The sequence below is a fragment of the Vicia villosa genome, unplaced genomic scaffold (assembly GCF_029867415.1).
Source record: "Vicia villosa cultivar HV-30 ecotype Madison, WI unplaced genomic scaffold, Vvil1.0 ctg.001193F_1_1, whole genome shotgun sequence".
Classification (NCBI taxonomy): domain Eukaryota; kingdom Viridiplantae; phylum Streptophyta; class Magnoliopsida; order Fabales; family Fabaceae; genus Vicia; species Vicia villosa.
The window spans coordinates 93,349-165,437 of record NW_026705528.1 but is presented as its reverse complement, the minus strand read 5'-3'; the positions used below and the strand labels follow the sequence as shown (position 1 = coordinate 165,437).

Here is a 72,089-nt window from a genome sequence, read left to right as displayed (position 1 = left end):
TTGGCAAATGGGCTTTAGCCCTTACTGAATATTCATTAATATTTCAGCCTCTCAAGGCAATGAAAGGTCAGATTGTGTCAGACTTCATTGTCGACCATGCGGTGGTTGAGAATCATCAGCATTGTGTAGATTTGAAACCTTGGAAGTTATATTTCGATGGTTCAACGCATAGAGAGGGAACTGGTATTGGAATGTTGATAATTTCTCCTGATGGAATTCCAACAAAGCTCAAGTATAAAATCGAAGGTCCATCATGCTCCAATAATGAAGCTGAATACGAGGCTTTAATTGCTGGACTTGAGGCTTTGTTAGAATTGGGGGCATCCAGAGTCGAAATTAAAGGAGACTCCGAATTGGTCATCAAACAATTGACAAAGGAGTACAAGTGTATCAAAGAGAATTTGATCATGTATTTTATCATCGCAAATAGGTTGCTCAAGAAATTCGAATATGTGGAATTAAAACATGTACCAAGGGTGAATAACCAGGAAGCAAACGACTTGGCTCAATTAGCTTCGGGATATAAAGTGTCAAAAGAAAAGCTGGAAGAATTGATTGAAGTAAGAGGAAGAGCAATGTTTACTAAACTTTCGCCAAGTGATCTGGAAGATTCACAATTGGGTTATGCCAATAAAGAACAATTCGAGGTACTAAACATAGATTCATTGGCTAACACAGACTGGAGGAATCCAATTATTAACTATCTGAAAAATCCTTCGACGGATACAGACAGAAAAATCAGGTATAGAGCCCTGTCATATTTTCTGATGGGAAATGAATTGTTCAAGAAAACTCCTGAAGGGGTATTGTTGAAATGCTTGGGAGAAGCAGAAGCATACTTGGCTCTGTCGAACGTACATAGTGGAGCATGTGGGGCACATCAAGCAGGGCACAAAATGAAATGGCTCTTGTTTCGTTATGGGATGTATTGGCCTTCGATGCTAAAGGATTGTATATAGTTCACGAAAGGGTGCCAAGAGTGCCAAGAACATGCAGGTATCCAACACGCTCCAGCAAATGAACTAAGCACAATAGTAAAACCATGGCCGTTCAGGGGATGGGCACTAGATTTGATTGGAGAGATTCACCCCAAGTCATCCAAAGGGCAAAGATACATTTTGGTAGGAATAGATTATTTCACAAAATGGGTTGAAGCAATACCACTGGCAAATGTGGATCAAGAGGCGGTGATTGAGTTTATTCAGAAACACATTATATATAGATTTGGAATCCCAGAAAGTATAACAACTGATCAGGGATCAGTCTTTACTGGACGAAAAATGCAAGATTTTGCCAGAGAAATAGGTTTCAAGTTATTGACTTCTACACCTTATTATGCCCAAGCAAATGGACAGGTTGAAGCAGCAAACAAAATAATAATCGGCCTTATCAAGAAGCATGTAGGAAAGAGACCCAAGAATTGGCATAAGACTTTAGACCAAGCACTTTGGGCTTGTCGAACATCTCCAAAAGAAGATACGAATACAACTCCTTTCCAGTTGACGTTTGGACATGACGCAGTACTTCCAATTGAGATATGTTTGCAATCAGTAAGGATACAAAGACAAGCAGACATTCCTCCCAACGTATACTGGGAGTTAATGATGAATGAGTTAGTAGATTTGGACGAAGACAGACTTCGAGCACTGGAAATGATAAAAAGGCAAAAGGAAAGAGTGTCCAGAGCTTATAATAAAAAGGTGAAAGGTAAAACTTTTGTTAATAATGACTTAGTCTGGAAAGTTATTTTACCTATAGATCGAAAGAATCAGGCGCTTGGTAAATGGTCCCCACATTGGGAAGGACCCTTTCGAATCTTAAAAGTATTCTCGAACAATGCTTATGAAATTGAAGAATTAGCAGAAGATCATAGGATCTTGAGAGTAAACGGGAAATATTTGAAGAGATATAAGTCAAGTATGCACGAAGTAAGGATTGCAAAGACGTAGATACCCAGGGTACTACAAAAAGCCAAAATGGTCAGGCACCAAAATGGCTTCACAATCAGGAAGAGTTATGGAAAGAAAAAATAAAAAAGACTCCAAAATATTCTTTTTTCATTTCAAGCATGGGAATACATTCATTACAAAAAGATCCAAAGAATAGGATCTGAAGTTACAAAAAGAAGGAAGGCATAAATATATATAAAAAGATTAAACCTAAGGTAAAAACTTGCTAGTCAATCCTTTGGTTTAAATTGTCCAAAGACAACAGGGGAGAAGATTCAGCCTCGAACATATCCATGGCTCCAGAACTACGCATTCTTCTCACTACGCCTTTCTTAAGAAAGATGTAGCTAAGGAGTCTCCCGTACGGAAGACAAGTCACAACCCCTCGACGGTCGACACCGGCAGAGACAGCTTTAACAAGTCCCTTGAAGATCATCAAAGGGATGTTAATTTTCTTCCCTCGAAGACCACAGAGGATAAACTCCAAGTCTTCAACCATAATGTTGTTTTCGTCAATCCGCCAGGGTTGGAAGTTCCCCACGAGCAGTTGGTGCCAGATCCTGATGACTTTGGCACTAAAGCGGTCATTGTCCATAAGAGTTCTCAGCATAAGATGAGTAGTCATGCTGAAACTGTTGTCATCAAAAGTTTCACCAGAGTTATTGCATCTTATCAGATTGGCAATAGCGGTGGGAGTAATGCTGAGACGAGCGTGTCGAATAGCAGAATCAATGGTAGTCCTACCTTCAGGATCTATGCGTAAGGACGCATTCATCCAGAATTCGGCAACCATGTTAGGGTAAATAGCACCCTCCAGGACTTCCTCAAAGTAGAAGTCTAGTTCCTGGTTGACAAACAGGGTTTCGATGGTGATGAAATGGCGAACAAGTTCATCCTCAGAGAGTCTGAACTCGCCTCTAATGAGGGCTTTGATGTCGTTAAAGAAGAGAGGTTCAGCCATTGTAAGGTAAGAAAGTTGTTCTGAGAAAGAAGTTGTGTGTTTTTTCTGTGTTTAGTTTGGAGAGAAAACGCATGAATGAGAAATAAAGGTGATATTGGACCCTTTATATAGAAGGGGAATACTGAAGGGTGGGTTTTAATTGCCAATGAGTGATTGGACTGCGGTTGATTTTCCAAAGAGAGAGGTTATGGCTTCCGCCGCTTCCCGCCCTTGGAAGTTGAGAAGTAATCATTAAAACTGATGCACGCACGTCTGAAAACCGACGTTTTGGAGAAAGTGACGTCACTTTTAATAATGATTATGGCTAGAAGAAGTGGAAACGTCAAGTCTAGAGGCAAGAGTGCTGCGAAGTATGTTCAGGTTCTACATGTTGCATTTAATAAAAGCACTGTAGGAAATCTAAAGATATATCTTGACAAGAAATTGAAAGATTTGCTAAAACAGCAATGGCAAATATGATAGAGAAAAAGGGAGTCAAGTGTACAAATATTATATGTCTACAGTGGCCTCGATTACCAAATAAAGGTGCAATAAGTAAACAAGATCGAAAACATTTAGTTGAAATCTTCAGGGAGATCCTTTTTGATCTTCAAATATTGAGTCTCCCATGAAGACATGCGAAGTTCAATTAGTGCCTGGTGTTTCTTCAACCTTTCGATTTCTGGCACTAACTTTTGTGCAGCTTCGAAATGTTTCATTCCTGACTGCACCACTTCGAGTAAGTCTTGTTGATTAGACTTTTGAAGGATTGCTTGACAACTTTCAGCCTCCTTTATCTTGTCCTCGAGTACTTTGATTTCTTGTTTCCAAGAGCCAATTTTCTTCTCATAATCATCAATGGCCTTCTGATTTTCTGAATGTTTGAGCCTGAGGACCTCACCTTGTTTCGTTGCTTCCATAGCAGAATTCCATGAAGAATCATGAGAGGCCTTTGTCTCAGATAACTCTTTTTCGAAATTTTGTCTTCGAAGGATGTTAGCTTGGAGTTGCTCGAGTAGAGAGCCCAGCAGAACAATTACCTCTGAAACTTCTGTGGAAACTTGAAGCAAATCTACTTTCTTTAGAAGTTGATTTAAGTTGTGGCTCTTAATAGGGTCCCGGTTGAGAACATCTACAAGATTGACCCCAAAGAATCTTTCTTTTATTTGTCGAAGAAGACTGGGAATATCTTCCTTGTTACTAGAGTCTGCAGTAACAGCTGTTGAGACATTAAGCTCCGGAGGCGAAGGAGTATTCACATTCATAATGACCTTCAAAAAACTGAGAGGATCAGTTTGCTTAAGTTGTTCAAGCTCTGAAGGAGTAAGCTTTGCAGGGGCAGGCGTCAAAGTTGTCTCAGGAATGGTTGTTGCGTCAAGAGTTGAAGTTCCATGAGAAACTGGTTTTTCAGGCTGGGAAATCTCTTCCATAGCATCTTTCTCCGAAGCGGAATCTTCGTTGTCATGTGATTGCTGGTTCACATTATCGCTGCCTGAGAAGGGATGATCCTCTTCCAAATTTTTGCCTTGATGGGTAGGTGGGGATTCGTCAGTAGAGTGGCTTTCTTCGACTGGTTCATTAGGTAATATGGTAGCAATTGGCCTAACGTCTTCGAAGACTGGTGAAAGAACACGAGTTTGAGTTTGACAACTACCATAAAGTTTGTCAACATCAATGGTGAGACCAGGGTCTTTAAAACCAGAAGTAGCAGTGCCAGCATCATCCTGCAATAACAAGGTAAAGTGTCATTACAATTATTTAGTCAAAATCACAAGATAATATGTGGGACAAACCCAAAGTACCTTGGGTGGAATATTGTCTGGACTTGAATTATGGCTTTCCACAACGAAAGCATTACTAGCAGCTTTTAAAGGAGACTCTTCAGAGGATGCTTTATCACCAGGAGAAACAGTTTTTGAAGGACTTGCCTTTCTCCCTTTTCTCGAAGGGGTAACAGCTTTGTACTTTTTCTTCTGTCCTTGTCTAGTTTGAGGAGGGGATTTATCTTCGCCATCCGAACCAGTGGTCGAAGAAGCTTTACGCTTCGAACCCGTTGGGGGTTTCGAACTCTGGCAAGTGGAAAATAAGAAAGATGAGTACTAATCACATATTGTACAAGATTGAGAGTATGAGATAAGTATGTACCGTGGGCTTCTTATCAGTGACGAGGGAGTCACTCCCACTTGGTTTATTACTTTTAGATGTCCCAGAGTCTTTTGGGGCAGAAGCTTCCTTAATTTTCCTCCTTCGTGCAACAGCTGTAGTTGAGACTGAAATCAGTATATCAATAAAGAAAAGATAAGTCAGTCGAAAAGATTGCCTTAATCCAGACCTTCAGGTATTGGAGTCAAAACACGAACAGGTTTAAGGTCTATATGAAGATGTCCTTTGAAAGTATCCAAGGTATGCTTAGTCGGAACCACTCGTTCAGCGCGTTTTTTGGTACTCTCTTGAAGAATTTTGAGAGCATTCCCACACACGAACCAGTCTGGGAAAGGAGGACTTAGAGCCACACCAAAATCAGCACTTGGTAGTGGGGGGAATTTTGGAGGATTGAGTTTGAAAGCCACTTCATAACGTAGTTCTGGTCGAACATACGAGGGCAATTTCAATTTATTTAGTTTGGCGGAAAACTTTTCGCGCAAAGTAACTGCAGCCTCACGAACAGTCCGACTAAGATCATCAGGCCTATAGATAGTTTCAAAGAATTTTTGAAAAGCTTGGATTTCTTTAATATGAGTGGAAGTACCTTTTTGGAAGTTCTCCTGCACATCATTGAAAGCTGCAGTTAGTTCCTGAGCAAGGCTATCAGCATCAAAAATTTGAGAACTATAATACTCTGTCCACCATTGATGAAAATCTGGTGTAGAGTAAAAAGAAGGTTCAAAAGGAATAGGAGAAAGATTGGTGACGCCAACGTATTTGTCGATTTTTTGTTCACATTCTTCTTCAGTCAAATACAAAGTATGGAAACACATATGGTTCCTTTTCTCATATAAGCACTTAGGTGTTATTTGAGTTAGCCCAAATTGTCTTGAGACCAAATTCGGTTGATAGCACATGAGGATACATTGACCCTTTGATGGTCGAAGACGGTGGGAAAACAATCTTGGAGTCAGAAAAGCTTCCCAAATTTCCATAGATTCGGTCTGCTGATCCTGAGACGTTGGTGGAAATTTTCGAGTAAACCATTCAGGACCTATTGTTCTGTGTACAAATGGGGCCATGGAAGGATCGAACTGGTCACGCCGAGCAAACATCATCGAATACGCCAGGAAATGTTCATGAAGCTTTCCCATTTCTTCTTTTGGAGTTAGGTAAGCTAACCTGGTCCCCTCTATAGTTCGATTTTTGATTGTGCTATCCTCCTCATTGACATTTCCTCGAAAGGGAATATGAGTTTCGAATGTAGCATTAAGCCACAGTTGCAATAGCCAGAAAGGACCAGCGTAAAGCAAACTACCAGATTTGAAATTCCTGGTAAGGTTTGCAGCTTCACTAAGGTTTTCATAAAGAGACCCTAGAAGTAGTTGGCTGAGGTTGAGCTTTTTCCCAGCATGCAATTGATTAGCCATGCAAAGGTACCTTTTCGCCACTTGAATAGACCTTGAACAGAAGGCACATCGTGAAAGCCATAATGCTAGAAAAGCAATATGCTCTTCATCAGATACTGTCGCTTCAGTGGTAATATGATGCTTCTGGATGAATGCCGTATAAGTGACTTGTGAATCATTAAAACCAATAGTGTCATTATCCATTTCATTGGGGTCGAAGGTTTCACCAGTTGGTCGAAGTCCTGTAATAGCGGCCACATCGAAAAGCGTGGGGGTAACCATTCCACATGGGAGATGGAAGGTGTTGTGAGAAGCATCCCAAAAATGAACCGCTGCTACTAACATGGGTTGGTTGTATTCTAAACCCGTTCTTGACAGTTGAATCAAATCATATATTCCCAATCTTCAACGAGGCTACCAACAGGGTCGTCCCACCAAAACAATAAATATTTGTTGGGGTGTTCCAAAATGGACTTAAGGCGGAACACTTCAACGAACTCTTCTCCCAAAAGCCAGAGTTGTCGTTGGCAGAAGTGATCACCAGAGTTGAGTGCTACATAAAGGTCTAGGAAAGCAACGCCAAAAAGAAGGCATGCAATGTCAAGGAGCGTGTTTCCAACATTGTGAGCTTGCACCATCAGAAGAAAAGCAATTATACCTCTCCCATATAGGACAATTCAGCGTTTAAAAGGGTAGGTAAGTGTTTACCAGTGATTTCTGACAAACAACTGCTAGTCTTCCAAACAATATATCTTTGGTAACTCACAGGATCGACTAGATTGATCCTAGGACATGTGTCTCGAATGCTAGGGTTCTTATAATCTGACTCATTGTTTTGATCTTATATTTAAATGATTAAGTTTCTGTATGACGATGAATGACTTTACAATGACTAGGGTTCGACAATGAATAACATAAAGAAGTATAAAGACTTTGACAAAATCTATAAATTTCCTATGAAAGTAAAAGAATATAACATTAAGGTAAAAGATTTCGAAAGTAAATATGATAAAGCGAAATGTAAATTTGACTGGAAACTAAATGACGATAAAATAATGTAAAGTAACTTGTGTTTATATAAAGGCAATAAATTAACTTCGAATAAAATAAACAAGGTGTTCTTGCACATACATTTGTTCAGCAAAGACTCGTTTCTCTAACGCTGGTACTTTGAGTATTTTTAGTGAATTTTTGTATATTTGTTTGAACACACAAATCTAAACATTTAGTCTCCTATTTATACTAAATCTACCCTAACAGTCCCTACATAGATGACTGCCACGTTTGTAGCCTCAAATGTCGCCTCCTTGAGATGTTTCCACACGTTCGCCTGATTACACATTCCCATTTGACTTTCGAATATTTCCCGCTCAATGCTTCTAGTTGGCGAACGCTATTTCGAAAGTGTACTTGTAAATATTTCAAGCATTCTTCTAAGTTTATATTTCAACATAAGTATCATTCCTTTCGAAGACTATCTACACGAAATAACCTCTTTCAAACCAATTTCCATAACATTTCGAATACACAACTTCAAATTATCCAGCTTCAGAATCGAAATCTCCAGCTAACAAATTTCCCCCAATAAATGTCTGTTTCGAATCATCTATACAAATGGACATTTTTTGTCTTATAGATTTCGATGATCTTGACCTATCAGTTTCCTCGAGACTTTGTAATTGACGCCACAGTCATCATGACTTCTTCAAACGTCTTATCATTCTCCAAAATGTCTCTTCAGAACGTGCATTCCCACGTTTCATCATTGCTCCTATTAAGTAGGAGTAATGCTTAGGCTGCATAACAGCTTTATTTTCCAATTGCCGTCAAACACGTGTCCCATTAATTCTCTCTCTAAATATTCATCAAATCTGAAAGGTTTTCCACTCACCTCTCTTATAAATAGAAGTGCTTCAATACTTCAAAACTTCTCTCAAACTTTCAGCGCTGAACACCCTCTTCTATTCATCTTCCCCAAATCTTCTAACAAATTTTCTGATTCTTCAACAAAACTTCATCTAACAATGGCTTCTCCCGATCAAGTACTCAAACAAAAACAAATAATGGATGCCACCGAACCTATTCTGAAGATCAAGAAGCCAACGCAAATAGAGAATCGGGAGTATGTACCATAACCACCATATCTTGAAGAAAAACATAGAATATATGCATCTCAGGTATTGATTCCTCTTGAAATTTCTGGAAAAACTTATGTGTATATGGGTCCATTTCCTGGCCCAAATGCAGACTTGAAATGTAGCTTCTTTCCCACTTATTATAAGTGTAGGCCTTTAGTTAGTAGAAGTCAAGTAGATGAAAAGGGAAATCCCATACTTGCTGGTAAAAGGATAGATGACAAAGAAAATCCTAAGTTAGCTGAAACAGAGGAAGTTCCTTTACCCCAAGCTATGTCTTCGACGGAAGCTTTAATAGCTCAAGAAAAAATCCGGTTGGATTACATGACTAACACTCTTAAAGCGTTTAGAGCTATCCCTTTAGCGAAAGACGATGAACCTTACTTCGCTTGGCTAGAGAAGATAGAAAAGAAGAAATCTCAATTCTGGAAAGAATTAGGGATTTATGACTTAATCCAATTATCGAAAACTGGCCTCGAATACAATCAGGCTATGCTAGTAGCTTCGTTATATTTCTGGGACACAACTCACAATACTTTCCATTTACCCTGCGGAATGGTGACTCCCACACTCTTCGACGTGGCTGCCATCGCTGGACTTCACCCCCTCAGAGAGGACTTCGATCCTAACTTCATGGACAATGATACTATCCAGTTTGGCGAAAGCAAAGCCACTTATACTGTTTATATTGCGAATAATCACGTCACAGACAGCGAAGAAGTTTCTGACGAAGAACACGTTGCTTTCTTGGCCCTATGGTTGTCAAGATGTGTTTTCTGTTCGAGATCATTGCAAGTGGCGAAAATATATTTGGCTATGGCGAATCAACTGAACTCTGGGAAGAAGTTGAATCTGGCTCAATTAATTCTCGTGTGTCTCTACGAAGTACTGGGCGAATCTGTAGAGTACTTGAAAGATCAACAGGCTGACAAATCATGAAGATGAAGAATGAAGAATGGTTCTTAAATTGGAAGATTAGGAGAAATAGGTTTAGGAATGAATATCCAGGCTAAAGTTAAGGTCTTTGGTCAATTGTTGACCATAAGTCAACACTTTGACCAAGAAATCAAATATTGTAAAATTTGTATTTTTATTTGTAACTCCATTTTTTTGTATAGTCTACTCTTTGATTTGTAATGGATTTTGACTTTTGAATGCAATTTGACCCTTTTGAATAAGCGTTGACCCTTTTGAATTTGAATGAATGATTATATGCAAATGAATGAATGTTTTACCTAAAATGAATGATCAAGAGAAATGTATGCAAATGATTTAATAGCTATAAGCCAGATGAAAGTGGAAGGGGTAGGACAAATTTGGGGTATAACACGTCCTCCTCGCTGTTGGGGCGCCCAACGAGCTCGTTGCCTCCTCGCTGCTTGTTTGCCCGACGAAACTGCTGAATCACCACCAAATTGCATTGCTTCAAAACTGTATCCCAATGGCAGCTCTTTAATACTTTTCCTATCTATTAGCTTCAAAAGGAGCAAACAACTTACACATACCATAACATTCACATTAACACTATTAAAAAGTCAAATTGAAAAGTTTAATTACAAAATGCAATGGAAAGGCTTGAAATTGTCAACTTTTGATATAAAAAATTACTCACTTTTGACACCTAACAGTTGCCCAAGTGGTGAACCCGGAGACCTGCCCAGAGGAAACCCTGACGTGTGAGCGAAGAAGAAGGAGTCTTCGCTAATTCTTAAAATATAGGTGGTTTATAACTCTCTAAGGGTGACTCAAAACCTAAGTCCCAGAGACCTTTATAAATATATTTTCTCTCAAGGATAAGGGACAAACCCCAAGTGATACATCTCTATACCATAAATAGCACAATGCTCACTACAGTCTTAACACACGACTGATGTCAATTATACGCTTGCTACCAAGCATCATTTATCATTAGTAAAGTCTCTCACCTCACGTGCCCCGAAATAAATGAAAATAATTTTTTTTAGTGACTTTGTTATAAAAAAAACTAATTAAAAACTAATTCTAACATTTTAAAACACATATTCAAATAAATTAATTTTTAAATCAATATATCATGATTTTTCTATTAAAATATTTAAGATAAAGCTCAATTATTTAAAATAAATTATATTCATTACATGACAGGAAAAAATCATATGGAATTAAATTGAAAAATACTACACGACCTGAAACAAATAATAATAATAATAATAATAATAATAATAATAATAATAATAATAATAATAATAAATCAATTTAAGTTAGGCCAACACCCCAATAACAACAATTAATAATTTAAACAAAAATAAATAAAATTATATCTCAATACTTTTTTATAGGATCTGGAAAAAAAAATGTGTTTCACATAATGCGTATTTAATATAGAAACATGGTGTGATAAAATAGACTTTTTTTTTATAAATAATTTGAACAAAACTCAACAACTTCTTTTATGATGTATCTTTCAACAATCAAAGTTTTCGGACGGTGATGATTTTTCGTATATCCTTTAAATATCTTCGTGTATCACTCTATAGGATACATCCACCTTAAATAAATTGGACCACAAAATTTGACTTTTCTGACTAGATGAACAAGTAAGTAAACCATAATGTCAAAAAATAATTGAAGGAAATACATCTCCAATTAAAACAATATTATTGCATCCTCATCTTCTAATTCATCTAATTTTTTAAAATCAAGAACTTTATTACATATAATATTGAAGAATAAGCACAATCATGTATACTCTTATATTTTTTTGGAATGATGCCACAGATAGCCACTGGTAGAAGTTTTTGCATTAAGACATGACAATCATGAGATTTTTAGTCAATTAACTTGAGATCTTTCATTGATACAAGTACCTTGGTGTTGGAAGAATAACCTTTGGAAACTTTGATACCATGCAAACACTCACAAAAACTTTTATTTTCCTTTTTAGATAGAGTGTGACATGTCGGGATACATAAGATCATTTTCCTCTATCTTCTGGAGCCAACTGTTGTCGTATATCCATTTCCACCATATCTAAACGCGAATTCTTATTATCTCTAGTCTTGTCTGGATTATTTAAAAGTGTTCTTGTCAAACTATCACACATATTTTTCTCCACATGCATCACATCGAGACAATGTCCTACATCGAGGCTAGACCAATATGGAAGATTAAAGAACACAGATCTCTTTTTCCAAATATTTCTCTCAACGAGACTGTATTTATTCTTTCCAAAGACAATAGTAAGGTGTTCTTGTCATTAATAAACTTCATCGCCATTAAAAGGTTTAGGAGAGTGTTAGCTGAAGATTTCGTTTTATGTTGTTTATCCTTCGAAGGAGTTGAGAATCGAAGGAAAGATGGTTACTGATGGCCATCCCTTAAAAAGTAAAAGAATGGCTACTGATGGTCATGCTTTGAAAAATAAATACTTCTAAGTTCGATGAAGATAAGTGAACGTTGAAAGATTAATGAAAGCATATGTCTTCGGGACTTAGACAAAATTTATAGAATATGTATTCAAGTATTACTATTTAGCGTGTTTTTTAGTAGTGTTTGTTTAATACACTGCCACGCGTCAAAGATGGACTCAGGCGGGAAGATTTGAAATTCGAAGACGGTTTCGTAACCGTTCAACAACAGATGGCTTCGCTGGAAGTTCTGATGAGAAACGTGGCAGCAGATTAGTGTAGGACCGTTAAGGTCGAAACTAGTATAAATAGGAGTCTTAGTGTTAGGATTCTGTGTGTTCATTTTGTACAAATCACTCACATATTTACTCAAGTATCAAGCGTTAAGAGAAAGAGTTCGCTGAGAAAATGTACGTATGACACCACCATTTTAATACATGTGTATTATCTCTTTGTTTTTATCTTTCAGAATTACTGCATTTCGTTTACTTCTTGCCATTTACGTTTCTGCATCTTTACTTTAACGTCATTTACTTTCGAATTACTTTCATGCCATTTACTTTCAAAGTCTTTTACATTTCTACAGTTTAAGATTCTTTACGTTTCAATTGTCCTTTTAATTTTTTATGTCATGTCACTTCGTTGAAGTCACATTTATATGTAACAAAGTGATTGTCAAGACTATTTGTCCTGTTAATCGAACAACGCTTATTGAAGAAAGACGAATAATGAATGTGGTTCGAACAAACATTGATAACAATCTCCTTGACTATGTGTCCTAGGATCAATCTAGTCGATCCTGCAAGTAACCAAATCATATTTATTATAGTTTGGAAGACTAGCGGTTGTTTACCGGAAATCACCGTAAACAGAGAGATTTCAAACTCCTACTCCCCGTTAAAATCCTCCCGTAATCTATGATAAGGACGATTGTCCAAACTCAAGCTGGTGAAAACAGGTATCAGATTCACATATAGGACACACTTTATGTTCTTTGACACTAGATCCACCCAAATTACTATAGGTTGGAAAGTCTTTGATTGTGCAAAATAAAATTGCACACATCTTAAACTTTTCACCAGAATATGCATCATCAAGGTCAACACCTTTACCCCACAAAAGTTTTAAATCCTTAATTAATGGATTTAGATAAATATCTATGTCATTTTCAGGTTGTCTTGGTCTAGAAATCATCATACTTAACATCATATACTTGTGTCTCTTGCTTAACCAATGAAATAGGTTGTAAATCGTGAAAATAACATGTCACGAAGAATTGTTAGTACTCATATTACCAAAGAGGTTCATTCCGTCTGTGGCAAGCCCAAGCCTAAGGTTTCTTGGCTTAAGGCACAAATCCGGAAACAATGAATCAATTTCTTCCATTGTAAAGAATCAGCTACATGGTGAATGTTTCCATCATATTTTCTTTCATCTACGTGCCATCTAATATTCTTTGCATCGTTCACATTAGCAAAAAGTCTCTTGAACCTTGAAGTTAATGGAAAGTACCAAAACACTTTAGCAAGAGGATGTTTCTTACTAGTCATTGTCATCACCATTGTTGTTTTTCAACTTGTAGCGCGACTCACCATATTCTAGATATTGATCAAAATTTTCATAATCTTTCATGTATGATATGCAATCATTAGAGCATGCATGTATTTTGACATACTCCAAACTCATTGGACACAATATCTTCCTGGCCTAATAACAACGATCCGAAAAATTGTTATCTTTTAGTAGCATTTGTTTCAACAAATCAAACAATTATGTGAAACTTTTATCCAACCACCCACATTTTGCCTCCAGATTAAACAATTTTAACAACATAAACAATCACATTTTGATTATTATCCAGTTCTCCATGCCACGTCCATGTTGTATAATTTTGACATGTTCCATCATAATATACGTCACATAATATTTCTTTCTTCGACCATTTTTTGATATTCTTGCAAACAACACAAGGACAATAAAATATACCATTATTGTCGGGAACATTTTTTTCGGCATACTTAAGGAATTCAAGAACTCCTTTCTCATACACCGGACCTAATCAATAAGCTTTCATCCAACTACAATCCATCACAAATTCTGAAATATAATTAAAAGAGTAATGTGAATGACACACTAATGCTACACACACAATATCCTAATATGATTAAATGCATATGCATATCCAACACCAAAACATAAATCATATTCACAAAATCTAAATAAAACACGAACATGAATGATACACGTGATAATGTTAATGCTGAAACCATTGATTCATGAAATACAACAAAAGCCAACATCATTTACGTGTTAAAAAAATAAACCGCTAACCCGAGCAAAGAACATAAACATTTAGAAATGTTAGAGAGAGAGAATGACATCGTACCGTAATTCGAAGAGGGGGATGATATTCGTTTCTAGAAATGAATGAAGATGGTGAAGATTTCGCTATCATTGTCGTCTCGTTCGCTAGGGCACCCTTGTGTATTATAAACGAAATAAAGAACTTGTTATGTTTTAATTTTGTGGGAAAGAATTTCACAACACTTGCAAGCTTCAACGGTAATGAAATATGAAACATATAACCATGATTCAATGAAACAATAAATGTTAAGGGACACATGGTTATTTTTATTGAAAAAATGAACCAATTTTGATGCTAAAATTGAAGCTTGTCACCCAAATTCATTACCACGGTTCTTTTTAGGAACCGGGATGAAAAGTTTCTTAGTAAAATAAAAAAAACATGCGCGTAAAAAAATGAGATATGACTATGGTGGCTAAATAGTCGTGGTAATATAGTGGCTAAATGAGATATTGAATTCATGTTTAGACGGTTTTTTTGCGAGAGAGATGGGTCTTCTAGTTGAGTTTTACAAACCCCATGAAATAACATATATAAGAGTTCCATAGATCATAACAAACACAATGAAACGAAATTACTCTTTCTTAAAAACAAGTAATCAAAGGTATGATCATTTAAATGTATAGAAATTGCCATAGGTTAAAATGTCCTAACCAATAAATTCACAAAAATACGTAATCTCAAGTTAATAAGTATTATTCTCAATGGAAATGTAATAAGTGAAGAAATGGACTAAATGGATCAAGGAAAACTTAAGTTCGACTACACTTTTGGTGTGGATGAACAGAAGTCCAATGATGAAGTTTAAGATGGGTCATCGTTTAAGACAAGTGAATCCACTGTCATCGTTCCTTTTCCTAATCACAATAGAAGATTTTAGTTTATTGATGAAGAAAGCTATTGAGTTAGGAAAGTATTAGTGTTACATATTTGAGGTCGTCGTAGATCAGTTTTCTCACTTACAATACACAGGTGATACATTGATTATAGGTGAGAAGAATTAGTCGAACATTAAGATCATAAAGACAAATTTGATGTTGTTTGAATCAATGTCAGGATTAAAGGAAAATTTACAAAAAAGCTTGTTAGTGGGAATCGATGTATCGCAGGGTTGGTGATAGGAAGCTATCCTACCAAAACTATCAATGTAGGGTTCAACAATAAAAAGAGAAAGACATTAAAATAAACTAAGGAAATAGAGATAAAAATAACTTGATTTCTTTGATGGATACTCTTCAAAGTCTCAAAGGACTACATATATAGTACTCATAGTGATCCTAAATAGAAGGCCTAAATTAAAAGCCCAATTCAACAAAACATTGAAAATAAAATAACACTAATATAATTATATTACTAATTGAAATATCTAATTGCACCTCCTATCATTGCCGCCGGGTTCACTTGAACATTGTCCTCAAGGTTCTAAAAATGGTGATAGCAGTTCATTCCTCCCCATAGCCATCAATATTCTAGGCTGATGCAACATTCCACCAAGCAATGATGAACACAGTAGAAAGGATCCCATTAAGAATGAATATCGTAATTGCTGCAAGTGGACCTACAAAATATCAATCCAAGTAATATGTTGATAGGATAAAAATGCCAGCAAGTTGTCAACACCGCCAATAAGTGCAGCCAAACTAGGAGTTATGCCACGAGCAACAGCAGTTCCACCAATCCCATATTCTAGAATTAAAGACCAGCCAATCAACCAAGCCACCCCTTCACTAAGGCATATGTAAGCATAGTGATAAGAATTTCCAGCAGAAGGAAAACAACTGGCCAACTCAGTATAGTAAAGAGCTGAAAGAGCAACTGCTACTCCAACAACCATAAATGAATTAGAATAGTGAATTAGCATTTGTTTTGTCTCTTTTGCATGTGTAACTGTGCATAACATCCATGAACTTGTAGATCCTACTATCACACATGCCTTGTCTAGGAACCTCAATGTTGGAGTGGAATCAATTTTGTAAGTGTTACTCCCTTTCTTTGCATACTCGACCATATCAAGTTCATAGAGTTCTTTGGTATCATTCGGAATCAGCACTTTCTGTTTTCTTAGAGCAGCAACTATAACATCGAGTAACAACAGATCCTGTACTTTCTCATTCCCCCCACCATTCAAAATAGCAGCTTGAACTGCAACACTATAAGCAACAACCTCATTAAGGTTTATACTCTTACGAAGCTCCTTCCCATTGAAAAATTCTTGTAAAAGCTGCTGAAGTTTATGAATCCTAGTAGATCCACCAATAAGAACAACATCATAGACAGTGTTCTTGTCCATGTTAGCATCGCTCAAACACTTCTCAACAGGATCCTTCTTGTTCTTCCTCAAAAATTCCAGAACAAAATGGTTCACCATTCTGTTATCCATTGGTTCAAGAGTATTCGAAGTTTCTTCATCCATCGAAACGACGACTTGAGTTGAAGGATCGGGCAATGAGAAAGCTGTAATCTCAAGAGGCGACTGAGAGGGCAAGGAGGAAGCTGCCATAACATGAGGTGATTGAGAAGATGGCGAAGGATTTGCATTCACCGGAAATGTTGTAACAGCATTAGAAGTATGATCTGAAAGAGCAGGCGAAAGTGGCGCAATTGCATAAGAGGGATAATTTGCAGCATCCGCAGCAGGAGGGATGGTTAGAGTAGACGGAGGAGATCCTTGTTTTCGAGGCGAAAATTTTACTCCCTTGAAATTAGATATTATTTCCCTCTGTTGCTGTAATTTACCTCTGTGCAAAGTAGTCACACGATAGCCTTCCTTATCGAAATTCTTAGCAAGAAAATCGACACTCTTCTTGGTGTTGACAAACACAATTGCGATTTTGTCATTAAGCTCATCCAACAATCTCTGAAGCTTATATAACTTCTTCAATTCCTTCATCATGATCACATGTTGGTTGATCAAGTCACTTGTTTTTTTAGCAGTGCCTATAGTCACCACAACAGGGTTCCTCAAATAATTCCTAGCAAGCCTCTCTACAGCAGGATGCATGGTGGCACTAAACATATAAGAGATAATGCAATTTGGTCTTTGTGACAATTTGTCAAACAGTTTTTGTGCAGGTTTTTGGAGCAAGGGAACTTGTTGTGAACATAAACATTTTAAAACTGAAGTGATTGACAAAAGCTTCATATTGCTGGAGAAACTTTTCCGATTCAACTTCAACGTCATTTGGTTCCAATATAAAATAGAAATACAATAACACCACGTGTACCAAACTTGACCAAATTGCAGGGTAGTTATCGTCATGATACAATTTATGCGAGAAAACCCAGTTTGACGACCATGATTCGTACACCAAGATGCAACAGCGTCGGTCTGGTGGTTTTGGAGAAATCGCAAAATGGAATTCATGTTGCATTATAGGTACAAATAACAACAGCTGATACATAACATCTTTATCTCCAGTTAATACATTCAATAGAATTGAAAAGCTAAATGTATTGGTGGCAATGCTTACCTTCCATGTGTGATGATGACTGGATGGTTCAGACCAACACAATACAAGCTGCGACGACTTTGGCGGAGGATATCTGGTTTGGATTATTTCAGCAGGGGTGGCATGAATCCAATACATCATGTCCTTCAAATATCGCTTCCACTCTCTCAGCAATAACAATTTGAATTTTTCTGTTTCTTTTGTGTAGTACTCTTTATGAGGATGAAGAGAGGGAAAATAATGGTTTGCGATGAGTGATATGTGGGTTTTGGACCTCAATGTTGCTGGAAATGGTTTTGAGGGAATGGATGGATCTAAAATTGGTAGTAGTCGCATCTCTTTTGGAATGTAATCAAACTTTTTTGAGTGAAATTGAGTAGTGGCATTGGAAACCCTCACCGATGGTGAATAGGGTGTGATTTTGGTGGAATTGGAGAAATTGTAAAATCGACATCATTGTAGGGAAGAGCCGAATTAACATAGGGCTTTTCGAGAATCTTCTCAACAACAGATTCACCGACAACGGATTGTTCTTCGATTTCTTCCGTTTCCTCTTTTGTTTCTTTTGAAATTGAAATTCCACCCAAGGTTTCACCTTTAGAAGATTTTAGTGATATGGTTCGCTTATGTGTGGACAATTTAGAAGGCTAGGAATGAAAAGATCATTCAAAACAAAAACAAAAAACTATCATCGCAAGAATGGTTTAAGAGGCAAAAACTTTATCTTAGAAATGGTTGCAGTTCAAATAATTTAAGGATAGAATTACTCAGTAGTTCCACATCATAGAGCGTGCCCCGGTATTTTGGACGAATGATTATGGGTGTTGTGACAGAGCACTTGGTTGTTTTGTCGATTTTGAGGGGGTGCTGGCTGTATTTTGAATGGAGTGAATTATGTGGAATAATATGAAATATAGCAGGCAGCAGGATTTCAAATTTGATGCAATGAGTTTGGCTGAAGTTTTTATGATGTAACCTGAAATTTAGCCGGCAACAAGTTGTTTATCACTGTTGCCCGGGACTTCAATGAATATAGGTCTAGGTCTTTTGCATTGCTGCAGATTCATTAAGTCTAATTTTAATATGTTTTTGTCTCCAATTGGTATAGATTGGCTCCGATAGGTGTTTTTGTTTGTTAGGAATGTATTTGGTGCTTATATTGATATGCTATGTTTGATGCTTATATTGGGTTGTAGTATAGCTTGACTTATGCCAGGTTACTATTAATAAATTAATTATTTTGCTCTTTTAACAAAAAACTACTTCAAACATTCTAATTGAGTCTTATTAACCATCCATAGTTCATAGCAAACACAATGAAAAGAAATTACACTTTCTTAGAAAACAAGTAACCAAAAGTATGATCATTTAGACACATAGAAATTTCCATTCAAATAATAGATTAAAATGTGCTAACCAAGAAATTAAAAAAGATAAGTAATCTCAAGTTAATAAGTACTATTCTCAATTTAAATGTAATATGTGGAGAGACTTAAATTTAGTAAGTAATTTGTGTTTTAATTAACTATGTGATTTATATAGTTCTATCACGTTTAATTCAATGGGACGGAAAAAAAAACCAAAAGTATGTAATAATAAACTACTATATTATAGTATAAACTAACTGTATTGGACAAAGCGAACACAAGATTTTTACACTGCAAACGCTAAAAGACAATGCTCTCATTTCCTTCCCCCTCTCTTCACACCGGAAGCCTTCTTGGCTGGAGACGTAACACTCTTCACAGGAGCTTTCTTAGGCGCAGGCTTCGCAACAGCAACTTTCTTTCCTGGTGTAGTCTTCGTAGATGTCTTTGCAACCTTTGCGGGCTTTGGTTTCGCAGCTGCTTTGGGCTTAGCAACAGTTTTAGCCTTAGCAGCAGCTTTGGGCTTGATGGCAGCTTTAGGCTTGACTGTAGTTTTGGGCTTGGCAGCAGCAGCTTTGGGCTTGGTAGCAACAGATTTGGCCTTTGAAGCAGCCTTGGGCTTAACAACAGCTTTAGCTTTTGGCTTAGCGGCTGTCTTAGCCTTCACCGACTTCACCTTTGCAGCTGCTGGCTTTGTCTTCGGTTTGGCAACTACCGGCTTCTTCGCCGTTGCAGAGAGCTTGAATGAGCCTTTAACTTTAACGAGCTTTCCAGAAGCAACTTTTTTCTTCAGATTTTGGAGCAATAGCTTCTTGAAGTTAGCGGGAAGTTGTTTGTGTTTCTCTTCGATGAATTTCGCAATCGCGTATTGGCTTGAACCATTCTTCTCCTTCAACGATACAATTGCATCCTTAATCATCTGCAATTCAATCAAACCAATCAAAATTCAGATCCAATTTAAACTATAATTAGTTACAAAACAGTAAAATTGAATAAATGAAGAATTAGATATCAGTGAATTGAGTCGAACCTCTTCGTAAGTAGGATGTGAAGCAGAGTTTCGTGGCTTGGAAGCTTTCTTAGGTTTGGGTTCCTTCGTTTTCTTCGTCTTCCCAGCTTCAGCCTTTGGTTCCTCCACTTTCTCAGAGGCTGGAGGTTCGGCGATCGCTGGCTCAGGCACAGGTTCAACGGCGATAGTTGGTTCTTCGGTGGCCATGGGAATTGATTTGAAAGGGAATTGAATTATGGAAGAAGAGAAGAGTGTGAAATAGTGGAAACTGAAGTATTTTTGTGTGTGATAATTAGAAGAGAAATGGATGGTTTAAGTAGTGAATTGTGCGTGAGGTAATATTCGATTACTTAATTCTCATTGGTTAAGAGAATCCGACAAGGATCGATGCCTTCTTCTAGTTTGAATGCTAGCCCTTAGATGGGAATGCTATCAACGGTTTGCTTTGATTAATCGGTGGAGAATATGAGAAATGCTTTGTGATTTGGGATTTGTTGGGAGTTTTAGTTGTGCTTTTGAGCTATATTCATTTGGTCATAACTTGAGTTGTGGTTCATGGATTTGAATGATTTTTTTTACAACTTCTAGGATATTATATCAGCTTTCTAACGGATGTTTCAGCTTGAAGAATGGATTAGTGGTCTGGGAGAATTTTGGTTTTGAATGCACAAAGGTCATTATTAGGGTTTTTCATGATGTTATCATTGTTTTTCTCTAATTTAGGGAATGCTTTCATCAGGGATTTGATCAATCCACACCCCTTAAGATAATAGGTTAACTAAGGATTCTATTGCATCCAAAATCATGAAAATTCGTTGAGATTTGAATATAAAAAAGTTGATGAAAAGGCCATTGAAGTTGAACACATTCTACTAAAGAACCTATGTTGACAAATATTGCATACAAACTATATAGAACACATTACACATGTGTTACTCATATTATGGAGAATTATAACTTATTTCATAAAATTTAATATTGTAATACGCTATATGTATTTTCTTAACATAAATTAAGTTTTGTTTACAACTATATTTTATTTAAAGAAACTCAATCACATTAAAACACAAGAAAATGTTTAACTATTGCAACTACAAATGTATAATTGATTGGGTATCTCATGGTATTCCTTTAGGCTTTGTTTGGATTAATGGAATTGGATGGAGCGGAGCGGAATGGAATGGAATAAAATGATATTCTGTTGTTTGGATAATTTAAAAACGGATGGAGCGGAGCGGAAAGGAGTGGTATGGATTCCATTCCATTCCATCACTTACCACCATATTCCTTCCCCTCCGATTTGGGCGGAATGAATAATTTGTCTTATTCCGTTCTAAAATTTCCAAACAATGGAATGGTACATTCGTTCCGCTCCGTTCCACTCCGCTCCATCCCACTCCGCTCCATCCCACTCCGCTTGATAGGAAGCAATTCCTACCAAGGTTCTAAACTAGGGTTTAAACTAGGAAAGGGGAAGAACACTAAAATAACAAAATAGAATTACAGGAAATAAAAGACTTTTTCATTTGATTCTTGATACCTAATGTCTCAATGAGACTACAATATATAGTACTTCTAGTGATAATAAACTTAAGGGCTCAAACACTATTTAAAGTCCAATTCAACCAAACATTCAAAGTAAAATAGCAACTAACATTATATTACTAATTAAAATATCTAATTGCACCTCCTATCATTGCCGCCCGGTTCACATTGAACCTTGTCCTCAAGGTTCTAAAATAACTCCCGGATCCCATTGCTTAAACGGATGATGTCTCCCAAATCTAATATACTCAGCTTCCACACCTTCAGTGCCCACACACTGCTTCACCACTTTCAGAACAATTTGCTTCATTTCTTCATTTTCATGTTTCAACTTGAGAATATATTCACTACTAACATCCATGTTATTCAAAGCTGTGGCAATATCTGTCCCAGTCTTTTTCACCCCAACACCGTCAAAGAACAACTTTGCACCAAGGTTTGGCTCTCTAGTTTTCTATTGTAATGCTTCATGATATTCATTGTTTAGCAAACTACTAGCACTGCTCAATACGGTGACAACAGAACTGATATTGGAAGTGGATATAGCCCGTCGCAAGCAACTCTGCAAGACGTAAAACACATCATCCACCATAGAAGTGGTAAGGCTATCAGGGTCATGTTCATCAATCATTATAGCCTTCCTAACATTCTCAACCATGAAAAATCCTTCAAGAATGACGTAAAACCCAGTCAAATCCTGCGCGACTTTACCGAAGCTTCCACTCCTAAAAGCCTTGGTAGCACAAGGAAGCAATTCAGGGTCAACAGAAATGAGGCCTTTGATCTTCGAAATCATGAACTCAGTATAATCCTCACCAAGCTGCATAAGCGATAGAAACGCTTCCAAGTACAACTCAACCTCTCTTGGATCATGTCCCTCAGAAACTCCTCCAACAGCAAGCAAATTATTGTTGCGTGCATTTATTTCAGATGATAACTGAGCCAATTTCCTATACTCCATAAACTTGTTCAAAATAATCGAGCCCCTAGAAGCACATTCCTCCTGAAGCTCACAAATTGCATACACAATACCATCCTCACCACATAAACCACTCAAAATCTCATTATTCTCTTCAATAGCCAACACAATATCCTTAAACAAAGACGTCAAACATCCAACAAAATTCACATTCCTCTTTTCATTCGACATAGACTCCACCAATTGCTCAAACTCCATCCTCGATCTCATCCCAATCACCTTTTTCAAATACCCAACATACACCTGCAAACCCTCCTCCTCAAGACCAAGCGGAGTATAAAGCCTAACAAACCTAAGAATAATAGGATGATCCCTCTGATCCACCGCAAACGAAAGCTTCTTCCTCACAATTCCCTCAAGTTGTTTCTTCACATCAAGCAACCTCTCCCTCTGGATCTGATCAGAACCAGAACCCTTAAACTGCGCATCAATCTGACGAAAAGTCTGAACATACCTAGCAGCAGACTCATAATCCTCACGCTCCAACGCACGAAGAACACCATCAAGACAATTACCACGCTCCAGAATCGCATCAATCCGATGGAACGTGGATCTAACGCTCGACTGCGCAAGGTCAAGCTCCCGAACCTTCAAACTAACCTGCTCGGCGATATGCGAAGTGGAAGGCACATTCGAAAGCATGTAATCGGAATCATTTCGGTAGTTTTGAATCACGGAGGAGGAAGATGAAGCGAATGAGGAATATCCTCGTTTTCGGATTTTCCCTGGAATCATATCCATTTTTGTTGTTGTTTTTGTTCTGTTTTGTTTCTTTTTCTTAAAAAAAGAATGAGACATTTGGATATACTTCTTAAAATCTTTTCTATTTCTTGAATAGATTTGATATTGATGATAAATTGTGTAAGAGGTGTTTGTTGGTTGGAGTTGTTGATGATAACTATTGTAGTCATATGAATAAGGATATGATGAGTAGGATGAATATGGGTTAGGGTTAGGTGGATGTGGTGAATATCCATGATTTGGATACAAACTTGGTGATGATGATCCATGAGTGTAGCAAGGTGTAAAAAGTTCCCATGGAAAAGATGGAAATGAAGGTGTGGTAGGAGATGTGAAAGAAGGATTTGAGGGATAGGTAGGAGGAATGCTCCATGAATGATATGAAGGTGTATGAAAATGATAATTCATAGGAGGATTTGAGTACATGATGAAAGCACCAATTGATAGGAAGCAATTCCTACCAAGGTTCTAAACTATGGTTTAAACTAGGAAAGGGGAAGAACACTAAAATAACAAAATAGAATTAAAGGAAATAAAAGACTTTTTCATTTGATTCTTGATACCTAATGTCTCAATGAGACTACAATATATAGTACTTCTAGTGATAATAAACTTAAGGGCTCAAACACTATTTAAAGTCCAATTCAACCAAACATTCAAAGTAAAATAGCAACTAACATTATATTACTAATTAAAATATCTAATTGCATCTCCTATCACCGCTCCATTCCATTCCGCTCCGTTCATTTCGTGATATGCAAACATATTCTCTCGTTACCGTTATTTAGAGGATACTTCTGAATTAAATATAGAGTGGAGATGGGGATTCCCAACACATTGTACCTTATATGTCACATGATGTTGTAACATAAGAATAAGACTCATACCATAAGGTAGTGTACCTTCACTATTTTTTTAAAAACTTTTCATGCTTCAAACATCGTGTTAACAGTTATATGACCAATAAGATTTGTTTGGTCACTTGATAATACTTTTAAAAAATTTCCATAAGGTTGTAATTTCAACCATTCAAAGACCTCAAAATGTCTATAGAACTTTCTGGGTCATTCAAGGCTTTCTTGATGTTCTAGTTGAAAATTTGTACTATGATCATAATCGCTAGAATGAGGAACAACTTTTTCCTTATATTTTTTTTGTTAAATTGATATATAGGATCTTTAAAATCGTCAAATATTTTAGCAATCCTTATATGTAGTTCTCGTCATTTCCAACCCCTTGCTTCGGTTCTACATTATGGGCTCTAAGTCTCCCACGTCCCCGACGTCGCTCAACCATGATCATGCCTGTCATACATATAGAAATCAAGTTGATCAGTCCTAACATTATATAATATGACATTAACGATCATGCCGACAAACACACATATGAGGCAAAAAAGAATTGACTAATGATGTCTCATGGTTGGGTCGAGAATCAACTTGCTATGATACCAACTGTAATACCCCAATAAAATGTGTGTCTAGAATCATATTAAATGAAGCATTAATACTTTTTACTGAGAACACACATAAGTGTCTACATGGCATCACATACATGTATAATAAGGAATTACTATATAGTACATATACAATATGCACGCCAAGACAAAATACTACTAGAATAACAAAGAAAAACACAAAAATAAAACATCAAGATCTTTAGGTCTTCAAGACGTCTTGATTTTACCTTTATACTTTCTTGAACTACCTAAATAGTAATCAACATGAATAGGGTGAAATGCTACATCTTAGTGGGGTTCCAAACTACACCACAAGGTCTCCTCGGTTTTAAGGGTTCTCATACCCTATTCTGTTCATGGAAAACACTTTCTTTACTTTGTATATCACACGATCATGCAAGTTCCTGGATTTTTATATCTAATCAAGCTCACGTAGTGTGTGAATATCGTAATTCGGGTTCACATAATCCGTTGTCTACCTCAGAAGATCACAGATAAATGAGACATCTTTCCCCGACCATAACTTATCACACATGTTTGGACATGGGTCACTGGTTCCCCTACTAAGTGAGGAATGTCTCTCCTCGACCACTACCTCTTACTAGGGCTTGGTCACAAGTCTCAAAATCCCTTCACTATATGGAACATCTCTCCCCGGATGATGCCTCTCACATAGGTCCGATCACGGATCATGAAAGTCCATTATATATACCACATCCTTCCACGGTCATCGCTTATCATATGCTAGAACTCAATTCCTCAACACTAATTAACTCTCTCTTGATTATGGTAACAATTTTCTTGGCTTCTATGGAGCCTCGATATTCCTCACACGAGTCTAACTTGGTTTCCTTTGAAAGAGATCATTCGCTACACGTATCAACTAGGGTATTCTTTAAGGTATGAACATCACATCTCTAGGCGAACTCTCTCGACCCAAGGTTTCCTCATATTTCATTATCCATTGATCTTTAGCTAATTAGGAACCTAACATCTTAAGAGAAACCATTTTTATCATAAAATAAATTATTAATGAACCTCATGCGATTTCATAGTAACTAAATCAAGGAGCATTATATTCAATCATAGAGAAAATCCACAACACTAATGTTGCCAATTTAGGTTCCGAATTATTTGAGTATGGCATACTTACTAGACAAGGAAGAGCTCAAGCCAAGAAATGCATTTTTCTCGTCAAAACACGACTCAAGACAGAAAGATGAAGTCGTTATGAGGATGGTGATCGTCACCTGACCCGTCACCTCAAATGATACCTCTCATTTTAGGTTGGGCAAACAGGGCACCCATCATGAGGGCATGACATATGTCATCTGATCCTGAGGCATGACGGGTTACCCTTCACCAAGGGTGATACCCGTCACCAAGGCCTGGATTTTGTTTTCTTCCTACATTTTTCAATTCAAACAAGTTCAACACAAAATACACATGCTCAATAAAGGGGAAATACAATAGAATTAAGCCAACAAGGGCATACATAACATTTCACATAGTATTCATGATCATTCAATCAAATATTTATACTAAGAAGAACAACTACAAGTAGCATCATTTATCTTTTTAACTTAATCAAGATTCATGTTATCAACATGGTGCAAGGTTCAAAAACAAAAAACAATCTAACATGCAAGATTCAACATGTAGACTACTCATAATCAAAACAATCACAAGAAAACTCAATCAAGAAATACAAAAAAGAAATTTTTGATATTTTGAAATAAGAATTTTGTCTTTCAAAACAAGGCAAATTATTGATTAAAATAAAATAGGAACAATGATCCGTGGGATAAAAAGTTTATTCGATGCTATATAAAATATATTTATAACAAGGGCAAAATTTGAAATAATTTACTTAATTGTAAACTGAACAATAATCATATAAATTTAATTGTAATAAATAATCTACTATTTATTTATCTACTATCTATCCATAACAATTCAATTGCATGAACTTCATACATTGCTCTTTCACAACAAATTATTTTCACTAAGAAAATGATATTTAAGTAATTAAGATAACGATTGATTAAAATAAAATAGAAAAATAAAATGATAATAAAATTAAGAAAATGATAGTGACCCTAAATAAATTTTTAATTTTATTAAAATTAAAAAATAGATTGTTAGTGTTTTTAATGATACTAAATATATAGAAAAAAATTAAAATGAAAATGAGAAAGTTGGAAAAAAGAAATGTGAGAGAGGTTTGAAATTTTAATGAAGAGAGAGAATGAACGTATGTAATATTTAATTGTGATTTAATTGGTGAATTTTGAAAAGTGAATGTCAATTGTCACATTGTAATAAGAGATAAGAATGAAAAAAAAAATAAACATTATTTAGAGCATCCACATCCATACGATTCAATTTGGTGGTATAAATGAGACCCACTAAATATAATATATTTCTTCACACATTTCAAATATTTAAGCCACTATATTATATTTTTCAAATATCCTTGCCATTCATCTAAAACTCTAAAGTGGATCCTATTAACCTTCCAATAAAGTCTGTGTCACTTTACTATCGGTTAAAAGAGAAAAAAATTCAAAAATGCCAAAGCAACGTGGTTGAAAAAAACAACGGTGGTATATTAAAACTAGTGCTAATGCATTTAAATAATAATTTTTTCTGACAGGTGTAGCTTTATAAATATAAGCCACCATCGATATTGGTGCTCTTAATTACTTAAATGCACTTTTCTTAATATAAATAATTTGTTGTGAAAGGGAAATTTAGGAAGTTCATGCAATTGAATTGTTATAGATAGATAGTAGAAGCGTGTACTAGTATCCGTGTGAACACACAGGTAACCAAGCCAAAATAAGTGTGAACACACGGGTATCACATCAACCGTGTCAACGCAGGAGTAACTAGATCAAAATATGTGTTAACACACGGGTAACACATCAGTACTGCATGAACCCACAAGTAATCATGCCAAAATCCTTATGAACGCACATGTTATTACATTTTTTTACAATTTAAGAAAATAAAAGTAAATATATTTAAAATATTGTAAGAATTCAAACACGAGAAAAATGTGTTGTCTTTTTAATACTTATGTATCTAAGATTTTTATTTTGCAATTATTTTTAATTTAATATACTATAATTTATGAATATTGAAATATATATTACTGATGTCTTTCTTTTAAAAATTGAAAATTCGTTACAATTTTGTATTTATTTTAAAAATATGTCTTTCTTTTAGAAATAATAAACCACTTTGGTAAAACTACTTTATTTTTCTTGTTTACACTTTTATTATATTTTAAAAACAAAAGCGTGTGTACCACAGCAGTACCTAAGGGTGACAAAATGGGCGGTGGCCCGGCAGGCCGGCCCGCTCACCTGCCAAAAAATGGCGGGCTGAGTTGGGATTTTAGGCCCGCCTCCCACCAAAGTCCGCCCCGCCAAAACCCGCCGCCCGCCTAAACTCGTCCCGTTAAAGCCCGCCGTCCACTAAAGCCCGTCTCACCTATTCGTTAAGCTCGTCTCGCCTTAAGTCCGTCATTTTTTAGTTAATTCTAGCAATTCAAATTCTTGATGGTTTTATTTATACATTTATTTGTAAATATATGCAATATTTTTTTAGGTAAAATTTGTTTAAAAGATGTTTTATAAAAAATTTATTCTAAAAAATACGTAAAAAATTTAATTGAAAGGTAAAAAAACTATTGATCTATTAAAAAAAAATAAAAAAAAATAAAAAAAATAAGCGGGCAAGCCCGCTCCGCTCGCTTTTTGGCGGGCTTAAGGCGGGGCGGGGCGGATATCCCGCTAATTTTAGATTAAAAATAAATAAAAAAAAGACGCCACTATAAAGAGGTAAAATATATCACAATACTTCAAATATCCAACCTTAGTGAAATCCAGATTATATTTAATTTTAAAATAAATTAAAAAGAAATGCGCTAAGATTCGAACCCAAGTACTTTACGAAATTTCACCACGGTTGCTATGTCCAACCATGGTAAAATGCTAATTATTTTTAATTAATTTTTTTAAGAAAATGATGTCGCGAGATTTTAGAGATGTCACCACAGTCCTTCAAAGAATCGTGGTAAAATGGATGTCGTAGTATATACCTTTTATAGTAGTGTGAGTGAAAAATACTTGTGAGAGTTTGATTGCACTTATGTTCGTGCTTCTATTGTTACTCATCAATAGTTTGATTCTCTTGTTTGATATCTTTGTATGGTTCTTGAGATTATCTTTGTAGAGTCAATTTTTAGTTCTTGAGATTTTCTTGGTAAAATATCTGTTTGGTTCTTGAGATCAGTCGGTCAAAATCTCAGCTTGGTTCGGGAGCTCAAACCATTAAAAGCTTCATTTGGTTTAGGAAATCAGTCTGTAAAATCTCTCATCTGTTTTAAAAAAGGTTCGTGGACATATTCTTAAAAACTCAAAACATTTTATTAGTGGAACTCTCAAGAAAAAATTCTTAGGAATATGAGTAGGCCAAATGGTTAAGTCGAACTTATATAAATGTTGATGCAATCTCTCTATCCTTATCTTTTTACTTTGTGCTATTTAATTTTCCTTCTTCTCTAATTCTTTATCTTCTATTTTTTCGTTGCTTTACCTCTGTTTATATGTTGTAGTAACATAAATTGATTTTAAGAAAATATGTTTTAATATTAATATGATTTATAAAAATCATAATTCACCTCCCTCTTTTGTTTAGAATCACTTGTTCAACGGACTGATAATTATTGAACATTCGGGAACATCTCGTGTCTAGGCATTAGCGGTTGTGAAGGAGGTTGTTGCGAAGGTTGGACTTGGCATTATTGTTGCATAGGTTGAAAGAACGGTAAAACATGAAACGTTCCCCAATCAATTTTTGGAGGAGCATGATCTTCTTGCGCAGGAGTCGAAGAAGAAGTCACTAGACTTAGATCTTTCTCTACCGAAGGAAAAGGTGGAACTTTGTGGGCTTTAGCGGCCGTAGCAGTGGGATGACATTGAGCGGCAGATCTGATAACCTTCGATGTCACCATGGCTTCAAGAGTTCGTTATATAATCTATTTGAGAAAGAAATCAGTGTTGCTTGAGAGGAAGATCAATGATTTGTCCTCTACGAATAGAGATGGTATTCGTAGAGAAGTGGCAGAAACCAAGAGTTGATTCTCAGAATCGGCACGAGTGTTCCATTGTGGAAGAAAATGTGTAATGAAGTCTTGGTGCGATGAAGCATATTTTCGGTACGGCGGAACATGAAAATAGACCTACAAGGTTTGCACTCCAACTCCTAAGTCAGTTACTGAGTGAAAAATATTGTGAGAGTGAGAATGAATTGAATTCTTGAAATGACGCGATCTAATATTAAATATAGTTTGGGCGGTTAAAACTCCCCGCACGTGATTCAACGTATTGAGCAAATGGTCGTTTGATTAGATATCAACAGTGAGAGATGTAACATGGGACGTAATCGTGTGTCCTCAACAGAGATGAGAGCCTACCTGTTCGATGCGCCTTCCCCTTCAACACATGTTATTCGATCTTAGATCTTGTAGACAGTCTAAAACGAATGTCAAATGTCAGTTGTTTTGTTGTACAATAAAAGAAAACGATGATAGATTCTAACCTAAGCTTTGCACAGATTGGTTCTAAAAGCAAGTTACGAACAAAACCAATCAACATATGATATGCTATTTTTAAAATCTATTTTAAATACATACAAAGTTATTTGTCATCATAAGATAAAACTTGTATGCACATAATATGATGAGATTTAAGAGGAGGTGTTGTCTCACATCCATGAAGCTAGCTCTCTATTTAGGGGCTGCATTTAGGCCAAATGCTATAATTATTGCTCAATTTCATGAAGGAATATGCTATTGCTTGCTCAATTTCAAGAGTTTGACTACATGATGTTTTTTGTACATTTAGGTTAATTATCACATTAATACAACAATAATAAAAAAATTCTAGTCTTAAGTTTCAAAAACCTATGAAAGCTCATGGATGATTTGATTTCCATCTTATGAACCTAATCTTAAGGCTAAGTTTGAAAAACATTAAATATCACTGCTCCAACATTATGGGAGCATTCTGGAGTGAAAATCTCTCAACCTTTTGAATTGAATACTTGAGCTCCTGTTGGATGTTAACCCTTGAAGGAGATAACACAATGTCTTTCCATATAGATCCTGCTTCACATGTTGGGTTAGGGTGCTTGTAAAGTTCATATATAGAATCAGCATCTTCATTCAACCTAGCCACTCTCTTCAAACAATCAATTTCATCTGGATCAACTAGCAATGTCTTGTCTCTGTCTTTCCATCCTATCAACTTTAAAAATAGTAATCTCGTCAGTACTAGTTTTATGATGTCGGACTTTTATGAAAGAAAAAAAAATCCACCATAAAAATGTTACTAGTTATTATTTACTATAAAAAAAGTTAACGAATAAGTGAGTTGAGTCTCAGACACCTAATCAGGATCAGAGCATATCTCAAAGGTCAGAGAGCGCCGACATGACTAACAATATACTTGATCATAATAGAAAGATTAAGAAAGAAGACCAAGGAAAATGTGTTACTTTGGGTGGGCCTTCTAAGGCATTTGTGCTGTATAGCCTTGCATTATCTACTAGTTGACAATAAGTCATAAATGCATCTGCAAATCTCTTGTGTGATTTCAATTGTGACTTCACTCTTACTGCTCTTCTACACATGATAGCTCTCCTGTTAGGCATTCAAAATTATTTGTTAGTAGTGATTTCAATCCGAGTTCTTCGTTGATCAGACTTTACTTACCTTTCAGTTAAACTCTAGATTACGAGACTTCCCTTTCTCGAGGATCGGACGGTTATAGCAAAAATAAATAAATTAAGGTTAATAATGAAGTGAACTTACCTTATGCCTCTAATAACAGCAAGGTAAGCATCACATACTACTCCAACAAGCTCTAACCTATATGGTTTCCTTTTTTTGCCACCAATTTGTTCAGGTTCTTCATTTTCAATCCTTTCCCAATAGTTCTCTGTTGTAGTTCCATCATCATTCACTTTGTAACCAGCTCCCATTCGGTATCGACGACGGTGGACATTCCTAGCCATTGTTATTGTTTGCACAACAAATGGCACCCAAGAGAATGTTCCATCCATAATCACATCTCTTCCTTCATTCAGTGCCGTTACTAGGAGCGATGAGGCTGCATCCGTTGACGATTGGTGTACCTATTTGCAACAACGATGACATTATCATATAGGAATAATGGGAAATCCAAATACAATAGATGTCTTTGAGGGCGTAAAAAATTTTCACTATCAAAGTGTTGCTAAAAAAGGCCTCATAAAATATTTTAAATTAATAGGTGTCGTAAAATATTTTCCACAGTTGAACCATGGTAAACCTACACAGAATCTCCGAAAACATAAGACGGCTCCGGGAATGTGGAAACAAAACAAAAAAACAAGTCTCAGTCTTCTCACCAATTCAGCCATTCGAATCATGTCATGATGACCTCTTGAACTAAGGGCCTTATAGATAACATCTGATTCTTTGAATGCATCTGCCTCAATGATAACAGCATTGCTAGCTGCTCCTACCCAAAAAGGTCTGTTCAAATTCAATTCATAAAGGAAACAACAACATTAAGTTCTTGCTATTTGTTAATGATTCATTTTTGTTCATATAATTATATATGATAATTTCTCTTACTCTTTGAGAATGTCTTTAAGAACAGTGCTCTTCCCAGCTCCCATGCCACCACCCATAAAAAGGAGGACAGGACTCCTATCACTATGAGCCACCGGAGCCATAACCTCAGTGCATCGATTGTCATCATTCGATACAAGTCCCATTGCTCTCATCTCTTCTACTAATGTGTTGAAAACTCTAGCCACTTTCAAATTCTTTGTTACCCTTTCAACCCTTTGATCCCTGTACAAATAATTGTATCAAGCAAAAAAATACATACAAAAAATCAAGTGATTGACCTCAAGTGGTTAATAAATTTCAGTTAACGGAAAAATTCGTTAGGAAAACTCGATTCAAATCCTGACTAGAAAAATCATTAGCTAGATTTTACGAATCATTTGGTCGAATATCAAATTATCATAGTCTTATTCCCCTATATTTAGTTCAAAATTTTAGAGAATAATGTACAATAGAAAACACACCTAGTTGCTGCCATAACTATGTGTTTGAACTTCTTTTTTGGCTCAGTGTCAGAGCTCAAAACCTGCAATGCCACAAAAATGAAAGTTGATTTACCTAGCATACTCTATCATACAACCATTTCAATTAACATACTTTTAATGGAACAATAAAGGTCGGTATGAATCCACAAATCCTAGCTCAACTGCCAGAAGTCGATATTGCTAGGTTGAACGTCATCACCAAAATTTAAACTCTGGTACTCATAGTTATGTGTGCGAGTTTTTAATAGTTATTACCACTTCGTCTAAAGGAAAAAAAGAGTCTGTGTTATATACCTGACTTATCAATAAATCACCAAGGCTCCAATGAAATGCAAAGTAACTAAGAATACATCTCTCAAACTCCTCCACAAGCTTAACAAAAAGCGAATCAGCATTTTGTTCATTTTCAAAGAAAGCGTAGATATCATCTTCACATCCATCAGATTTTCTTATGTATTCAGAAGCCAATTTACATAAATTAGGACAGTGCCTTTTATCTTTGAACCCCATTTGTCTAGCTGCAACAAATCAAACATCATATAACATATATCATAGATCCATTTGGAATAAATCACACACATGAATTAATCATTCATATTAAACTGTAATTACGTACCTACGTAATGAGAGAATCTCTCAAGCTTTGGAGTTTGGCCTGCCTTCGAATATCTCAAACGCGGAATGATCTTTCGATCTCGAAACTTTTTTAGGCGATAATGCATTGCTGCAGCAATTATCAACCCAATGGAAGAGGCCACCACGATCTGTGTGACATTATACTCTGCATGTGATTAATTACTTTGCATGAGCAAAATGTACAAACATTATCGATATGAATAATAAAAATTCCATAAGAACAATGGTTTCGTTGTACCTTTCTGCATTTCGGTTAGAAATCAAAGACAGTTAGAAAGAGACCACCGGAGCTGTAAGAGAATGTGGTGGATCACTCAGTTTTGTGTCTCATTGCTTTTTTTGGTTTCCGAAGAATTTGATTTTCTTGTTAGCATGGTGAAGGAAATTCATAACACGTGGATGTACTTACTACGGTTTTGCATGTTCAACATATTAATTGATCTCATTTTGAGAAATTTATTACTTTTTATATTAATGTATTTAGATTTATTTTATTTTAGTTTTTTTTTTTTTTAACAATGAAATGAAATGCTATATTATAAAATAAAAGGATAATTACATTTAGAAGGTTAAACCTGACCCATGCAAGATAAAAGGAAAAAAATTAAGAGAAAATAAAAATAGAAGCATTTAATTTTTTGAGCTATTAAAACAAAAGTGCATAAGTAAAAGATAAGCATAAAGATAAATGATTAAAATTGCGAAAATAGACTTGTTTAACTGATAATGTGTCTTTGAATGAATCATACAATGTATTATTTATAGTCAAAGCTAGTTCTAGTGAGTACAACATCATTGGCTACATAAACTAACTTCGTTAAGATAGTGCGTAATTCCTCTTGTGGGTGAGTCTATATGGTGTGAAACCGTTTTTAAGGGCGTGTAAGGTGAGCTACAAGACAAAGCCTCAAATCTGTTACGATTAAATTGTGATAATATGACGATATAATAGATTTGTCATGGTTAAATCATGACTAGATAGAGCCTCTGGTTGTTTTGTCACAGTTAAATCATAATTAACCTACTTAGAACCTCCTAAAACTTAAGACAACCCTGTAGTATTCCACGTTTGATATGTTTTACCCTATCTCTTGACATTTTCTATTTTTCTTGTCTGCGTGTGTCTTTATCTCAAATCATGCCTTTGTAAACATAATTGTTTCAGTTAGTGATGCTATATACATATAACCGAGCAAGACGTTGAATTGTCAAGTTCCAGGTGTTTGTATCTGATTCTCTTGTGACCTTCCGTGGACTTAAGAAAGATTTGACAATCTCATATTCGATTGTCCTTCATTTGGTTACATGAAATTTGACTAAACCTTCATTCAGACGCTTTTTCGGCTAAAAACTTCAAAAAATTGTAAACAAGTAGAAATTATCTATGATAATATAATAGTTATGCCATGATTGGAATCATGTAACTTAGTAATCCATCTTAATATGAAAAGACAAATTTTTTGGCTACAAATCTTATAACAAAGACTACCAATTACATCCATAACTTATCAATAAACACCATTTGAAATTGCTTCTGTTCTTAAGACATATCTCTGTCTTAACCCTTCTACTAAGTCACATAACAAACTCCAATTTTTCTCTACTAGCAAAATCATGGGCCAACATCTCCCAAAGAAAAAAAAATACAATTAATATAACTAGTGATTGCTATTGATTAAGTGATTTCATTCTTTGGGTTGGTCTAAAACCATGGTATTTCATGTTCATGTACTAACTTGCACAAAAGGGTATGGGATGACCAACTTCCCTCATGTTTGCGGAATTGCAATGTTGGTCTTGTAGACGTAGGAAACGAAACATTAGTGCTCCTGCCACAGCTCCTACATTTGGGGCTAGAATGTATATCCAAATGTCCTTAAATTTCCATGACATAATTGCTGGACCTAGTGATCTTGCTGGATTCATTGATCCACCCGAAACCGGTCTGCAACAAAAATTAAAAGTACATTATTATTAGATTAAAAGGTGTCATGTTTAAGAGTAAGTTATAGAATTAATGAATGCAATGATCACCGTCATTGTTATAAGCAAATACTATATTTTCAAATTTATTGAATAATTGATACATCTGGTATATTAAATAACTGATGTATCTAATCTGAGCAAATATCAATATGCAAGTAGATACCCTGTGATTAGTACAGCAAGCCCAATTGCAATTCCAGCAACAAAACCAGATAAATGTCCCACCTGCAAAATATTTATATGTTTTAGCTAGTAGAAAAGTGGAATTAATGTTCATTATAAAGGAACATAAATATGTAACTATTCTTCCTTAATTAGTACTTACTGATACAGATTGAGGTTCAGATGTCAAAGCTGTAACCAAAAACATGATGATGAATGATGCAATAAGCTCCGCCCAAAACGCAGAGTTGCAACCTTGGAGTGGTTGAGTCATCATAACATCTGATTTTATTCCATAGACAAGGCTACCAATATATGTTGCCACCAAAGAACCTATTGTTTGTGCTATTATGTAAATCGGAACCTGTAAAATAAACAATAAGTTGGTATATACGTACGACCTAAGAAGCACAGAACAGACACTAGACATGACATCGACACTGACACATTGACATCAATAATAATTTTAAAAATTGAATAAATTGAAGATAATAACAAGTATCGGTGTCGGGTCAGTGTCAGATACGCCTTTTTTCAGAGATATTTGTAATCAATTATACTATATTTTTGTTTTGTATTAACTACCTTGAACCATGGAAATTGACCAATTGTTGCAAAGGCAATTGTGATAGCTGGGTTAACATGAGCACAAGAAATTTGGCCAATAGAAAAAATTATCACAACCACTGTTAATCCTGCTGTAGCTGCATACTCTAGAAGACCCACTGCATTGTCTTGGTGTTGTGTGCTTGAAATGATTCCACACACACAAAACATCAATATGAAAGTACCTATCACCTCTGCCATTACCTATATACACAAAAACATTTAATTAAAAAAAAAGTGATTTTGTAGTATAATCAAGAACAAAACACTTAGAAGTGTTGAATATACTATTACCATGCGAGCGAAATTTTGGTCAATTTTGTTGTGTAAGAAATGAAGAAGATAAGCGTTTTTGGCCAAAAGATATGGATGCTGTGATGTAATTGAAGCTCTATAACCAATCTCTTTATCATCTCCAGATAAGCCACTACTTGAAGCATAATTTGAAACTTCAGGTGATGATGATGATTGTTTTTCAAATATGTCTCTCATGATCAAAAATATTTCATTAACAGTCTTTAATGAGATCTCATATATAAAGAAAATGTTTATGTTATCATCTGTTACATGGAAGTGTCATGATGCAACAATCTATGGGGTAAGTTTTACTATGGTTGGAACATTTTGTTGCTCACACGTATTTGGCTTGTGAAGGTTTTTTGAGAATTGCTTCAACTTCAACACACGATTTATGTGTTGCTTGTAGTGAGATAGGGTCATAAGGAAGATCAATTTGTGTTTGTTAACTGCTCCAACTTAGAAAGTTAACTAATACTTCCCAACAAATGTTAAATTGCTCTTACTTACTACTTATTCTTGACCATGTAGAATCCTAACTAAAATCAAGATCCCAACCACTTCCTTGTTGATAATATTGTTACAATGTTATGTACTATTGTTCAACCTTATATTCTCCTACTTCAATTTTTCCATTTTCTTTTTTACTTCTACTTTCTATTAGAAGGAATTGAATTAGGTACACATGAGTTTGCAACACTTACACACGTTGCGGCCCGACGCATTGATTGCATCTAAAAATAAGAGATATGCTTCTACGTAAACACACTTAAATCTATATTCTTAGAAACATTCAATAAGAAGAAAAAAATTTAATTTATTTAAAATTTAGTTTACTTTTAATTAGATTCATGGAAGTAATTGTGATAAGGAAGGAGAGAAAAAATTAATTAATCTATTTTTTAATTAATAAAAAATTGTGATTGATTGTGTGTAAAATCACATGTTATGGTTGTGTCTCTCTAGAAATTTTCCTTAAAAGTAATATAAGTTTTTAGTTAAAAACATTTAAAAGATGAATAAATGTCGGATGAACTAAGGTAACCAAATACAAGTGAAATGAATCTTTTCGTATTTAACGAGTCTTTAAAAAGTTGTGGGAGTGTCAGTCTGTAAAGTGAGTTCAAATAATATAACAGTAATCAAATATTCAGCAAGGAATGAGTATTGATAGGGAATAAGGTCACTATTGAAATGCAGCCAAGTTACATAATGGGAATACAAGCATGAAAAGGAAATGATAGAAAAGGGAAATCTCAGTACAGATGAATCAGTGAGAGAAGAGAGAGAATGATATCACACAATTCACACCCCACACTTAGAGCTACCCACTACTAATATGCTCTCACTCACTAACAAACTGGGTCCACATTGGATGCTTCTTTTTGATTCTATTGCTGCGCCTTATTTCCTTATCATTTGCCACGTCATTCTCCAATTCCTCATTCACCTCATTTTTATCCATTGGGCCTTTCTCACCCATAACATTACCCTCCCCTTCAAGAGCAATCTTGTCCTCAAGATTGAAGTTCGGGTAACTCTGTAGCATTTCTTCACTATCTTCCCAAGTAGCTTCCTGACTTGAAATATCTTTCCATTTCACCAACACTTGGTCCACCACTTGTACTCCTTTACGAATGCTTCGAGTACTCAACACAACTTCTGGTTGAATCACCGGTCCTTCTTCCACTGTAATTAGTGGCAGCGGCAGGTATGGTACAGCAGTAAGGCCTTTGAACACTTTCAATTGGGATACATGAAATACAGGATGTATAGGAGCTGTCTCGGGCAATTGGAGCTTATAAGCTACAGCACCAATTTTGTCAATGATAGTAAAGGGGCCAAAATACCGCATCCCTAACTTATTGTTCTTTCGCAAAGCTACCGAGGATTGTCGATATGGTTGCAACTTGACTAAAACTTGATCACCAATCTCCAAAAAAACATTGCTTCTTTTCTTATCAGCATTGACTTTCATCACCTGTTGAGCTCTCCTTAAATTCTCTTTCAACTCAAGTAGAATTTTGTCCCTTTCAATTAACTGTTGTTGCAGGTCTACAGGATCAGCAGTGTTAACAGTGTAACGAATTAGCATAGGAGGATCTCTCCCATATAAAGCTTTGAACGGAGACATTCCTAAGCTTGAATGCAACGCCGTATTATACCACAGTTCTGCCCAAGAGAGAGCTTTGGACCATGCCTTTGGATTCTTGAACGAAAAACATCGCAAATACATTTCTAAACATTTATTGACAGCTTCGGATTGGCCATCCGTTTGAGGGTGATACGCGGAGCTCATCGCTAATGTTGTGCCCTGTAAATGAAATAAATGCTGCCAAAATTGACTAGTAAATACTTTATCTCTGTCAGACACTATTGACTTAGGCATTCCATGTAATTTAACCACATTATGCATAAATGTCTCGGCAACCGTCTTACTAGAATAATCCGATTTCAAGGGTAGGAAATGAGCATACTTACTTAGTCTGTCAACTACTACCATTATAACAGTAAAACCAGAAGAAGGAGGTAAGCCAGTAATAAAATCCATTGCGATATCTTCCCAAACTTGCTCCGGAATCGGCAATGGTTGCAACAGACCAGCATAAGGCTTATTGACAGACTTCGCTTGTTGACAGATGATACAAGCTGCAATGAATTTCTGCACATGTTGTCTCATATTAGGCCAATAAAACTGAGATGCAACTCTTGTAAGAGTTCTGGTCACTCCTGCGTGTCCTCCTATAGCCGTGTCATGATATTCTGTGAGAATTTTGTGAATCAAACTACTCTCAACCGGAACTACCAATCTGTGTTTCCAATACAATAAACCCTCTTTCACAGCATAGTTACCATTGTTCACAGTATTGTTAAGGCATTGTTGAACAATTAATTGCAAATGCTCATCTTCAACAATTGCTTTCTTTAATTCATCTAAAAACTCACATTGCGGTGATGATAATGACAAGGACATCATTCTGGATAATGCATCTGCAGCTTGATTATCCTTCCCTGGCTTGTATTCGATTTGGAAATCAAAGCCAATGAATTTATGAAGCCAAGCTTGCTGCTCAGGTGTTTGAAGAGATTGATCTAACAGACTTTTCAAGCTCTTCTGGTCTGTTCGCAGGATGAATTTGTGACCCAGAAGATAGTGTCGGAACTTAGCTAATGCCGCTGTGATAGCATAAAATTCTCGCGTATACGCCGATTGTAGCTGCATTCGCGGAGTCATCTTCTTAGAAAAGAAAGCTATGGGATGCCCTCCTTGACTTAGCACTGCTCCCACTCCTGTACCAGAAGCATCTGTCTCAAGGATAAACACTTGCGAAAAATCTGGTAACACTAAGACAGGAGCTGAAGTGATTGCTCTTTTTAACTGCTCAAAAGCTTTTTGTGTATTTTCATCCCACATAAAAGCATCTTTCTTTAAAAGATTAGTGAGAGGGCCGGCTATTGTCGCATAAGATTTAATAAATCTTCTATAATATCCGGTGAGCCCAAGGAATCCTCGTAGCTGTTTCAAATTTGTTGGTATCATCCAATCTAACACCGCTTGGACCTTTGTTCTATCCATTGATACCCCAGCACCAGAAACTATGTGACCAAGATACTCTACTTCAGTTAAGCCAAATGAACATTTGGAGAGTTTTGCATATAACACATTTTGACTTAAGATCTGAAACACGGTTTCTACATGTTGCAAATGTGAATGCCATGAAGGGCTATATATTAGGATGTCATCAAAGAAAACAAGAACACACTTCCTTAACAATGGTTGGAAAAGCTGATTCATAAGTCTTTGGAATGTAGCTGGGGCGTTGGTAAGCCCGAACGGCATCACTAACCACTCATAATGGCCTTGATGCGTTCTAAAAGCCGTTTTCTGTCTGTCCTCTTGCTTGAGAAGTATTTGATGATAACCAGAACGAAGGTCCAGCTTAGAAAAATATTTTGCTCCATGTAACTCATCAAGTAATTCATCCACAGTAGGCATGGGAAAATTGTCCTTGATAGTTATAGCATTCAAAGCCCTATAATCTGTACAACATCTCAAAGTGCCATCTTTCTTTTTCACTAGTATAATTGGGGATGAAAAGGGACTAAGACTTGGTTGGATTATACCTTCTTCAAGCATGTCCTGCACCATTGTTTCAATTTGTTGTTTCTGGCTATGTGGATATCTATAGGGTCTCACCTTCACCGGTTGTGCTCCCTCTTTCAATAATATCTCATGACTCAATCCTCTCGTGGGAGGTAGTCCTTTAGGTATTTGAAATATCTCTCTGTATGTATGCAACAATGTACTCATTTCAGGATCAAGATCAACGGGTCTGCCATCCCAATTATCCTCTGTGACAACAGGATCAAGCTTTTGGATAGTAAACAACTCACTAATTGCATTCATTTGGTTTAATATTTTGAAAAGATTCAGCTGTGCAATAACCGGTTTGTTACCAATTTCACCTTGCAATGTGACAAACTTTCCATCTAGGTAAAATTTTAACATAGATGTAGCATAGTCAGCTACATGAGGTCCCAATGAAGCTAACCAAGGGGCACCTAAGATGACATCCGCCCCTGCTACAGGCAAGAGATAAGCAGACACATTAACCTCAATGCCCTGTATCTTCAGAGACAGTTTCTTGACCACACCTTCAGTCTGCATGTTCTGTCCATTTCCAACCAGAACCTTGCACCCTTTAGTTGGTTCCACATCTAAATTTAAGCACTTCACAATACGTGGTTGAATAAAGCTGTCTGAACTTCCTCCATCAAGCAGAATCGAAACACAGATAGGACCAATATAGCCCTTAAATCGGATAACACCCATTCCTGTAGCTCCATGGAAAGCATTAAAAGATAAGTGGTGCTCTGTCACCTCTTCAGACTCGGTTGTACTAGTTATGTCTGCTGAGGGAGATGAATTGAGATTTTCAGGATCATCATGTAACTCCAATAACATCAAATGCTTATTTGGGCACTTATGTGAAAAAGAGAATTTGTCATCGCAAAAGTAACACAAGCCTTTCTCCCTTCTCAATTAAATCTCTGCTGGAGAAATCCTTTTGATTGCAGGGTTCTTTTGGAATTGGCTCATAGGTCTAGTAGGTGGTGTGGGAAGTAATGGTGGGTTGGGGGCTTTTTCGGTAGTTTGTGTTTGGTCATTTCTGGTTGGATTGAAGTGAGTTCTATTTTGGTGATAAGATGACTTCTGTGGAGTCGACACAGATTTCTGAGCAGCCAATTTTTCCTCAAATAGCTTGGCAATAGACACAGCTTTCACAATTGAAATAGGACAATGCAACATAACATCTCTACGAATTTCCTCTTTCAATCCACTTACAAAACAATCAATTAATGCATCATTACTTAATCCATAAACACGATTGGACAAAGCAGTAAATTCAAGGTAATAATCATTAACAGATTTTGTTTGTTGTAGTTTAAACAGAGATGCTCTTGGGCAATCATAAATGGAGGGACCAAAATCCAGTTCTAGAGCTCGTGTAAAATCATGCCATGATTGAAATGGTTGAGATCTAGTAACCATTTGGAACCACGGAACAACTTCTTGTTCTAGGTGAACAGAAGCAATAATCAATCTCTCCGGATCTGGAGTATGATAATAACCAAAAAATTGTTCAGCCTTAAAAATCCAATCAAGAACGTTCTTACCATTAAACCTTGGAAATTCCAGCTTGATATTGCGAACATGAAAAGGAGGTGTCGGGGGAGCAGTTCCCGACGAAGATGAGTTCGTGCTTCCATGGGTGACGACGAGAGCTTGCATTTGTTTTAACATCGTCTCCATTGATTTTGACAACTCTGCAAATCGTGACTCCGATGACTGCTGCATCGTCTCCATTCTCGCAAAGCGAGCTGCGTTGGACTGTTCGTTCCTTTCCAGAACTTCGCCTTGGCGTTTTACCTCAGCTGCAAGCTCTTTCATTCTAGTGTTGTCGGCCATGGAAGGGATGAAAGCACCAGTGTAAAGTGAGTTCAAATAATATAACAGTAATCAAATATTCAGCAAGGAATGAGTATTGATATGGAATAAGGTCACTATTGAAATGCAGCCAAGTTACATAATGGGAATACAAGCATGAAAAGGAAATGATAGAAAAGGGAAATCTCAGTACAGATGAATCAGTGAGAGAAGAGAGAGAATGATATCACACAATTCACACCCCACACTTAGAGCTACCCACTACTAATATGCTCTCACTCACTAACAAACTGGGTCCACATTGGATGCTTCTTTTTGATTCTATTGCTGCGCCTTATTTCCTTATCATTTGCCACGTCATTCTCCAATTCCTCATTCACCTCATTTTTATCCATTGGGCCTTTCTCACCCATAACACAGTCTCAACCAAAGATCAGTCAAATAAACAATTCAATCTCCAAGACTTTTGTTTGATTTTTTTAGCTCCATCCATGAATAGAAACAATTGTTTTTCAAGAAGAACGAGTGGATAAAAAAACGAGAATATTCCAAACAAGATGAAAGAAAAGTCACACACTCTCTCTACGAGTTTAGCCAAATAATGATTATCATGACTATATATTTTAGGCCTCAATGTTTGGCTAGTAAAATACAAATTATGTTTACAAATATCCATTTTAAATATATTTTATACACAATTAATTAAATTATTGTATTCATCATTTATCTTTCTGCATTTCACTTAGAACTAAAAATATGTTGAATGATCGTCCCATATATATATATATATATATTTTTTTTTTTAACAACTGTGACTTTCTTCATCTGATTTTTTGATTGATCTCCTAAAGAATACTTCATATGAATCCTTTAATAAAATTTTAGACAAAATTTTGAATAAATCTTCGCATGGGTCTTTAGATGAATCTTTGCACAAATCACTAAATCTTTCTCTGGTTGATTCTCCACGTGTTGTTTCAACTTCTTCATATGTTATATCAAAATTTTCGTATGGTGGATTGAGATTTTGATATACTGATTCTTCATACAACTTTTCTGATGATGGATCTTCAGAAAATCCTTTATATACAGTGACTATCTTTTTGTATGACACTTCATGTGGGGATCTTTCAAAAGCTTCTACTTCTGATGATGAAGATCCTTTGGATGTATTTGAGCTTTTTTCCTCATCCTTAAGAAGTTGAATTAATTCTCTAATCTTCATTATGATTTCCTTTTTGTTTGATATTTCTTGAAATTCATTACAAAATTTCCTATCCTCGAAGTTAAGTACTAAATCATATTTCTAATACAAGTTCTTGAATCATAAATATTTGTTACAAGAAAAAAATTAGAATAAAATTAGTATTTAAGAATCATCCCTTACTGGTACACGATATCTCATTTTCTTAAACACACTGTGTTTATCGTTTCTATCTCAGTTGGAACTTCATAATTTTCTGGCTTAATTGCAATTTTGGCCCCCCTGTTATCTATTTTTTGGGTTTTGGTCCCCCTATTTAAAAATTCGGAATGTTAGTCCCTATATTTTAGTTTTTTTAGGATTTTGACCCCCCTACAAATTCGAAAGTAATTTTAAATGAAATGACACTCTTAGGGTATGTTTGGATTGATGGAAGAGAGTGGAATGGAATGGAGCGGAATGATATTAATTTAGGTTCCATTGTTTGGATTGATTAAAAACGGATGGAATGGAGCGGAACCGGATGGAATGCATTCCATCCAATTCCAACACTTTCCATCATTTTTTATACCCTCCGATTTGGGCGGAAATGACAAAATATTTATATTCCGTCATGAAATACCCAAACAATGGAACGCCGTCTTTATTCCATTCCGCTCCGCCCCGTTCCGCTCCATTCCGCTCCGTTCATTTTAGTCTATCCAAACATAGCCTTAATGATAACAAGAACACACTTACAAAACAATCAATTAATGCATCATTACTTAATCCATAAACACGATTGGACAAAGCAGTAAATTCAAGGTAATAATCATTAACAGATTTTGTTTGTTGTAGTTTAAACAGAGATGCTCTTGGGCAATCATAAATGGAGGGACCAAAATCCAGTTCTAGAGCTCGTGTAAAATCATGCCATGATTGAAATGGTTGAGATCTAGTAACCATTTGGAACCACGGAACAACTTCTTGTTCTAGGTGAACAGAAGCAATAATCAATCTCTCCGGATCTGGAGTATGATAATAACCAAAAAATTGTTCAGCCTTAAAAATCCAATCAAGAACGTTCTTACCATTAAACCTTGGAAATTCCAGCTTGATATTGCGAACATGAAAAGGAGGTGTCGGGGGAGCAGTTCCCGACGAAGATGAGTTCGTGCTTCCATGGGTGACGACGAGAGCTTGCATTTGTTTTAACATCGTCTCCATTGATTTTGACAACTCTGCAAATCGTGACTCCGATGACTGCTGCATCGTCTCCATTCTCGCAAAGCGAGCTGCGTTGGACTGTTCGTTCCTCTCCAGAACTTCGCCTTGGCGTTTTACCTCAGCTGCAAGCTCTTTCATTCTAGTGTTGTCGGCCATGGAAGGGATGAAAGCACCAGTGTAAAGTGAGTTCAAATAATATAACAGTAATCAAATATTCAGCAAGGAATGAGTATTGATAGGGAATAAGGTCACTATTGAAATGCAGCCAAGTTACATAATGGGAATACAAGCATGAAAAGGAAATGATAGAAAAGGGAAATCTCAGTACAGATGAATCAGTGAGAGAAGAGAGAGAATGATATCACACAATTCACACCCCACACTTAGAGCTACCCACTACTAATATGCTCTCACTCACTAACAAACTGGGTCCACATTGGATGCTTCTTTTTGATTCTATTGCTGCGCCTTATTTCCTTATCATTTGCCACGTCATTCTCCAATTCCTCATTCACCTCATTTTTATCCATTGGGCCTTTCTCACCCATAACACAGTCTCAACCAAAGATCAGTCAAATAAACAATTCAATCTCCAAGACTTTTGTTTGATTTTTTTAGCTCCATCCATGAATAGAAACAATTGTTTTTCAAGAAGAACGAGTGGATAAAAAAACGAGAATATTCCAAACAAGATGAAAGAAAAGTCACACACTCTCTCTACGAGTTTAGCCAAATAATGATTATCATGACTATATATTTTAGGCCTCAATGTTTGGCTAGTAAAATACAAATTATGTTTACAAATATCCATTTTAAATATATTTTATACACAATTAATTAAATTATTGTATTCATCATTTATCTTTCTGCATTTCACTTAGAACTAAAAATATGTTGAATGATCGTCCCATATATATATATATATATATATATATATATATATATATATATATATTTTTTTTTAACAACTGTGACTTTCTTCATCTGATTTTTTGATTGATCTCCTAAAGAATACTTCATATGAATCCTTTAATAAAATTTTAGACAAAATTTTGAATAAATCTTCGCATGGGTCTTTAGATGAATCTTTGCACAAATCACTAAATCTTTCTCTGGTTGATTCTCCACGTGTTGTTTCAACTTCTTCATATGTTATATCAAAATTTTCGTATGGTGGATTGAGATTTTGATATACTGATTCTTCATACAACTTTTCTGATGATGGATCTTCAGAAAATCCTTTATATACAGTGACTATCTTTTTGTATGACACTTCATGTGGGGATCTTTCAAAAGCTTCTACTTCTGATGATGAAGATCCTTTGGATGTATTTGAGCTTTTTTCCTCATCCTTAAGAAGTTGAATTAATTCTCTAATCTTCATTATGATTTCCTTTTTGTTTGATATTTCTTGAAATTCATTACAAAATTTCCTATCCTCGAAGTTAAGTACTAAATCATATTTCTAATACAAGTTCTTGAATCATAAATATTTGTTACAAGAAAAAAATTAGAATAAAATTAGTATTTAAGAATCATCCCTTACTGGTACACGATATCTCATTTTCTTAAACACACTGTGTTTATCGTTTCTATCTCAGTTGGAACTTCATAATTTTTTGGCTTAATTGCAATTTTGGCCCCCCTGTTATCTATTTTTTGGGTTTTGGTCCCCCTATTTAAAAATTCGGAATTTTAGTCCCTATATTTTAGTTTTTTTAGGATTTTGACCCCCCTACAAATTCGAAAGTAATTTTAAATGAAATGACACTCTTAGGGTATGTTTGGATTGATGGAAGAGAGTGGAATGGAATGGAGCGAAATGATATTAATTTAGGTTCCATTGTTTGGATTGATTAAAAACGGATGGAATGGAGCGGAACCGGATGGAATGCATTCCATCCAATTCCATCACTTTCCATCATTTTTTATACCCTCCGATTTGGGCGGAAATGACAAAATATTTATATTCCGTCATGAAATACCCAAACAATGGAACGCCGTCTTTATTCCATTCCGCTCCGCCCCGTTCCGCTCCATTCTGCTCCGTTCATTTTAGTCTATCCAAACATAGCCTTAATGATAATGTGTCAGTGTCAGTTCAGCAGTGATCGGTTAAAAAAACAATTTTAATTTAAGATTTATGTTGAACATGTCATCAATGTGAGTTCCAATTCATTAAAAATTGCCTTCAGATTAGGATCAAAATCAACATTCTCTTGTTCCAAACACTCGTCGGCTTCATTAATAACTCTCAGTTTATCCTCCACCTCCAAGTCTACCTTCCCGAACACAACTTTGTTCCACCATCTTAACCTTTCTTTAAGAATTCTAAGTTTTTCTTTTAAAACAAAATATCCTCTCCCTTCCACCTCAATCTCTCTCCACTCCTTTTAGACAAACGGGATGAAAGATTTGAAGGAAAACTATTCGTTGTTGAACTTGAAAGGTTTATGGCCCCAATTCTTACTATCCAAAACAAGCCAAATAGGACAATGATCCGAAATGTCTCTATCACCTATCAATTGACCAATAACATTCCATCTATTCACAATAACATCCGACATGATAAAACGATAAATCCGACTCATTGACTTCTCATCTCTGCTATACCAAGAAAATTTCTTTCCTTTGCAAGGAATATCCACCAAACCACTTTCCCCTATAAAATCCGAAAAAATAATTGCTCTCATTATCATTAACAAACATGCTTATCCCTTTCCTTTCACTACGATGTTTAATGGCATTAAATCTCCACCCATCAACCACTCCCTATCCGAAAACGCCTTCTTTAGATCCAACAATCTTGCCCATAACTATTTCTTCTTTCTCAAACAACAAGGTGAATAAACATTCACAATATAATAAAGAAAATCCTTCCACAATACTTTAATCCCCAAATAACCATCCCCTTTGAAACTAGACACAACCTCCATCGACCCTTCCTTTCAAAGTGTAATGGGACCACCCGACAAGTCGTTAGAATTAGAGTAAGAATAACCGATATGAGATTTCCTCCACAAACTCTTAGCCCAAAGATCTTGCATAGAATACAACTTCGTTTCTTGAATCATAAAGACATCCGCTCCCCCTTTAATTATCAAGGAACTAATTCTTTTTCTTTTTAGAGCGTTTCCTCCCCCTTATATTAAGAGAACCAATTATCATATTGAACCATTAGTCTTCTCCCTCACACCTGCTCTAAAACAGTTTTCCTCCTTCACCAAACTATCAATTTTGTTGAACACACTCCTTTCTTCCTCCCTACTTTTGGCCACACCCAACGCCTTTATTGCGGACAACAATTTTCTTCCATTACCTCCTTGTAGAAATTCCCATTGTTTCTGATTGTTTCTGTGAATGTCAGAAAGATCCAATTGCTCATCCTGGCCACCTTGCTTTAAACCAGAAAAATCAACTTTGTTATTACACTCTGTAGTATAAAGACTCAGCACAGAATTACCCTTCCTTAGCACCTTCTTCTTCTTTGCCCTTATAAGCCCCTTGCACATTCTTCCACCTAAATCCGCCATCTTCCGATATCTCACCTTCTTTCCACGCCGACTAGTTTGAGTAGCTAAATAACATTTCACTTTCTCGTCCGTCGACCCCTTTGACATCTCATTTTAATCTGAAATAAATGTCTCAACCCGCGGCACCACAACAAATAACTTGCTGTCAAAAGATCCTTCCATCACATCCTTCGGCTGGCCCCTGTAATTTCTAGAACTGCTAGATAAAACCGCCCTTGCCCCACTGACTTCATTACGATGATTTTTCTCCCTACATTCATTAACCTTCTTCACCGAATCCGACTATTTATCCGAGAATTCTTCAATAGAGTCTCCGCATTCTGCTTCGTCTTCCGTCTCACCTGTTACACTATCACACGACCAAACTTCATCTGAATCCAAAGATTCGGAAGAGGTCGATCCCGAGTATTGAGATAAAGGAATACCTGAACGAGTCTGCGTAAAGGAGACATCCTCACAAACGTGCAACATCGTCGTCTTTCCATTTATGACCACTGAAACAAATTTCTGAAGATTGAAACGAATTTGAACCTTCACCGTGATCGTCGCAACATCAATAGCCTTACCAGCAGCAGCTCTTTCATCCAAACTAACGAAAGTTCCGAACGAATTCGCCAATGATACAAAGAAATCGTTTTTCCACGCACTACAAGGTACCCCATACACCTTTAATCTCATCAATCTATCAGTGTCAACAACGTCTTTCTTCCACTCCGTAATCTCCTTAAACCACTTCTTCTAGTTAGAGTTAACATCGTCAAGGAAAAACGCCAGAGCACCAAGAATCTACTCTTCAATCAGAACAAAATTAGGCCTTAACACAGATAAACAGATATTGAAATGCCCCTCCAATTCCAAGGCAGATTGCAGTCTGTAAGAGGAACCTGAAATCACAACTTCACCTAGCTTGGCTCTAGAAAAATGAGACATATCTTGCTCCTTCAATGTGTATGGAATTCCGACCACCATACCTTCCTCTGCCCCAACCTTCTTCTTGGATACAACATCAGTGAAAGACATCCTCTCCTTCCTTGTACCCGACCCGACAAAAGTGCGTTCTTCCCTCCTATTGACTTGTTTCTTGTAATAAAAAAACCCCGAAAAGCTTCTTCCTTTCAGACCATTCGATCCACCCTCCGTCCCAGACCTGTTGAATCTCAGAAGATTAGCGTGTATCTTCTTCCCTTCCACCATAATATTGTTCAATTTCACCGCAAGAAGTCTCGCATCCTCCACCTCAATAAACCTAGCAAAACCAAACTTCTTACCAATTTTGTTCTTCCTCGGAGCTATCGAGACCTCCACCACCTCACCAACACATACGAAGAGCTCAAAATAGTCCCTAGCACAACATTTTTCAGGGAACTCGGAGAAGTAAACTGAAACAACCTTGACGCTTCCATTCACCACCTTTCGCTTGTCCAGAGGAAAAGAATCCCACAAAGGTACCCAGTTCAAAAACTGTTTCCTCGACATTCCACCCCTCTTCGCGGCGTCTATAACCACCGGACATATGGATTCTAGTGACCTAAACCCCCAAATCACGCTCTCTGTCTGCAAAATGCTTTTATGATTTTATAAACAAGCAAAAACCATGTTATTTATTAATCAATTTTGAGTAAAAGAAATTAATAAATTTTATATTTAATTCTTTCCATATAAAAAATCAATAATCATAATTATTCCATAATCTATTTAATATTTAGTTATGAATATTAATAAAAAAACGTATAATTTTTTTTAAAAGAAATAATATAACTGTTAAATTGGGTATGAAATAAATGAGGTTGAATATGAAATAAATATGATTTTACAGGGAAGTGTTTTGGTCAATCACGAAAGGGCAAGGAAAAGAAACGTTTTGCATGGATACACGAGCTTTTATGTAATGCGACTTGAAGAAGCGGAGTGGCCGTTGGAGTTCCCAACTCTATCATCAGCAGCTACTTATATGGTTTCTCTTCTACAAGCCGGAGATGAACACATATATGGTTTCAAGTTTTCTATTGTTTGGGATTTGATTTGTTCTCAAGGTAAACCCATTTTTTTGCAGTTATTTTTTCTTATGTATATATATTTCTAATGAATAAGTTCTTTGAATTTTGCAGCAACATTCACAGAAGTAGGACAAGCTCAGGATTCCGTTAACCATGGCTGAAACAAGCAACTTGTTGAAAAAATTACGAAGTCGGACAAGCTCTATGATGTTAGGTGAGACATCTGTAACCGGACAAGATCTGCAAGCTAATCCATCCAAAACACGTGTTAGGATGATCAATAAACAAACAGGTTATTATGAATTTCAAGCTGCAGTTCTGGAAAGCATACGTACTAGAAGCATTGCATATCGCTTCCCGGAGTTGGGTGAGTTAGAGCCGATGCATGTCTGGAATGACTTTCAACCAGGAAAGAAGCCAATTGTGGAATTGCATAGAATAAAGAATACTGCAGAACTCTTGCAATTTGCCGCTCAAACTCTAATCGAGGTTCGAAGCAAAGTATCTTTACAAACCATTGGAAAGCTGATGAACTTAGCTTTTAATCTAAGAGATGGTGCCGGAGCCTATGTTTTTGATGAGTTAGAGCCAGAACTCGTTGATATTATTAACAGCAGGGAAGCAATAGAATTATGCAACACTTCAGTATACCCTCCTGTAGAACCTGATGTTGAATTTATAGCCGATGATGATAATGAAGATGTCACGCTGAATACTGCCAACTCCTGTTGTTTTGTAGCAGCTAGTTATTTACGTATGTTGAGTAGAAATGCCGAAAATTATGTTCAAATCGAAACCAATCTGAGGGAAAGCTATCTGAATCTGTACCGTAGACCGTTAGGAGTATACAATTTTCACCCAATGTTGCAAACAGCCCAATATATCAAGTCAGTTTTTGGCGCCAACTCGATTATTCAGAATACATTATATGCATTGTTATATGCCGGGGAGGAATCAACAAATGGAAACAAGATAAAAGATTTTCTGTATAGGACCCATATAAGTCATGCAGGACTTCATTGTTACTTGCTCTTTGTAAAAGTCTCACAGGCTTATAAGATTTCGAGTGAAGATTTGATAAACACGCTGCGTTCAAAAACTTATGAAAGAGAGTTAAATGCATTAAGGTCCTTAATGAATGAATGTATCTTGACTCCTTGTAATGGAAAGAGAAGCAAGATGTGGAAGTATGCCAGAATTTTTGACAGTAAATTTTGTTCAGAGCTGCAGACCAAAAAATGTCCAAGTTTTACAGCAACACTTGCTTGGATGCTCAAGATGGAAGCTCCAATAGAGAATAAGGATGTCATGCAAATAACATACGTCAGAAATATGCCTGAACCTGCTATGGATTTTTGTAGGAAGTATGCTAAGATTGCTCGTGATTCTATTAAGCAAAAAATAAATGACGTACAACTTGCACGTTTACCTTTGGATTAATCCCTTTAGTTTGTATTGATTCCTTTGTTCTACATTCAAATATGTTATCTCCAATCACTATTTATTTTTGTCAATTGGTTACAATGAAGTCTTTTCTAAGTAAGAAAAAATAGTCTTGTTATTTTATTTTTTCCACATAATATTTCATAGAGAATCTAATATACTTTGTGCATCTAAATTTTGAATAATAAATAGGCAATGATAAGAAGTTGCAACAAAGAATTTTTCCCTATAATCCGGAAACAATCCTTTAGTTAAGGGGCCGCATGTTAATTCATATACTATGAGTCACTACACTTTTTTATAATGTTTTATTGCAATCTTCTAATACCGAGACCATTGTTTCCACCCACCCATAAAAAATTGCTTTGCATCTTATTAATTTCCACACTAATCTTTTTAGGGACTTTGTAAAAAGATAGAGTGAAAATCGCCAAACTACTCGAAACCGATTTTAAAAGAGTAATTCTGTCTTTCCAAGAGTTCAATCTCCTCCAAATGTTTTTCAAAAGAGGCCTCCAAGAAGAGATTCTTCTAGGATTAGAACCAATAAAGATACAGAGGAATTTGAACTCTTTAGCCTCCGTCCTACAAGAAAGAAAAGAAATTGTCACTCCCAAAAAATATGGATTAATGTTGATACCAATGAGCTTAATCTTGTGATAATTTATACCTAACCCCAACACCAATTCAAAGCCTCTCAAAACCGCCTTTATCGCCCAAAGATGATTCCAACTCCTATCTCCTATCAATAAAGTATCGTCCGCAAATTGAAGAATATCAATAAAATATTTTCCATTCACGTTGCAACCCACGAAATCTCCATTTTTCAACCAACAATGCAGTTATATTGAAGTGGAATTGAAGAATTTTAGGAGCCTCGAATTCTTTGTGGTTTCAGATGTTGAAGGCTAGATATGCGAGTGTTAAATTATGGGATGCGTTTGGAGTAAAGAATTTTGTGAAGAATAGGAGTAGATCGGTATGATGGTTGGATATCCTTTTGTTGGGGAAAAGCTATCGGAAGAGTTTTTTGTTAAGTCTTGTAAATTTCGGGTTGGCTTCGGTTACTCTATTTCTTTTTGGCATGCTCAATGGTTGGACGAGGGAATTATAAAGGATATTTTTCCGGATCTCTATGCTTTGTCTCTTTTGCAGGATGCTTCGATTGGAGGTATGAGAGGTTGGATTGAAGGAGTTTGGCATTAGAGAGACCTTGGCATTTCGAACCCGATTGATTCGGATTGTATCGCGGCTGTCAACAACCTACTGTTGCTGCTGCCCGCGCCTATTCTGTCTTCTGCCAGCACAGATTAAGCGACTTGGTTGCACACGGGAGACAAAATATTTTTCGTTGTCTTCTTGCTATAAGGCTTTATGTAAGCGTTTCATTTCATTCGGTCCGGCGAATCGCTTCGACTTTGTTTTCTCCAATATTTGGAAGGTGGAAGTTCCTCTTAAAGTGAAAGCTTTTGGATGGAGATGTCTTTTTAACAAAATTCCAACTAGAGATTCGATTTTCATTAGAGGTATTCTTAATTACTCTTCGAATCTTTCTTGTGTTTTTTGTGATGAGGTAGGAGAATCTTCGTCCCGTTATTTTTTGTCTTGTCGTAATGCCGTTATTGTTTGGAAGGAAATGGTCGAGTGGATAGGATTGATATATCATATCTTGTTTGATTTCAAAGAAAGCTTTCGGTTTTTGTGGTCCTATTGTCTTTTTAATCAAGTCAAACAAGGAAAGGTGGGTGTCGTTTGGATGGCTATTATTTGGTTTCTTTGGTTGTGTAGGAATGATATTATTTTTAACAACTCTTCTTGGAATGCGAGAGATATGGTTTGGGGGTGCAAAGCGCTTGTTTGGAGGTGGTCGTATATCGGAAAAATTACTCAACACAATTGTAACTTTTATGAGTTTAGCAATAACCCATTGTATTACTTAAGTTAGGTAGCAATCGGTGTGTAATTTTCTCTTTTTGGTTCTTTCGCTCTTTTTGTATCCGAGATCCTAGAACTTTTGTTCTTTATTAATACATCTTGCTTAAAAAAAATAATGTTTTATTGTATTCTTTTTCCATTCCCCTATTTTTAACAATTGTCTCGTTGTATCCGAACTATTTCAGCATCCTTTCCTTCCACTGATTTCAAATCGTCCCCAACAACTTCCCAAACAAAGATACAAACGTATGCAGATTTCAAATTGATTTTCTTAGGTTTTTTATTTGCTGTTGAAATATCTTCAAAATCTAAAAGTTTGAGACCGAAGCCATTGGATTGACTCAGCTCATATTTTAGTGAAGCTCGTCACCGCGCTTTATTCTTTCCAAGGGAAATGAAAAAAAAAACAAAGTACAATCCAAAGAAATTTTTAAATCAAAACTAATAAAATAAAAAGAGGTATCAAGGTATATATATTCACAAGTAATCTCAAGTATATAAGGATTATGAAAAAACAGAGAACATACCTCAACATAATCATATAAGTATGTATGTATGTAAATGTGTATAATCATATGGACAAGTATGTATGAACTTAATAATTCTCATAAGTAAAATATGGATATATATATATAGTTAATTATTAACAATGGATGTCAAGTTAAAAAAAAGTTTATATAAAGCATATGATAAATTAAACAATATATGATCAATTAAACAAATATGGATCCATTAAAGGGATCACGTCAATATGCATTTATATAAAGATGGTTAAGACAAATATTTGTTCATGTAAACATCCTAGTGTGGGAAATGTATCATCATATAGATAGCTTAAGATATCTACTTAATATAAATTCAAGGTTGTCATGATGACAACCTTAAACACAACCCTAATTCTAAATCTAATGTGGCAACATATTAGAATTCTAATGCTTATGTGGCATCATATTATAATTTAGAATTTCTATCACTCTTTTTTTTTAATTCTTCACACAAACTCCAATTAAATTCCATAATTATTAATAATATTAAAATAAATAATAATGATAATATAATAATAATAATAATGATAATAATATTAAACCACCACCACTATTAATAATAATATAATATCTAACTAATAATAATAGTAAAATAATATGATTTTAAAAAATAAAAAAATTTCTAGAGAATATATGATTTAAAACTTTTTTTTGGACTTGACATTGAATAAAAAATTTCTGAAATTTTTAATCTATAGATTAAACACTAAATGAATAATTGAAATTTAGATTAACCTACTCTTATATGTATTATGAATTTAATGTTAATAATAAATAATATTGAAAATATTTTGACTAATTTTTCATTTTATATAACTAATTAATTCTAAAAATTGATTAGAGTCAATACAATTGTCTCTTTTCAAAAAAATCATATTTTTTTCTCAAAATAATTATGAACTTTTGATTTCTAAATAAATAACATATTAATAATAATTACATAGTGATATTTTCTCAAATTTATAAAACATAAATATTTTGTATTATCTTTTTTATTATTGTTAATTATTTTGAAAATATTACTCCCTAATTGTATTTTTACTAATTTGTCCCTACATTAAAAATAAATAATAATAATAATAATAATAATAATAATAATAATAATAATAATAATAAACAAAATAACAATGATAATAATAATAAACATAATAATTATAATTAAAATAATAATAATAACAATAATAAAAAAGAAAATAATAATAATATTAATAATAAATTATGATATAATGTTGAACTAATAATAAATAATAAAATAATTATAATTATAATAATAAAAATAAAAATAATATAATATAATATAATATAATATAATATAATATAATATAATATAATATAATATAATATAATATAATATAATATAATATAATATAATATAATATAATATAATATACAGCTACTGTGATTAAAAATTATATTATTTATAAAAATTATAATTACTTATCTATTTGGCAATAGTAGAAAATATAAAAAAATCAGAATACAATTTTAATATATATTAATTAAGAGGAAATTAATAAATATTAAACAAAATTAACAAAATAAATATTAACGTATATAAATAAATATTTTATATAAATAATTTATAAGCAAGAAGAAATAAAATAAAAAATAATAATAACAATAAATTTAGTATTTAACAAAAACGTTTAATAAGAATGAATTTAAATGTAACTGTTAATCATTTTTTATTGATTTTTTTGCAATAATAATGAATTAAAGGTTTTTAAAGAGAGAATAAAAACTTTCCATCTTCTACATTTTAACTTATTCCAAAAATATATTATTACTGTAACTTTTTTTTATTGAATATACGTTATAATTTTTTACTTTTCAATTACCCTGTCTTTGAATTTTATGTATTCATTATAAATACCTCAAAAAATGGTCTTAAATCTCAATTTTTTCCATTTCTCTTTTTAAATTTGTTCTCTAGATTGTCTTTTTCAAGAAATATACATTCAATCATGTATATATAATAAATGTTGAATATAGATGTTGGTTTTAATTTTGATTTGTAATCACTTTATAAAAGCTGCAATTTTTAGCCGCTTTTTAATTTTGTATTGTTATTTTTGTTTATATTTCTTAATCTTCATATTATCTTGACTCTTCATTAGTTAATGTTTGATTTTGATTTGTAATCACTTTTTAGCAGTAATTAGCAAAATTTTAATTTTGTTTTGTAATTTTTGTTTATATTTCTTAATCTTTATTTTGACTATTCATTAGTTAATGTTGTATGATACTAACTCAAGTAACTTGATCTTATCTTCATACTGTTATTTCAAGTGCATCTTTAGTGTTCAAGAAATCGATGACAAATGACCTCTTAGAGGTAAGTTTGTCTCTAACCATTTTAATTGCATCAACTAAATTTGAAATTATAAAATTTGACTTAAAAATTTTTAAATATAGGAGATGATACTATATAGAATTAAATAAATTTAATTTTAAATTGTAAAGTTAAATTATACTAATATGTTGATAATAATTATATTTTTTAATATATTTATTTTTATCATTTTATTTCAATATCTTTAATGTATTTATTCGTTTTATTAAAAACTCATATATAAGATTTTTTTAATCAAAGAAATATATTTGGAAATTTCTAATATATTTTTTGAGTTTATGTCGGAAGAACAAAAAAGGAATGTAATTTTGAAGATTTTTCTTTTTCCTATCTTTTCCATTCTTCATTCTTATTATATCATATATGTGATTTGAACAATTACTATATTATTTTTGTTTACTTTCTCTTTAATATAATTAACCGGAAAAATAAAAAAAGGTATAAAATTTTAAGAATATTTTGTACTGTCTTTCTTTTCATTCATCATTTTAATTACACCTTACAAATGATTTGAACAGTTAGAATATTTAAAAATGAATTGCTTATAGTTAAAAATGAAAAGTAATATTTAAATATTAATAAATAAAATTATCTGTTAACGAATAAAATAAGTAGAATAGTTTTTTATTTTTTTATTGAGCATAAATTTTTTTTTTTAATAAGATAATATATATAAAAAAAGAAACGGATCACAAAAAAGAGAGGGGGGACTATACCAAAACCCTCTCAAGAATAAGAGAACCTAAAGAAAGGCAAACCTAGCCTATTCTTTACAAAATCCGCTCTAATACTCGAAGGTATAGAGGAAAAGTGAGTAGTATTGGTCAAAGCTAAGCCTAAGTTAGCAAGGGTATCTGCACAGCTATTCCCTTCTCTGTAAATATGAGAAACAACAAAATTCATTTTCGACACAAGGTTGATGCAATGAAGCCAACGGTTTTTAATTAACCAGGGAACACTATAAGGGGGACTGAAAGCTCTGACTACCGCCTTCGAGTCCGTTTCCAACCAAATCAAATTCCAATTCCTCTCATGAGCGAACTCTACGGCAAACATTGCACTCGAGAGTTCGGCAATGAGAGAGTTAGAATCACCTAAAGGAGACGCCATAGCGCCCAAAAAAGAACCATGATTATCTCTAGCAATAACCCCACACGCAGAGACACCTGAAGACAAGGAGGCACCGTCACAGTTTAGCTTTTTCCAATTCTCCGGAGGGGGCTGCCATAAAACTTCCCGAATATTCGGGGCGCGAGGTGGACGGATGATAATTCTAAACCGTTTAAGAATCTCAAAGTCATGCATAGAAAGATGAGTATCTACAGCAATGGCATTTCCGGTAATCGAGACCGCCGCCATAATAGAAGAAGTAGCAGAATAAAAAGAATAAGGGGTATCTTTAAATCTAACCGAATTGCGAGCCTTCCAAATCGAGTGGAGAGTGGAAAAAATGGCGACTTTAGTGATAACTTTACTGTGCTCCGAACCGTTTGTCCCAAGAATACACCAAATATCCGGCCAGCCTAGTAAATCACGGTTGATGTTGAGAATGCTCTTAAACCACAACCAGATCTTAGAAGCATAAGGACACACAAAGAAGAGGTGAGAAACCGTTTCCTCATTTAACCCGCAGAGATCACATCTGGAAGGGAAAGAAAAACAACGTTTTTTCAATATGTCGTCCGTCGGAAGCTTATTATGAACCAGCCTCCAAACCAAGAAAGACTTAGCCGGGGGAATGAACTTATTCCAAAGACACCGCCACGTATCCAAAGTAATACCTTTATGACGTTTAAAATCGTATGCCGACTTAAGAGATAAATCCCCACTAATAGAATGATTCCAAATTCTGACATCAGGACGAGCATCACAAGGAATGTGGCAAGTGCGAATCCGAGACTGAATAGAGGGCGGTATGATGATGGAGGATAAAGAAAAGTCCCAACTTCCGTCGACAATAATATTGCTAACCAGACTATTATCAAGAGCCAAAGGAGCATCATCTTCTAGGCATAAAGGAGGCCCACACCAACTGTCATGCCAAAGATTAATCGATCTACCATTTCCGAGGCACCAAGAAGAATTATCCAGCACACTACCCATTTCATGCTTGGTGCTGGACCATAGGGAGGAATAAATGTGATGATTGATGAAATTGTTTTTGCGAAAAACCCGACTCCGAATAAGAACTGCCCAGCTATCAGAAGAATTGAAAATTTCCCAAGCCCTTTTCAAGTTGAAAGCATCGTTGAGGTTATGAAGCGATCTAACACCTATCCCGCCTTCAGCTTTGGGTTTGCAGAAGTTCCTCCAAGCCACTGTCACTGTTTTATCTTTGGATATATCCCCACTCCAAATGAACCTCCGAATCGCCTTTTCAATATCGTACAAAAGAGACGCCGGCCAGCAATAAACAGCCATGCTATAGTTCAGCATACCATATATGGTGGATTTTACCAATTCGACTCTGCCGGCATAAGATAAAAGAGAGCCTTTCCAAGCAGCCAGCTTGCTGATAATTCTGTCGGCAATAGGCTGTAAATGAACCCTCTTCGATTTCCCTCTAAACAGCGGCACCCCCAGGTATAAGAAAGGGAGAGAGCCCTTTTGGAAACCAGAGTAGTTGGCAAGGATATTCAGATGAGACAGCGACATGGAACCACCGTAAATGAAAGATTTGTCACGATTAACCACCTGACCTGACAGACCCGCATAATTATTAAAAACCGAAATGAGAGCTTGAATGTTTGAGAGTTTCCCTTTGCAAAAGATTAGCACATCATCCGCGTAGAGAATGTGCGAAGGAACCAAAACATTTTTAGGGCCGGAGATGAGCTCCAAACTGTTGGCAGTCACCAATTGAGAAATCCTTCTGCTAAGGACCTCCTCAGCCAAACAGAACAACAGTGGCGAGAGAGGGTCGCCTTGGCGGACACCACGGGAACATTGGAAGAAACCATGAAGAACTCCATTCACATTGACTGACAGAAAAGCCGAGTGGAGAATAGAGGAGATCCACGAACAGAACTTCATGTTAAAACCAAAAGAGCTTAGAACTTTAAGAAGGAAGTCCCAGTTAATCGTATCGAAAGCTTTCTTGATATCCACTTTTAAAGCAATATTACCACACCAACTCTTAGAATCCAAGAGATTGACCGCTTCCGAAGCCAAGCCTATGCAATCCTGAATTTTTCTACCATGAATGAAACCCCTTTGCTCTTGCGATACTAAAAACGGCATCACCGAAGCCATCCTATCCGCAATGATTTTCGAAATAATCTTGAATTTGAAGTTCGAAATGGCTATGGGTCGAAATTGCTCCAAGGAATCAGCACCCTTTATTTTAGGAATGAGAACAATTGAGTTGGAATTAAAACCTGGCAGAATCCAGCCATTAATAAAAAAGTCCAAAACGGCATTCGAAACGTCCACTTTAATAAGATCCCAGAAAGTTTGAAAGAAAACAGCCCCGAAACCGTCTGGACCAGGAGCACTATTCTTATTCAAGGCAAAGACCGCAGCAGTAATTTCCTCCATAGAAGGAAGCCTAGTGAGAATGCCGTTCATATTATCGTCAACCATCAAAGGAATTGTATCTTCCACCAAGCTGAAATCCTGCACAACAACAGAGTTAGTAGAAAACAAATGCTGGAAATAGTTGACAGTGCAAGCAGCAATCTCTTGGGGGTCGGTAATCACGGTATTCATATGCTTCAACATCGAAAGAGGTTTCAGCTTGTGTTTGATTTTGGTGACACGGTGAAAGTAAGAAGTGTTGCGGTCACCCTCCAAGTGCCAATTAACTCTAGCTTTTTCTTTCCAGAAACACTCTTCCATGTCCAACGCTACCTCCAGAGCATGCTGAGCCGATATTTCCTGCTGCCGAAGTTGAGCATTACCACCTTCAGATTGAATTTGACATTGAATGTTTCCCAAAACGTCTTCTGCACATTTAACATTGTTAGACACATTACCAAAGATGTTGCGGTTCCATTCTCTAAAAGCGCATTTCAGCATCTGCAGCTTTTTGGTCAAAACAAACATAGGGCATCCGACCACCTCATTAGCCCAAGTCGATTCAACAAGTCTTCTGCAGTCGCTATGGAGGGACCAAGTTTTTAGAAATTTGAATTGAGACACCACCTTAACATCATTGGTATGGAATTCGAAAAGCAGCGGAAAATGATCCGAAGAACTTTTATAAAGAGTGGAGACCGAGATCTTGCTGCAAACATCAAACCAAAGCATATTACCAATACATCTATCAAGCCTTCTCTCCACAGACATAAGGGAATCCCTCTTGTTCGACCACGTGAAAGCTGCACCATTAGTGGGGAAATGAATAAGGTTATTAGTATCGGACCAGTTTTTGAAATCCAACATAGGTCTTCTAGCCGGATTGAGTCTGCCCCGATGCTCGTGGGCGCCAATAATCGCGTTAAAATCCCCAATAAAAGCCCACGGGAAAGCATGAGAATTGAGAAGATTCTGAAGGTCAGCCCAAATAATACGTCTTTGAATGAGATTGTTGGAGGCATACACTCCGGCGCAGGCCAAAACATGATTATCTATGATAAAGGAGAAAGCTACAAACTGTTCCGTAGAGGAGATAATAACAGGGGAAATATCCATAGTGCAGAGGCACCATAGAGAGGGCTGAGGCTTTGTGTTGGTAGCAAAAAGTTTAAAGCCTAAATGGTGAAACCAGTTATTCGGCAGATTTACGAAATCCATTTTTGGCTCCGCAATGAGGATGAAATCAGGATGATGCAAATTGATGAGTCTTTTCAAGGCTAATCTTGATGGGGCATTAGCCACACCCCTAATGTTCCAAAATAAGCACTTCATGAGGAAGAGTTTCTAAGTCCTGCTTGAGACCGAGTAGAATATTGTTGCTTCTTCTTTACAGACTGCTTCTTATTAAGTTTTGAAACTGCAGAGTTGAAAATGCCATCTTCATGCACAGATTTCTCCCCTAACTCTGCCAAACTATCCCACGCATTGTTGAGGAACACTGCATCCGCAGCAGGTGCAGTAGCGACCATGGCAACTTTATCTTGAACCCTTTCAATAGCCACCATTGATGATTCAACGAAAGAAGATAATTGAGAGTCAGAACCTTGTGTCGGTTGGTAGATAAAATTTAACGGGTTATTAATAATCTGTTCGGTCTGTTTAGGAACCATGGTAAGATCCGGTACATTAACCACTTCTAGTACATGATCACCATCCCAAAAGGTGGAGGTATGGTTAGCATCAGCATTTCCAGGCTCAGAATGAGCAGCATCAATGTTACCAGAAGCTGAAGGTTCAACCACCGGTTTGGATGGAGGCTTTGGCACATAGGTTGCCTTAGCTTTGGGAATCTGTTGTTCATTGTTCTTCAAAAGAAGCTTGCAGCTTTGCACATCATGCCCAGACTTCTTACAGTGTGAACAAAACTCAGGAAGATTCTCGTATTCAATATCAGAGAAAAACGCAAAACCTTTTCGTTCCACTAGAACATTATAGTTGATAGGCTGTGTGAGGTCCATATCGATTAGTACCCGCACAAATTGACCGAAAGTTCTTTCAACCCTAGCCTTAGATGAAACAGCGTCGATACAGATTGGGGATCCAACGCAGCTGGCGATAGCGAAGAGTATACGGGGCCTCCAGTATTCCTGCGGCAAGCCAAAGAATCTTACCCAAACCTGAGCAGATGTGTTTTTTTGCGAGGCGGGATTAAAATCCTTAGACCAAGCAAAGAGTTTCAGAGAACCTGGATTTAAGTTGATCGAACCGGAAGTTCTGACTCTTCTCATATCCTCGGCATTGTCAAAAGTGAACTCGTAAAACCCTTTTCCTAAGGATTGAACACCCCAGTTTCTAATATCAGACCAAACTAGTGAGAGTTTTTTCCGAAGAGAGATAACAGTGAGAGGCGTGGAGCCTTTGGGCCAGAGGACCCGACCGTGCAGGTTGTTCTTGCATTCATTAAGCCCTGCTAAGTATTCATCCTCCGGAATGGTGATGGAGGGCCGGTCACCTTTGATAACTGGTTGAGGAAGCTGAGAAATAGGGATATCACAAACCCCTTTTAAAGCTTGAGCAAATGATTTGGTTGATGGCTGAACATTGTGAGTAACTGGAGCAGAGATGGAAGGTTTTGGAATTGGAAGAGATGTTTCTGGAAAAAGAACAGAAAAATCCATGGTATTCACTAGTCAAGCTTCATCCTGACAAAGCTTTGAAGGAGAAGAATACGAAGGCGGAAGAAGAATACCGAATTCAAAATCTCGAGCATAAATCAAATCATAGTAAATAAAATAAACTTAAATGAAATATTTATCTTATTTTAAAATAAATATTCAACTGATAAAAAAAATCTTAACCTTAAGTTTCTCTCAATTTTTTATTTATGATTAATTTTTTTGTATACTTGAGTGATTAATAAATTTAATATATTGTAAATTTGTAATTTCTAAATTATTAATATTATGGTTGATTTTAGATATCAAAACTAAAAATTTCAACTAATAAACTTTTCATTCATAAAATTGAAGAGTTATTTTATTCAATTCCATGTCAGCTGATGGTGCATTTGAATAGAGACCATTAAAAATTCAAAATAATTTATTAACCAACAATAGTCTCGAGAGTGACACTTAAAATATATTTGATAAACTTAAAATTTGATATAAAAAAAGTAAAAGGTAAATGTAACTGTTGAAAATGTATAGAAAAATAACAATGAAAAAAAATATAACTGTTGAAAATGTATAGAAAAATGACGATGAACAAAAATTCATAAAAAGAATATTAGTGAAAATATAATCGAATGAGTATATTTTTAAACTTAAAAAACTATGTATTATGGAATGAGTGACTGAGTGAGTAATAAAAAAATGTTATAATATAAATGAGTTGTTATTTACAAATCATATATAACAAAAAATAAATATAAATGATATAAAAATATTCAATCATATGTGAATAAAATATCATCTGATAGCACTATTAAAATAAAATATGATATGATATTTAAAATTGACTGAATATTAAAAAACCGAGAAAAACTTGCATGGATACGAACATAAATCATTAGTGTTAGGAACAACCAATTAGAAAAGAGAAAATTTTAAATTTATTTAAAATTTAATTTCTTTTTTAATTGGATTCATGGGGTGGTTGTGATTGAGTAGGAGAGAGAATTTTTTTTTAATTAATAAAAAATTGTGATTGGTTGTTTGTATAGCCACCTGTTATGTTTGTGCTCATGCAAGTATTTTTCTAAAAAACCATCTTAAATTATTTTTACTTTTATTTATTTTAAAAAATTGAAAAAAATGTCTCTTTTACTAATTGAACAGACAAATTAAACTAAATATCTTTAACATTATAATTTTAATTTATCACTAAACCACTAGATTTAAAAAATTTATATGATTTTAATACCTATAAATGATAAAAAAAAATTATTTTCTATAATAAATTAATACTAAATATGAACACAAATTTATATTTAAAAAATTATTTATGTAAGTTCATAATTACTTAAATTGATGTTTTAAAATTTATAAAATATTTTAAAGACATATTTTAATTAAACTCGTGCAACGCGTGGGCCATAGATCTAGTTGAGTCTAAATTCTCATGAATGTTTGTTGAGTTTATTCTCAGTGGTTTAATTTTTTTGAAATAACTTCATAAGGTTTAAAGTTAACTTAAAGTAAATTGATGTCAAAACGCCTGCATAAAATTTTCACAACTGCAAACTTGTTTTTGCATTTCTGCTGAAACAAAAAATTTAACAATAATTTATAATTCAACGATAAAACATATGTTTAATTGTCACAACCATGATTATACTAGCTGCAATCTTATACTATTTTACAATCTAATAAAAAAAGTGCTCATCAAATAAAATAAGACTTGATTATACATTGTTCAGCTTTCTATGCCAGTTTGGTAACAAAATTACTGCATTGGAAAAACATAACGAGCATATAATGGAAGCATTAGTCTATTACATAAACTAGTACACAATTAACTGTTGAACAAAATTATTGCACTGGAAAAACAGAACGAGCATACTTATATTGTGAACTTGCTACCAACATCAGTATGAATTATATTGGTAACAAACATACTTATATCAGTGACCGATTATAATAGAAGTATATTTGGTAGAGGTGTGTTGGTAGAATTTTGAGATTTTTCTTTGAAATTTTCATGATCTTTGGGATGAACATATGTTATGTTATATGCCACGTGTATGAACATATATCGTGTCAGATGCCACAAGTGCAAAAATTATTGAAGAGTAATTCAATATTCAGAAGATGGACTGATCTTCTGATGGTTACTCAGAAGATAGTATTGACCAGAAGAAGTTATCTGGGTCCCATTAGCTTAGCTGTTTAGTAGTAAGGGTACTTTAGTATTTTTGTAGTACTGTACTGTTTGTACCTTAGACTTGTTCACTAAGTTTACTGTTTTAGGGCTTATGTGGCAAGATTTTCTTTTCTTATAAATAGCCTTGTAATAGCTATCATTAATAGTAGAATACAACATTTATTCTCTCATCTCTTTTGCGTCGTTATTCGATTATTCTCTTTGTCACCATCTTTATTCATTGTGCACCAACAATTGGTATCTAGAGCTCCGGTTCCAAACATAGGGAAACACGAGTGAACGTGAGTTTGTGTGACTGTGTGATTGATTTTGTTTCTGGGAAACAAAGTTGTGTTGAATCACATTTTTCTTGATTGTTTGTGGGTTGGGAAACACTGTGTGAGTGTGAGTGAAATCTGTTTTTGTCTGCACAAGTTTAAAGATGAGTGGAAGCAACTTGAATACCAAACTTCCAGTTCTTGATGGTAAAAACTGGAATAGATGGATGATTCAAATGCGTGTATTATTTGGTGCTCAAAATGTTCTAGATCTTGTCACTGGAGGATATATTCCGGTTGCAGCGGATGCAACGGAAGAACAAAGAGAAGCGTGGAGAGAGACGAAGAAGAAAGACCAAAAGGCGTTGTTCTTCATCCATCAGTGTGTGGATGTGAATGTGTTTGAGAAGATTGCTGATTCTATGACGTCAAAGGAGGCGTGGGATATACTGGTCAGGTGTTACGGTGGTGACGTATCAGTGAAGAAGGTGAAGCTTCAATCCCTGAGAAAGCAATATGAGAATCTCAACATGAAGAACAATGAGAAAGTCTCTGAGTATATCTCTAGAGTGATTGTGATCACTAATGAGATGAAGGCTTGTGGAGAAACTCTTTCTGAACAAGTAATCATAGAGAAGATATTGAGGTCACTTACTCCTCAATTAGATTATATTGTTGTATCCATTGAACATTCTAAAGATCTGGAAACCATGAGAATAGAAGAGTTGCAAAGCAGTTTAGAAGCACAAGAGTTGCGTCTGACTGAGAGAACTTCTGAGAGAGAAGTTGAGCAAGCTCTGAAGTCTTCTTTTGTCAAGAAGGACCAGAAGCATAGACGTGGTGATAGATTCCAGAAGGAAGCCTCAACTTCTGATGAGAAGAGATATCAGAAGGGAAAGGATAAGAAGAAAGTTCAATGTTACTGTTGCAAACAGTTTGGCCATTTTGCTAGAGACTGTTTGGCAAACAAAGGAATGAGATCAGAAGAAGCAAATATAGCCAGAGGAGGATCAGATGATGAACCTGTGCTATTGATGGCTTCAGAGTCGGACAAAAGATGTTCGTCAGAATGGTGGTATATGGACACTGGGTGTTCAAATCACTTGACTGGAAACAAACAATGGCTGATAGACTTTGACTCTGAAAGGAGGACAAAGATCAGATGTGCTGATGGTAAGTACCTATATCCAGAAGGTATGGGAAATGTCAAAGCCAAAGTGAAGAATGGAAAGACTGTTCTGATCAAGGATGTTTGGTATGTTCCTGGAATCATAAGCAATCTGATGAGTGTGGGTCAGCTCATTGAGAAAGGTTTCTCAGTTGTTATGAAGAACAACCTCTTGAAGTTGTATGATTCCAATCAGAAGTTGATTATGCAATCTGAACAGGGAATCAACAGAACATTCAAGGTGAATGTAGAAACAGCTGAAACAGAGTGTCTGAGTGCTGAAGGCTCAGAAGGTGATAGTAAGCTGTGGCACTAGAGGTTGGGGCACTTGAACTATAGAAGTCTGGGGCATCTAAGTTCTTAGAAGCTCGTACGTAGCATTCCTAAGATTGTAAAGCCTGAGAAGTCATGTGAGGTATGCATGAAAGGCAAACAACCCAGATTGCCATTTGTATCAGAAGTTGCTCCAAGAGCAAAGCATGCTCTGGGAGTAGTGCACTCTGATGTGTGTGGACCATTTCCAGAACCTTCACTTGGAGGAAATAGGTATTTTGTGTCTTTTGTGGATCAGTTCACAAGAATGACGTGGGTAACTCTCATTAAGTTTAAGAATGAGGTGTTTACAGAATTCCAGAAGTTCAAGGTGAAGGTTGAGAAGCAGAGTGGTCAGAAGATAAAGATTCTCAGAACGGATGGTGGAGGCGAGTATAACTCTACAGAATTCCAGAAGTTCTGTGATGATAATGGAATTGAGCATGAAGTTACTGCTCCTTATACTCCTCAACACAATGGTCTTGCTGAACGTAGAAACCGTACTTTGCTTGATATGACGAGAAGTATGCTTAAAGAGAAGAAGCTTCCTCATAATCTATGGGGAGAAGCTGTTGCTACTGCAGCATATGTGCTCAACAGGTGTCCAACGAAGAGGCTGAAGGAAATTGTTCCTTTAGAGAAGTGGACTAAAGAGAAACAGAGTGTTAGTCATCTGAAGGTTTTTGGTTCTGTGTGTTACAAACACGTTCCAGAAGCTAGAAGGAAGAAGCTGGATGATAGAAGCAAAGTGATGTTATTGGTGGGGTACCACAGTACAGGTGCATACAAGCTCTATTGTCCAGAGACTAACAAAGTTGAAGTCAGCAGAGACGTCATTGTGAAGGAATCAGAAGTTTGGGATTGGAGAAAGTCTCAACCAACTTCTGATGTAGAGATAACTTTTGAAAAAAAGTTAGAGTCAGAAGATGAAGAATCTTCTGAAGACGAGTCAAAAGATGAAGCATCTTCTGAAGATGAGTCAGATGGAGAATCTGATTCAGATCCAGATTCTGATGATGATCCAGAGTCTGGTGGTAGTCATGATTCTGGAAGGGAAAAATCTGAAGACATAGGGTCTGGAGGACAAGCTTCTGGAGATGATCATGGAGGTGGTGACTCTAGAGTAGCTGACTCTGAAGTAGCTCAGCGACCACAAAGAGTCAGAACTATACCAAGAAGGTTTGCAGATTTTGACATGTTGCAAGACACAGAAGTTGACTCAGAAGGAGAGGTCATTCAGTGCGCCATGTTAGTAGATTCTGAACCAGTGAGTATAGAAGAAGCGCTCAAGAAGAAGGTCTGGCTGAATGCCATGAAAGAAGAACTTGAGGCTATAGAAAGAAACAAAACTTGGAAGCTGACAGAACTTCCAAAGAAGAAGAAAGCCATCAGCGTCAGATGGGTTTTCAAAGTAAAGCTGGAGCCAGATGGATCAGTTGGTAAACACAAAGCAAGGCTAGTGGCTAGAGGTTTTCTTCAGAAACCTGGACTAGATTACTTTGAGGTGTTTGCTCCTATAGCTAGACATGAAACAATCAGACTGGTGATTACGTTAGCTGCGAACAGAGGTTGGTCCTTGATGCATCTGGATGTAAAGTCTGCATTTCTGAACGGTCCATTACAAGAGGAGGTATACGTGTCACAACCCCCTGGCTTTGTGAAAAAGAATAAGGAAGGGATGGTGTACAAATTACACAAAGCTCTGTATGGATTGAAGCAAGCGCCCAGAGCTTGGAATTTGAAAATTGATTCATTTTTCAAGAAGCAAGGGTTTCAGAAGTGTGAGATGGAATATGGAGTTTATGTGCAACATTCTGGAAGCAATATGATTCTGTTGTGTCTTTATGTTGATGTCATATTGCTTACGGGGAGTTGTCCAGAAGATCTGATGAAGTTCAAGAAGGTGCTGATGAATGAGTTTGAGATTACAGACCTTGGGAAAATGTCATATTTTCTAGGGATGGAGATTCTGTACTCAGAAGATGGTATCATTCTACATCAGTTGAAGTATGAGTTAGAACTTCTGAAGAAATTCAAGTTGGAGAATTGCAAAGCTGCTGTTACACCGTCAGAAGTGAATCAGAAGTTGGACTCTGATTCTGAAGGTGAAGATGTTGATGCTACGGTATTCAAACAGCTGGTTGGTTCTCTAAGGTATTTCTGTAATACCAGGCCTGATATATGCTATGCAGTTGGATTGGTTAGTAGGTTCATGAGTAAACCTAAGTGGTCCCATTACCAAGCTGCTGTCAGAGTCTTGAGATATGTCAAGGGAACTCTGAAGTTTGGCATATTGTTTCCTTCTGGGAGAAAGGAAGAATCAGAGTTATTGAGTTATTCTGATTCTGATTGGTGTGGAGACAGAGTTGATAGAAGGAGTACTTCTGGATATTTGTTCATGTTTCTGGGAGGCCCTATCTCTTGGAGTTCCAAGAAGCAACCTGTTGTTGCTCTATCAACCTGTGAAGCTGAGTACATCGCAGGCGCTGTAGCTGCATGTCAAGCTGTGTGGCTTCTGAATCTATTAGAAGACCTGAAGATTAGGGTGAAGAAGCCTCTGAAGCTGATGATTGATAACAAGTCTGCAATCAATCTTGCCAAGAATCCGGTGTTACACGGAAGAAGCAAGCATATTGAGACTAAGTACCATTTCTTGAGAAGCCAAGTCCAGAATGGAACATTAGAAGTTGTGCACTGTAGCACTCAGAAGCAAGTGGCAGATGTTCTGACGAAGGCGATCAAGACGGATCAATTTCTGCTCTTGAGGGATGGAATTGGCGTTGTCAGTTTTGATTGAAGAATATGAATTAAAGGATGGTATTGAAGAGTAATTCAATATTCAGAAGATGGACTGATCTTCTGATGGTTACTCAGAAGATAGTATTGACCAAAAGATGTTATCTGGGTCCCATTAGCTTAGCTGTTTAGTAGTAAGGGTACTTTAGTATTTTTATAGTACTGTACTGTTTGTACCTTAGACTTGTTCACTAAGTTTACTGTTTTAGGGATTATGTGGCAAGATTTTCTTTTCTTATAAATAGCCTTGTAATAGCTATCATTAATAGTAGAATACAACATTTATTCTCTCATCTCTTTTGCGCCGTTATTCTATTATTCTCTTTGTCACCATCTTTATTCATTGTGCACCAACAAAAATAAACCAAGAAGTGTATTTTTCCTAAAAGATATTATAAATATCTTATAATATCTCTTAAAATATTATAAATATTTTATAATATTTTATAATATATATATATATATATATATATATATATATATATATATATATATATATATATATATATATATATATATATATATATATATATATATATATATATATATATATATATATATATATATATATATATATATATATATATATATGGCATATCATATGAGAATGCATTCTTTATATGAGAATGTGGGAATGAATATGAACTATTAGATTTTAAAATAAATGGTGCAGATTATGTGTGAATCTTTTTTTATTTCTCCTCTATTATTAAAATAAAAGATGTAGGAGAGAGAAAAAATATTCACACACAATCTGCACCATTTATTTTAAAATCTAATGGTTCAGATTTATTCTAACATTCTCATATAAAGAAGACATTCTCATATGATATGCCCTTATATATATATATATATATATATATATATATATATATATATATATATATATATATATATATATATATATATATATATATATAATTCATTATATGAGAATGTCATTATTAAAATAAACTCATTATTAATATATATATATATATATATATATATATATATATATATATATATTAATAATGAGTTTATTTTAATAATGACATTCTCATATAATGAATTATATATATATATATATATATATATATATATATATATATATATATATATATATATATATATATATATATATATATATGAGGAGGGATCAAATTACACCCGAAGAGTTACACCACGAGTTACACTCGTTCAATAACTACATCCCGAATTAATATTTTATAAATTCAACCGTTGGATTGAAACATAATATCATATAGATCATACCTATAAAGTTTGAGCTTAATCTATAATGATTTACTATGTCATTGAATTACATTAAAATTAACGTTATATGAAAGCTCATTTTGACGTTAATCTTTGGATATCTTGATGACATAGTAAATCATTATAGATTAAGCTCAAACTTTATAGGTATGATCTATATGATATTATGTTTCAATCCAACGGTTGAATTTAAAAAATATTAATTCGAGATGTAGTTTTTGAACGAGTGTAACTCGTGGTGTAACTCTTCGGGTGTAATTTGATCCCTCCTCTATATATATATATATATATATATATATATATATATATATATATATATATATATATATATATATATATATATATATATATATATATATATATATATATATATATATATATATATATAGGGGACGACTCAAGTGAGAACACTTGGTTATTATGAGAAATGAGAACAATGAATTATGACCATTAAATTTTGATTTTGTTGATTTTAATGGACTGGATTGATTTCTCTTTTTATGATCCTTAGTATTTATTTTAAATCAACATAGAAAGAGAAACCAATCCAATCCACTAAAATCAACAAAATCAAAATTTAATGGTCGTGATTCATTGTTCTCATTTCTCATAATAATCAAGTGTTCTCACTTGAGTCGTCCCCTATATATATATATATATATATATATATATATATATATATATATATATATATATATATTAATAATGGAAGAGAATGAAAAAAAAATGACACGTAATCTCCACCATTTATTTTAAAATTTAATGGTTCAGATTCATTCTCATATTCTCACCTAAAAATATCATTCTCATATAATACGTTCCCTATATATATATATATATATATATATATATATATATATATATATATATATATATATATATATATATATATTCCAATATTAATGAATGGATCTGCAAATCAAACCGATCAAATTCGGTATTCGCGAATCGTCAGAACATGACATTTTTGCTGCTTTTTCAGCCTCCTGATTTTTAGAAATC

General features: G+C 35.3%; 3 protein-coding genes and 1 pseudogene across 3 annotated transcripts; all 4 read right to left on the bottom strand.

Moving 5' to 3' along the window:
* Window positions 1–19,354: 19,354 nt before the first annotated feature.
* Window positions 19,355–20,449, bottom strand: LOC131633961 (histone H1-like). The gene is made up of 2 exons (XM_058904638.1): window positions 20,176–20,449; window positions 19,355–20,064 (listed from the first exon to the last, which is right to left on the bottom strand). Exons 1-2 carry the CDS (start codon window positions 20,359–20,361, stop codon window positions 19,462–19,464), a joined length of 789 nt encoding a protein of 262 aa, XP_058760621.1. The 5' UTR covers window positions 20,362–20,449; the 3' UTR covers window positions 19,355–19,461.
* Window positions 20,450–21,880: 1,431 nt separating this feature from the next.
* LOC131633949 (conserved oligomeric Golgi complex subunit 4-like) lies at window positions 21,881–23,419 on the bottom strand (annotated as a pseudogene).
* A 7,495-nt stretch (window positions 23,420–30,914) lies between these two features.
* LOC131633948 (calmodulin calcium-dependent NAD kinase-like) lies at window positions 30,915–33,934 on the bottom strand. The gene is made up of 9 exons (XM_058904626.1): window positions 33,925–33,934; window positions 33,667–33,831; window positions 33,345–33,568; window positions 33,030–33,091; window positions 32,569–32,790; window positions 32,340–32,466; window positions 31,762–32,084; window positions 31,446–31,590; window positions 30,915–31,195 (listed from the first exon to the last, which is right to left on the bottom strand). The coding sequence occupies exons 1-9, from the start codon at window positions 33,932–33,934 to the stop codon at window positions 30,929–30,931; spliced, it is 1,545 nt and encodes a 514-aa protein (XP_058760609.1). The 3' UTR covers window positions 30,915–30,928.
* Window positions 33,935–35,982: 2,048 nt separating this feature from the next.
* Window positions 35,983–36,641, bottom strand: LOC131633947 (probable aquaporin NIP7-1). The gene is made up of 2 exons (XM_058904625.1): window positions 36,420–36,641; window positions 35,983–36,198 (listed from the first exon to the last, which is right to left on the bottom strand). The coding sequence occupies exons 1-2, from the start codon at window positions 36,639–36,641 to the stop codon at window positions 35,983–35,985; spliced, it is 438 nt and encodes a 145-aa protein (XP_058760608.1).
* Between the last annotated feature and the right edge of the window lie 35,448 nt (window positions 36,642–72,089).

Bases quoted from the DNA above. Each gene is read 5' to 3' on its own strand.
- LOC131633961 (XM_058904638.1), bottom strand. From the start codon at position 20,361: ATGGCCACCGAAGAACCAACTATCGCCGTTGAACCTGTGCCTGAGCCA. The intron at 20,065-20,175 runs GTTCGACTCAAT...ATTGAATTGCAG, and splicing joins CACATCCTACTTACGAAGAG to ATGATTAAGGATGCAATTGT.
- LOC131633948 (XM_058904626.1), bottom strand. The intron at 32,467-32,568 runs GTAAGAGAAATT...GAATTTGAACAG, and splicing joins CTTAAAGACATTCTCAAAGA to ACCTTTTTGGGTAGGAGCAG. The intron at 31,196-31,445 runs GTAACACATTTT...CTATTTTTAAAG, and splicing joins CCTTAGAAGGCCCACCCAAA to TTGATAGGATGGAAAGACAG.
- LOC131633947 (XM_058904625.1), bottom strand. From the start codon at position 36,641: ATGGCAGAGGTGATAGGTACTTTCATATTGATGTTTTGTGTGTGTGGA. The intron at 36,199-36,419 runs GTAGTTAATACA...TTTATTTTACAG, and splicing joins GTCAATTTCCATGGTTCAAG to GTTCCGATTTACATAATAGC.